This window comes from Nelumbo lutea, chromosome 1, assembly GCF_056320005.1.
Source record: "Nelumbo lutea isolate HS-2025 chromosome 1, American lotus-T2T, whole genome shotgun sequence".
Lineage (NCBI taxonomy): Eukaryota > Viridiplantae > Streptophyta > Magnoliopsida > Proteales > Nelumbonaceae > Nelumbo > Nelumbo lutea.
Window position 1 is genome coordinate 134904007 of NC_142684.1, and position 72089 is coordinate 134976095.

A 72089-nucleotide genomic window follows, 5' to 3' on the forward strand; every position below is an offset into this window, starting at 1 on the left:
GAGGTTACAGGATGAAACGTGAGAGGACAAATAGAAGAAACTCCCACAACCAGCCAGCCAGCCACTGATTATCCATTTAAGAAATAAGAACTTATCTGCTGCTTTGCAACAGCTGCAGTTATATGCAACAGTCACTGAACCATCGACCGCCGTTGCAGAAGAGTGATCTGAGGCTGACACCCATCTTTTATGTCTACAACAGGCCTGTTTTTCTTTGCCTCACCATTATAGGATGAGTCATGATGTTTGAGAGTCAGCAACCTCTGTTCAGAGACGCTAATATCTTGCTTGCTATCTATTACTCTTTAACACCTCCACTTCTCTCAAAGGAATCACTTACAATCCATCTTTTTGGTTACTACTATAGATTTGGAGCCACTAGGCCAGTTTGGTTTGCAGGAATAGGGGTCTGTAATCAGTCATTCCAATTTCAATTATTTGGTTGGACAAAATTGGAATGTCATTCCCATTTCTGGTGGAATGCCATTCCCCCAATCACTTACGATACATTTCTATTTCTCATTCCAATTCCAGTTTGAACCAGACTATTAGAACAGCCATTCTGATTCTAATTCTGAGGGATTATGCGATTCCAATTTCCAACTATAAACCAAACAGGCCCTAAAATCAAGATGCTATCATGTTACCACTATACAACTTTCGTGGCGGGTCCATTACATCAAATCCAATTAATATAGAGGCAACAGTTTAAAGCTATAACTGTGGCGAGACTCCACAGTCCACAGATTTGGATGAGATGTCACTGGATTCCCAGAAATAAATCAAACAGTTGGACAAATTGGAGACAGAGAGCCGACCACATTTTCACTACTGTTTACTTTTTTTCGCACAAATTGGTAAAGCATGTATTAATCATTTAATCTTATAGCTGTTGGACTAATAATATCAAAATAAAACCAAGCCAATCATCAATTGAAGAGCTCCTCTTATTCCAACACTTCTCTTGTATCAATTTTTTTCTATGCTCAAATATACAGTCAACATAGTGAAACGGAAGAGAAAAATGATCATATGAACATGAACGGATGTCTTTCACATATGTACATATGTTTGAATTGGAAATTACTTCTTTTTCTCCCATATACATTTGACACCATTTGTTTATTGGTTCCCAACTGCTAGAATGGAACTTACAGACACATCTTCCGTTATTGCACACACACCTGTTGTTTAATTCCTCTGGCTCTGACTATTGAGAGATGTCTGGCTAAGATTGATGGATGGGAAAAAACTGAATCTCAACTATATGACAGAACTATCACCCGTAATTGTAGAGGGAAGCGAGGCCTAGCCTCATTTCCGTGATTCCACACACTGGCCAAGACTGGAAGAGGTAACCATTTCAGTACGTTGCAAATATGACAATGCGGCGATGGATCCATCATGTGCTGAAATTATCGTTGTTTTACAACTCTCCGCGTTGGATTCCACAATTCAAGAAGCTGCTAACAACGTAAACAATTGAATTTTTTTACCAGGCATTAATAAAAGAATATGTAGAATAAATACACAAAAATCATGCACAAAACTTCCAAAATAAAACAAGAACATATTAGTACATTTACTTTCTTGTTAATAAGATGGGATTAAAACCTTTACCGAAAAAGGGGGTCCAACACGCTATATAGTCAGTATTCTATATCTATCTATCTATCTATCTATATATATAATAGAAAGACAAAAGGGAGGTGAGGGTCCTCTCACCACATAGCTCACACATACCTCTTCATCCTCTCCTTTTCTCACACGTGTATATTAATTTTTAAATTAATTCATTAGAAACCTCATGTGTTTTTATTGTCTCCCATCAAATCCATATTTTACTCTAATAAAACTATTCTTAAATCTCTCTCTCTCCCTCCCTAGGGGTGAGCAAAAAAACCGAAAAACCAAATCAACCAAAACCAAACCAAAAAATCAGTTAACCAAACCGATCGGTTCGGTTTCGATTTGGTGTTTTAAAAAACCCAAAGGTACCGGTTTGGTTTCAGTTAACCAATATAGAAAACCAGCAGTGGTTAACTGAATCAACCGGTATACATATATTTCTATATATTTTATATATATTTATGTATATTATATATTTTATATATTATAAATTAATAAAATGTATTATATATATAAATATATATATATATATTTATTTATAATATATGATATGTTATTTATTATTTAAAATATAATATTTTATACAAATTTATAATTTTTTATTATATATTTATATACTTTTTAATAATATATATTGTAAAAATTAAAAAACCGACAGTTAACCGATAGGCTTCGGTTCGATTCCAGTTCCCAATTTTCCAAAAACCAATAGTACCAGTTCATTTACAAAAGAAGGCCCAAGGTTCGGTTAACCAAACCGTGAGCACCCCTACCCCCCTAACCTTAATAGTCAATACTTGTAACATCTCCCATCCCCATTAAATATTTATTTTCCTCTTTCTATTATATATATAGATGGTGTAAATTAGATGGATTGGGTTAGGTGATGGGTCAACTTAAATATGAACCTTAACTTGAACCCAAGTTAATGTCAAAAACCCCAAATTTGCCCACTAGTACATGGGTTGAACCAATCTAAACAAATCATTACTCCTTTCCTTGAGTTGTCAGGTTTTTCTTTTTTTTTTTGTTTTTTGATGAATAGGTTTTTCTTTTGTTTTGCTCATTGGGTTCAGGTTTTTCCCTTCGCTTTTATTAATTTAATTTAACGTAGATTTGTTTCATGAATTGTTCTGGTTCAAAAATGTAGAAATATACAAAATACTTTGGTCAATCACTATTCATTTATCTCCCTTAAAAAGTATATATATTTTAAACAACATTCCATGCATCGCAGGGGTCACTGCTAGTTCTATTAAAATAGAAAAGAAGAAATGGGGCAGCCCAGTGCATGAGCCATGAGGCTCCCACCAATGCAGGGTCTGTGGAGGGACAGATGCACAGAGCCTTACCCCTGAGCATACAGAGAGGCTGTGGCCAAGATTGCAAACCTAGTCACCCAGATCACAATGGAGAAAACCCAACTGTTGCACCAAGACCCACCCTCTATTAGAGAATAGAAAAGAAATTACAAGAAATCTCAGAGATTGAGATGACCAATACCCGTAGCCAAATCCCCTATTCCAACTTACAGTACATCAGGCTAGATTCCAATCCCCCAAATCGATTTTCTCTATCAACCCCTTGTTTGCTAACTTACCTGCCAACCCATTTGCATACCTGTATACTCACTGCACTGCTACAACTCTCTCTTTTGAGCTTGTTGATTTCTCTTAAAATGTGTCAAAACTGCCAAGGGCACTTCCCCTCATTTCTAATCCAGTCCACAACTGCTTTTACTTCCCTTCAACTACAATATTAGTGTAATTATTTATCTTTGCTGGCTTTAACCCCTGAAAGACTTCTAGGACTTCTGCCCTAACTGCATTTCCAACACCTACGGGACCTGAGAAATGAGGCAGTACTATGCATCTTCATTTTTCTTAATATAAAAGAGTTTTATTAAAAATAAAGGAAAATGAGATTTTTCTTCCTCTTCTTCCTCCTTGTGTTCAGGAAGCTTACGCCTCTTACACCTCTTACATTCTGAACTACACCTCACGTCATGCCTCCTCTTTTTAAGACATTGTTGCATTCAGTTTAATGGTTGTCATCTGCAACTCAAAGATTTTAGATTGAACCAAATTATTGGGGACTTATTCTCACCACTATCGGGTGCTGCCATGATGATCTCCTAACATGAGCCAAGGAAGCAAATAGCAAATGTGAGATTACAGCCTGATGCTCATACTAATACAATCAATTAAACACCTTTTAGGTGATATCTTATGCTCTCACCACACTATGACAATTAATCAAACGCCTTTCAAACAATATTCTATCTTGTCACACTACACATCTATAATGCTTCCACCAAACAAACCACTGGGAACTCACCACCACAGCACAAATCCTTCTTGGTAACCACCTACTAGAGGGCTTAAACCATCACAACCACCATTGACTTTATCACCCATGGTGACCACGACAAGAGAGGAAGAAAACAAATCAGTCCTTACTAACCTGTCTGCTGCCTTGTGGGAACCCCTTTTATGCTTTGGTACCATCTAATAGAGTTCAGTTGGTTCTAGGGATAGAAGAGAAAGAGATAATGAGTAAAAGAAGAGAAAAAAATGAGAGAATGAAATAATCACCACCGAGACGGCAGATTCAATACTTATCTTTTTAGGTGTACAATGACATTACTGCCCCCAACTATGTGTGGGGACAGTAACTTAAACCGGGACAGATTAGTAATATAATAATTAATAATAACACAAGATGAGAAGACTAAACTACCCCTGACATTTACTTTTAATATAGGAAACTACTACTTTTGATCCCAATCAATCTCCATTTGAGCCACACCATTAAAAAAGATTCCATTTCGAGGGTGACGCCCTAAATTCTGTGGTAATAGTGCACCTTTTACCTTGGAAGAAATCCATCTCCACTTTTGTGGAATATTCTACATCTTTTAGTTCCCAACTCTTCCAGGGTCATTGCTTGGTGCAATGGTAATATCATAGTCTGACATGCATGAGAAAATGGGCTTGAATCTAGGAAAGGACATTCATTCCAACTACATTTTTCTCTGGGACTAAGTTCCTAAGAAGATTCAAAAAGAGAGGCAAAAGATAAATAGGTAGAAAATATAAGAAAAATAGGGGGAGAAAGAGTGTGTGTGTGTGTGTGTGTGAGAGAGAGAGAGAGAGAGAGAGAGAGAGAGAGAGAAGATGGAATGATCCATTCCCTAAGTGAAGGTGTTGCTAGCCACATTCAAGTTAATTCAGCACCAACTACCCATTTTTCCTTCACCATATTTGGTGTTCCTAGGTGGCAGGGATCTGATATAGCTACCCTGTGGTTTCCTAGCAGCCACAGGGCTATTGTCTGGTGCCCTATGGCTGTTGCAGAAGTAGTAGCATTAGATATCCCCTTTCTCATTCTTAAACTGAATTTTGGTCCTGTTCTTGGCTTCTTACTTAGGGAAGCATATGGCATTTGTTAAGGAATTAGCAAACCTCATTTTGAGATAGAGGAATGCCCAACAGATGTAGGACAGGTAGGGGGTTCTACAAATTCAGATCTGGTGGTGGGCCTTTTAGGGCAATGAAAGGTGATCTAGATAATTGAGGAACCTCTTGTCCAACAAAGAATAAGAAAAAGATTAGGAACACAGAAAACTCTTGCTGCAAAGAGATATATTATTTAGAAGAAGAATTATGTGAGAGGAAGAAAAAAAATAGAAAATTACATTACTGCAACCAGGACTCACTAAACCAAACTTTTATTCATCAAATCAATTTTCCATTTTCAATTACAATGAATTTGTTTGTAGACCCTCCAGTAAGAGCTCAGATCTCCCTTTAGGCTTAGTTTGTGTGCAGTGCAATTTTCACTTGGACTGGTGTAAATGCATGGGAGTGCAAATAAGCTGAGTATAAATTCTGGTTTACTTTTGCTTCAGATTTGACTGTCTTATTTTGTTTGTCAGAAGTAAAATGAAGCGGTCCCTGTCTTATATTAAAGAGAATGGAGATAGGAGTGGTGAAAAGGTGTTTATTATTTTTTATTTTGGAAAGGTTAACTGAGATTTTATTAAAAGTTTAACTGAGGAAAGTTAACAAAGTACAAAAGCCTTGAGAGGCAGAAACAGACAGGCAAAGAAGTATCAGAAAATATAAGACTCTATAGGCTCCAGATTTGGCTAAGCTGTCAGCTACAGAGTTTAGTTCCCTAGCCATTTTATTGTATTAGAGGAATCATCTTAAATTTAAAGAGAGGAAACGCCTAACATTTTGACATAACAGAGACCTGTGAGAGCAGCTGTGATCTCTGCCTCAGTAGCGTCAGCTCTCCCAATTGGCCCACTGAAAGCCCAAAAGTACAGTGATGCAAATTTTGTATAAAAGGGAATTGAGGTAGGAGGAAAGTGATGCAAATTTTGTATCAGCTTTTGGAATATAAAATTTGCTCTACCAATGAGTGCAAAAGAGACAAAAGTACAAATTTTATATCAGGTAGGAGTGCAAATCATAGTTACAAACAAATGGATGCAAAACTGAGCCCGGCCAACAAGGAATCGCAATAAAGCAAAGAAGACTATTCTACAATTCACACTTACATAATTCCAGCAATATGCAATTTAGTTTCAAAAGTGGTGGAAAGTACATCCTTTTTGGGTAACCATTTTAAACAATAAGCACTCAAGTAGGCCATATGCTAACTAGAATCATTACATGCATTCTAGAAGAAGAGAGGTAAAAATGCATTTCTCTTCTTAAAGCATTCAAAACTTACCTTTTGGGTTATTACTATTGTCACAAGTTGTAGAACTTTGTTGTGTGGTGCTGTCATTCTTACCATCCATATCATCCTAAAATTGATTTTTACCATTAAGTGAGAATCAATGATATGGAATCTATACACCCACATTGAGCAAAGAATATAGGCAAGCACATAAAGAACAAAAAGATACCACCTTCTGCAGGATTTCAGCCTGACCAATTTTGTCCAGATCATGCATTATTTGCATTCTAGATGCTCTGTTACTTTGTGGCAATATTGTGCACTCCATTTGAACACAAGTTGGTATAACAGATTTTGCAGAAGAACCAGCATGGTCTCCCTCCACAGCAGCATCTCCGGTCCCATGACCTGGTCTATCCTCCCTCTTGCTGCCAATCTGATGAAAACAAGTATATATTAAGCAGGATGCTTTTTTTTGAGTAAAAATAAATGTTATTAATTCAGAACTTGAATTTATATCAAGGATGTTATATAATCATGTATCAAAGCTGGCTAGAACCTGCTCCAGGCATCCAAAATATATAGGTCAATCAGCCATATAGACAAACTACCAACCTCTTGGAATTGCTGACATATCTGATCATGCTGTGCATTTTGCTTTAATTGGGATATTATCTGAGTCATTGCCATTAGTTGTCCATTGGGCTAATTAAGTGATGATAGAAATTTGAAAACTGTAGCTAGCAATAATCATTTTTTGATAAGTGACAAAAGTACTACTTTAAGCATCTACCAATTAAGAACACAAAGTGTAACCTTGGCTATTTCTATTCTTTACATTACAGTTAAAAAAAAAATCCTTTTTATTCCTTAATGAAAAGACATAAACATATGCATGCCCATTGATCTCAAATACCTTAAACATTCACAATTTAGGGAATACATCTGAAACCGAAAAGATTACCTCAGCTGTTGGTGCAGTTTTCTCCATTCTGGGCATTGCTGCAATTGGAGAACCAATATGTTGAAAGTCAAAGTTACCAGTACCATGCCCGTCATTCCTTTTTAATACATCCTTGAGAAGCACCTGATCTGAATAAGTAATGTTCCTTGGAAGTGATGGCATCAACTTTTGTGGTGTATATGGCAGTGCTTGAGCAACATGCTCCTTTTTATTTTTTCCTCTCAAAATCTGAAACTTTTGCTGGACTGGTGTTTGTGGAACCGACTTTAGTATCTGCTTCCCCAATCCTGGAGGGATTTGGTCAATTCCCTGGAAGAGGTAAAAAAAATCAACATTTACACTAACGAGAAAGTATCAACTATCACGGTATATAATAAGGACAGCCTACAACTGCAATATGAAAAGATTCAGAGAATAAAATATGCCACTTACAGTTAAAGGCAAGCCATTCAATGGTATTGGGAAGACCCCTTTGTTCAGTTCTGAAAGCTCACATCAGATTATATGGAACATCAAAACCAAAATACCAATAAATAGAAATAATAGAATATATGAAACAACAATGCATGATCCAACAAATGTCTTTTTATTTCAAAGGCCAAACAGACTCACCAAATAGTACCACAAGTTTAAAAACAGACATAACTTAGCATCCATAAAAAATAAAATAGTGCATCATGCCACCGATACAATGGCATTCATTCAGTGTATCATTATCTTAATGAATACAAAGTACCTAATACCACCATCTGATGTTACAGGATAGACACTCATTGTGCTAACTAGTATTCGATAAGGAGATTAATTATTCTTATTTTCTGTTCACCAGGAAAGTATAAATGTCTAGAAGATAAAATAGAACACTAATTACAAGTAGGCTATACCAAAGCCACTAACTGTAGCAAAATTACATATTAACAAATATTCATTTGGTCATGGATAACAGCATCCATAGTTGTCAAGGCAACGCCTAGGCAACAAGGTGCCCTTGGAGTCTTGCTTCGCCTAATCGCCAAGCAGTTTTCTATTGCGTGTTATAACAAACTTTTATATTCTTAATTTTTTGAGGTTATAATTATAAAATAGACACTTTTAAACTAAAATGTTCATTTTGTGTGTTTATATACTAATTTCTTTTTGTTATTTTCTTATTTGTTAGGGTTTAATCAACACAAACTGTTGGGATTCTTTGCTGTAAATTAGCTATAAATTAGGCTACAAATCAGGTGTAATTAGCTATATAATTGTTTCCTTATTTAGAATAGATTAGGCAAGATTTTCTCTTTTAAAATAGGAAACAAGTCCTAATGTTTAGGACTCCAATTGTATATAAAAACATGTTATGCTGGAATAGAAAAAAAGTAGGTCATTCAAACCTAATTATTCACATGGTATCAGATAAACCCTAGACGCCTCCTGTTCTTCCCACAGCCGTCCTAGGTCAGTTCTCTATCTACTGTTTTTCCAGCAGCATTCTACACTGCTTATTCTGGCAGTATTCATCAGCCATCCTAGCCTTTATCTCATTCCCGGCAGCAACATCAAATACCATTGATGACAAACACCAATGAATCTTCAATTGAAACTCCAGAATCCTCCTCCTCAAACGTCGAAACTGTTATGCTCAACAACAATGGCGGAGACTTTACAAACTACTCATCCACCCATCACCATCTACAAATTGAATGGCCGAAACTACATCCAATGGTCTCAATCCTTCATGTTTCATGTCCGCAGCAAGGAGAAAGAAGATTATCTCACCGGAAATATCACCAAACCAGATGAAAAAGATGCTGGTTATCGGATTTGGAAGAGAGATAACAGCCAAGTTATGTCTTGGCTAGTGAATTCCGTGGAGCCACACATAGGAGAAAATTTTCTCCTATATGAAACAGCCGTAGAGATCTGGGAGGCTGCAAAAGACACTTATTCTCACAAAGACAACACTCCCGAACTGGTGACAATTGAGGGCATCTTGCATGATCTCCGACAAGGTGATTTATCTGTGACCGAGTATTACAACAAACTCCATCAAAACAGGCAGCAACTGGATGCTTTTGAAAAATATTCCCAGGATACTACCGCTGATCTCAAACAATACAAGAAGATAATTGAGAATAAGCGGGTCTACAAATTTTGCTTGGGACTAAATTCAAGTCTTGATGCTGTAAGAGGAAGGATATCTAGCACAAAACCATTGCCAAGCTTACGTGAAGCATTCTCTGAGGTCCGAAGGGAAGAGAGTAGACGCCATTTGATGCTGGGGATGGAAAAATCAGCTGGTGGTGGTGAGTCATCAGCCTTGACTGCCCGAAACCAGCAGCAGCCACACAAAGGGGGAAGGCCATGGTGTGAACATTGTCGCCGCCCTGGTCATACCAAAGAAACCTGGAAAACCTGCTGATTGGAAGCCAAAGACAGCAGCAAAGAAGGACACTCGAGGCAACATGGCTGGCAGTTCAGAGCAACTTGCAAATTTTAGCAAAAAGGAACTTGATGGACTGAGAAGGCTGCTGCAATCACAGCAAAATCCACCAGTTGTTGGGTCAGGTTCCATAGCTCAAAAAGGTTACTTTCTTAAGGCTTTGACAGTAAAACAAGAGCATTATAAACCTTGGATTGTAGACTCTGGTGCTTCCGATCACATGATAGGAGATAGGCGAGTTTTCCACACATATTCTCCTTCTAATGAAACTCTCACAGTTAGAATTGCATATGGTTCTTTGGCAAAAGTTGAAGGAAGTGGTTCGGTTGTGGTATCCAGGGTCATAACACTCAAATTTGTTCTATATTGTTCCTAATCTAGACTGCAACCTACTCTCCATAAATAAAATTACCCAAGATCTTAACTGTATAGCTAATTTTTCTCCTTATGTCTGTGAATTTCAGGATTTGACTTCAGGGAGGATGATTGGAGTGCTAGGAGTCATGCTGGGCTTTATCATCTTGAGGTTCAACCGGATTCTATAAGACAATCTCATCTAGGAGTGAGTGAACCTATTTCTTGTCACAATAATTCTTGTGCGTCTGTTAGTGAGTTGAAAAGTGAGAGTGAGAGGTTGGTGATGGTGTGACATTACAAGTTAGGTCACCCAAGTTTTATGTACTTATCCAAACTTTTCCCAAGTTTATTCAGAAATAAAAGTGCTAGTTCTTTTCAGTGTGAAATTTATCAATTTGCAAAACACTCTAGCATTTCATACCCAATTCAGCCATACAAAGCATTGAAACCTTTTTCTACGATCCACAATGATGTTTGGGATTAATCTCAAGTTCCAAATGTCACAGGAGCTCGGTGGTTCATCTCTTTCATAGATGATCACACACGACTCACATGGATTTTTCTCATGAAAAATAAATCAGAAGTTCCTCAAATATTTAAGAATTTCAAAACAATGATTAAAAATCAATTTCAAACTTCTATTCAAATACTTAGAACTGACAATGGAAGAGAGTTTTTTAACTCTAATCTTGGCTCATATCTATCAACTGAGGGAATCATACACCAAAGTTCCTATGTAGATACCCCTCACCAAAATGGGATAGCCGAGAGAAAGAAGAGACACCTTCTGGACATTGCCAGATCTTTGTTGTTTTCATCCAATGTTCCAAAACGTTTTTGCGGTGAGACTATACTTACAGCAGCATACCTAATCAATCGACTTCCATCCAAAGTACTAGATTTTTCCACTCCAAATCAAGTATTTTTACAACGCTTTCCTTAAAGCCGACTGATTTCCTCTCTTCCGCTAAAAATATTTGGGTGCACTGTGTTTGTGCATATCCATCAACAACATCGAACCAAGCTTGACTCTCGATCCACCAAATGTATCTTTATAGGGTACTCTCCCAACCAAAACGGTTACAAATGTTTTTGTCCTAACAACCAAAAGTTTTATCACACAATGGATCTCACATTTTTTGAAACCAAACCCTATTACCCCAAAACTGATATTCAGGGGAAGAGTTCTAGTCAAAGTCAACCACAAGAATATCAGTTTTTCTTGGATAGCATAGATTACACATCAGAGACACCGGAAACACCTGAAACACCTTCTCCAAGTGTCCAAATTGAACCTGAACCGAAACCAACTGATTCTGAATTTCCCGAGATAATTGTCTATCACAGAAAAAGGGAGAACCGAAGGAATCAGAGACTAGCAGATTCACAGATACCGCCAACATCTGAACCTGAGGTAAAAATCCCTACATCTGACTTACAAACTGTGGAGGAAAATTCTGTAGGTACTAGTTTAAGTGATCATGATAATTCCGATGAGAACCTACCCATTGCAATCAGGAAAGGGGTGAGAGAATGCTGAAGTAGGCCATTGTACCCTATTGGCAACTATGTGAATTATGAGGGACTATCTTCATCTTACCAAGCACTCACCAGCAAAATCAATTCTATCTCCATTCCTAATTCAATCCAAGAAGCCATGGCTATCCCAGAATGGAAGAAGGCAGTTAATGAAGAAGTTAATGCTCTAGTGAAGAATGGTACTTGGGAAATTACTGATTTGCCTTGTGGAAAGAATGTGATTGGGTGCAATTGGATCTTCATTGTTAAAACAAAGGCAGATGGTAGTATTGAGAGATACAAGGCTCGATTGGTAGCTAAGGGATTTACTCAATCCTATGGCATAGATTATGAGGAGACCTTTGCTTCGGTTGCAAAACTCAACACTATTCGGATACTTCTCTCTCTTGCAGCAAATTTGGATTGGCCCCTCCATCAACTAGATGTCAAGAATGCGTTCTTGAACGGGAATCTAGAAGAGGAGGTCTATATGGACATTCCCCAGGGACTACAGAACTCATCAAACATCAACAAAGTTTGTAGACTAAAGAAGTCACTTTATGGTCTCAAACAATCACCCAAGCTTGGTTTGAGAGATTTACCAGAGTTATGAAGAGTAATGGGTATATACAGGGACAGTCTGATCATACAATGTTTGTCAAACATTCTTCAGAAGGACTGATTTCTGCATTGATTGTCTATGTTGATGATATTGTTCTAACAAGGGATTATGTTGAGGAGTTTCCAAGAGTCAAAGAATTTCTGACTAGAGAGTTTGAGATCAAGGACCTAGGTAAACTCACATACTTCTTGGGAATGGAAGTGGCTAGGTCTAAGCGGGGCATTGCAGTTTCTCAAAGAAAGTACGTACTGGATCTTCTTAAAGAAATAGGTATGCTTGGGTGTAAACCTACAGAGACATCTATGGACTACACTACCAAACCTGGTTCAAATAAAGAAAGTGCTCCTGTAGATAAGGGAAGATATCAAAGGCTTGTAGGAAAGTTGATCTATCTCTCACATACTAGGCCTGATATAGCATTCTCAGTAAGTGTTGTTAGTCAGTTCATGAACCCTACTGAAGAACACATGACAATGGTGTACAGAATCTTGAGATACTTGAAAATGACTCTAGGAAAGGGACTGTTATTCAGAAAAACTCAAGTAGGGAAGTGGAATTGTATTCTAATGCAGATTGGGCAGGCTCAATCACAGATAGACGATCCACTTCTGGATATTGTACCTACGTTTGGGGAAATTTGACAACATGGAGAAGTAAAAAGCAAGCTGTGGTGGCTAGGAGTAGTGCAGAAGCGGAATTTCGAGCTATGGCTCATGGTATTTGTGAAGGAATTTGGGTAAAAAGAGTATTAGCCGAATTGAAGATACCTTCTAAGGGAACAATCCAGCTACTGTGTGATAGTCAATTTGCCATCAATATTGCTAAAAATCCAGTTCATCATGACCGAACTAAGCATGTGGAAATAGATCGGCATTTTATTAGAGAAAAGATAGAAGGGAAAGTAATCAAGCTTGTTTACATTCCTTCTAATCTCCAGACTGCCGATATCCTAACTAAAGCACTTCCAAGGGTGCATTTTGAAGATCTTAGTTGCAAGCTAGGTATGATAAATATTTACAACCCAGTTTGAGGGGGAGTGTTGGGATTCTTTGCTGTAAATTAGCTATAAATTAGGCTACAAATCATGTGTAATTAGCTATATAATTGTTTCCTTATTCAGAATAGATTAGGCAAGATTTTCTCTTTTAAAATAGGAAGCAAGTCCTAACGTTTAGGACTCCAATTGTATATAAAAACATGTTCTACTGGAGTAGAAAAAAATAGGTCATTCAAACCTAATTATTCACACAAACATTGCTAAATGCTGTATTGAACACTCAAAGACTTGAAAACCTGAACCAATAAGTAAGAATGAACATAAAATGTTGTCCAATCAATACATAAAATGTTCTTCCACCTTTTCTTTTCTTATTTTCCTATAACAGAAATAGGGGTTCAGCTCCTATATTTTTCGAATTTTCTTTTCTTTCTTCTGTTTCTTCTCATGAATATGTTGGAATATGTTGATTTTCTATACTTCAACATGAAGTTTATACTCTTATGAAAATTATGGATATTTATTAAGGAAATATGATTATGGAACCTAGGGAACTACCCTAGGATACATGTTTTTTACTTAAAAAAAATCCATCACCTAGGCGCCCTCCTGTCACCTAGCCTTGCCTTGGCGCCTTGAAAACTATGACAGCATCATCAACACCATCATCCATGCCTTATCCCAACTATATGGAATCGGCTACATGAGTCCTATTTCGCCAATCTGTTCCATTTAAAACCACTAGCCACCATTCATTGGATACCAAGACATAGGATATTAAAATGAACAACCAACTGGTTCCAAAGGTACAAAAAGAACAGGAGCCATATCTTATACATGAATCCACATCATATTAGTGAGTGGTAGATCAACACCACAGTTCATATACACATATAAAACTTAATTTGGTATGATCAATTATTGCAATATCTTTTGGGAATTAAGATTGAAGGCCCACTACAGCAATAAAACAAATTCTCCAGGATCGCCATGTTCTACCCCCTAGACCAAAGCGATGCATTACAATGTATATTTTTCTTTTCTTTTTTTTTATTACAGTAAATCATCTTTGGAAGGAATAATCCTCTGAATAATGAAAATGTAAGAGACTAAAATTGAATGTGATAACCTTGGCAACCTGGGGCCCTTAAGGATAGGGCTGCAGTTAGAGATCACAAACATTCTCATGAGCTTTGTGGGACCTATTGGGGTTGGAAACTCCTTATAAGCTGAGATTCATGAACTTCTTCAAGGTCTGGATATAGTTTGTTCACTGGGATAGTGGGATAGTCAAATCAAATTGTATAAGTGGATTGTAGAGTGGTGTTGAGCTGGATGGAGAAAAAGAATGAGGGTCCTTGGGTAGTTGGGCACTCAGAGAGATGACTAGGGAAGCTATTTCTTAGGCATCCAATTTAAATTGCTCATTCAAATGAATACCTTGATCAGCTAATACTCTAGCTGATGCCCTTGCAAAAAATGGAGTAACCAGGAACCAACTTAGTGGGGAACACCAGGACCAGGGACGAAGTACTGTCTTCTTGGCAACCTTGAGCTGATTGTACTGTCTTCTCTCTCCTTGGATGATTAAAAGCTTTGCCAATTTTTCACATTAATACAATTCAAGGTCAACAATCAAAAAAAAAAGTAAGAGATGGAAAATCTATGCACAACCACAAATATACATAAACATATACATAATTACATATAATATACAGATACTATTCAACATTCTTCATTTTTCTACATAAACTGTATCTAGGAGTTCTAAAGGGGCAATTTATTGGATCTCCGGTCCAAAACCTTTTGAAGAATAAAAAAAAAACTAACAAAATCTTGAATCAACATTTCTTTGACAGGATTTTTTTGGAAAAGGGAGGAGCATTTGTACTTATCTCCACATGCTTGTGTGATGTATTTGAAGGATGGAGAATCCAGAAACCATTTTCTTATCAATTAATTGTGAGGTAGTCCGCAGCCTTTTGTAACATTTCCTTGACATCCTCTTTAACAGCAGTCTTTATTTGGTTCCCCCCAATTCACCCTCTTTAACAGCAGCTTTTATTCAGCTTTTAGTTGGATAAAAGAGGCATCATTTTTGGTTTGGCAGTCATCAATGTCATGTGATAGTGTATTTGGGAGGAGAGTAACAAAAGAGTTTTTAAAGACAAAAGTTCCTTTTTGGAAGATTCATTAAGGAAAACCACTTTTTGAATCAACTCTTGGATGTTAGCTACAAAGCAGTTCAGAGGCATCTCTTTAGAAGATTTAGATAGGAACTTGGGGCAGGTTCTGAGTTCTTCTTTGCCTGCTGCTAACAGTGTTAACCTAGCCCCAAGATACCCATTGGAGAACATTCTTCAATTTGATGGCAGCTTTGTTAGTCTATCATGCCACAGGGGTCAGGCAAGCAGTGGAGGCAGAATTCTTAAGTCCACTTGTGAGCTTGTGTGGGCTTTCAGTGGTCCTCTTGGAGAGACTAAAGCAGATGAAGCTAAGGTTCAGGCCTTGCTGGAGGGTCTCAGGATCGTGGTTTCTCTCATCATCTGTTCAGAGGTGGTGGAAGGATGTTCAAGGATTGTTATTAGTTGGATGCAGGACCTAAGTGATGGTCTGTGGAGATTCTCTCGTATCTGCAATGAGATTAGGGAAATCTTGTCCCAGGTAAATTGTCTTTCCAGGTGGATCCCTATAGAGCTGAATAGCATGCAGATGCTCTTGTAAAATCTGAGGTGGGTAGGGAAATGAAAGTAACCTTTTCTCAAAAAAAAAAAAAAAAAAAAAATCTTGAACCAAGATTTCTCAAATATATGTGCCTTATATCAAATCCTTTCTCTCATATATGTGCCTTCCTGTATAGTGTCTAACAAGTGATCTTGGTCCCTAGATTTGAGCTGATGTGCTCCATAATATACTCATTAGTTCTTCAACAAATGCTTAGTTGCAATTGATGCAATAATGTTGCTCAATATAATCCCTTCTGGCACAATTGGCATAAAGGTTCAAAGATCGACATTATTGGAAATATTGCCCTAACAAAATAAGGATATTTAGAAGATATATTGTAAATATTTCTCCAAGTATTGGAAAATGTGACAACGTTGAGGATTGGAGAAAGATTTAGGAAAACAAGGAAATTCTCAATGAAGCCAGGGAATGACAAAACAAGCACTCTCAGGACTCAATTAACTGAATATTAAAAACTATGATTCACTACCATTCAAATTTGGTTTCTTACACCCGAGAACCATAAATACAGGTAATCAGAACATCATAAACTACTCCATTCAAGATATTACTCAGAGTAATGAGTAGAAAAACCAAAGTAGTACTGCTTAGCATAACAAAAACACTATGCCAATTTATTGTACTACAGATAAGGTGATGTGCCTTCCCTTCTAATCAACGAAATTATAATGTTGTTTTAGGCTTACTGTAGTACAAAAGAAAAACAGTCCTTGAGAGTGTGGGACTGTTTAGGATAAATGTAATCAAAAGGAATCAAAAACTGCAAAGAAGATTGCTTCTATTGAGTAGAAGATGAAGAGGGAGATGGCAGCAAAGAAGGTTAGAGTATGAGAGGTTTGAACTTCACTCTCCCTCTAACACCCTAACACTATTTCATTAAGTTAGTTTTGAATAATTACAAAGGGGGAGCCTTGGTTGGGCAAGAAATTACAAGAACATAACATAGAAGAGGATGGGCCCAGAATAAGGCTCGTTACAGAAAGGAACATAAACAGTAAGAAAGAATAACAGCCTATGGGCGATTCGGCCCATCTTCTCTACACTCCCCCTCAAGCTAAGCATAGATGTCAATCATGCCAAGCTTGCCAGTGTCATGCTGAAGCTTTGCCTTGAGAATGCCCTTGGTGAGAAAATCTACTAACTGTCCTTCAGATGTGATGAAAGAAAGACACACTTCGCCCGAAGAGACCCTTTCTCGAATAAAGTGTCTACTAACTTCAATATGCTTAGTTCTATCATGTTGCACTGGGTTGTGGGCAATGTTGATGGCGGCCTGATTATCCAGTACAACATCATTGGCTTGTCATGCTCAACCACAAGTTCCTCCATCAATGATTTTAGCCATAACAGTTCAGAAACTCCATGTGCCATGGCCCTGTATCCTGCTTCTGCTGAAGATCGAGCAACAACCGATTGTTTCTTGCTTCTCCAAGAAACAACATTACCAGCCACTAAGCTGCAATACCCAAAAGTAGATCTTTTGTCATCAATGTTTTCAGCCTAGTCAGCATCAGTATAGGCTTCAAGTTTCATATGACCATGCTTGGCAAATAGAACTCCCTTTCCTGGAGAGCCCTTCAAATAACACAGAATTCACTCTGCTGCTGCCATATGAGTGTTTCGGGGAGCATGCATGAATTGGCTAATACAACTGACTGCATATGCAATATCTGACCGAGTCATGCATAGGTACAGAAGTTTCCCAAGAAGTCTCTGGAAGACCCCTTTGTCTTCTAACAATGTTTCATCTGAAGCAGAAAGTTTATGACTCATATCAATAGGAGTAGCAACTGGTCTAGCACCCATCTTCCCAGTTTCAAAGAGCAAGTCAAGAACATACTTCCTTTGGGAGATAAGAATCCCATCCTTGATCTAGCAACTTTTATGCCAAGGAAGTATCTCAATTCCCCCAAGTCTTTAATCTCAAACTCTGTGTGGACGAAAGATTTGAAAGCATGAATTCCTGAAACATCACTACCAGTCACAACAATATCATCTACATACACAATGAGGTATACTGCCAGAGCTCCACTCATCTTCACAAAAAGAGTATGATCAGACTGTGTCTGAACATAGCCAAAGTTAACAAGTGTTGTTCTAAACCTCTCAAACCATGCTCTAGGGGACTGTTTGAGGCCATAAAGAGATTTATTCAGTCTGCATACATTTCCTTACATATCTCTTCCATACACCCCTGGAGGAAGAGACATATAAACCTCCTCATGTAATTCACCATTCAGAAATGCATTCTTTACATCCAATTGATAAAGGGGCCAAACAAAGTGAGCAGCTAGAGATAGAAGAACCTTCACGGATGTCATCTTAGCAACAGGTGCAAAGGTCTCCAGATAATCAATCTCATACGTCTGTGTATAGCCTTTTGCAACTAGCTTGGCCTTATACCTCTCAATGGTCCCATCAGCCCGATATTTAATAGTAAAGACCCACTTGCAACCAACTGGATCCTTCCCTTCAGGCAAATCAACCACTTCCCAAGTGGCATTCTTGTGTTGGGCATCAATTTCAGATCTCATTGCATCCCTCCATTCTGAAATATTAAGAGCTTCTAACACAGACTTGGGAATAGGGTTAGAGGCAACCGAAGAGAGAGAGGAAAAATATGAAGGGGAAAGTAGACTATAAGAAAGGTGTTTGGAAATGCAGTGTGTAGTGCACTTCCGTTTTCCTTTCCTAACAGTAATGGGAATATCAAGGTCAGGGAAAGATCGCTCCAAAGGGGTTGAAACAGTACCTGTTGTCTCATCTGTGACTGGAAGTACATGATGCTCATGTGTTGTAAGGGAAACAACCTACTCATTTCTGGATCTTTGCCTTTGATACACCTTGGGATTGAGGATAGGACGAGAAGGTAAAGAGGGAAGAACACTGGGACAGAGAGAATGGAATGACTGGCCCTACCTTGATTCATTTGAAGGAGACATAGACTCATCAAAAGACTCAACTAGGACAGGGAGAGGAAGAACAAACACTTGTGATAAACCCTCCCCCTATGGACAATGTCCTTCTTGAGAGGAACCATAAAAGGAAGAAAACTCATCAAATGTGACATTCATTGAGACATATCGAGTGTCAGTCTTTGGATCAAAACAACAGTAACCCTTCTGTGTGGGGGAATAACCAAGGAAGATACACTTGTGGGATTTTGGTTCAAATTTATGTCTTTGGACACTTGGAACATGTACATAACAGGTGCAACCAAAGATACGAAGAGGAATATGAAAAAGGTCCTTGTCCGAATGAAGAAGATTGAAAGGAGACTTAAACCCTAAAACCCTGGATGGCATACGGTTTATGAGGTAGGTAGCAGTGAGGATAGCATCACCCCAAAATCTTGTAGGAACATGTGAGGCAAACAAAATACTTCTTGCGACTTCAACAATATGCCTATTTTTTCTTTCACCAACTCCGTTCTGTTCTAGGGTCCTAACACAGGAACTTTGATGAATAACCCCCATGTCAGAGAGATAGCAGGATAAGTTCTTCTCAAAATATTATTTTGCATTGTCAGATCTGAAAATTTTAATCCTGGTATTAAACTAGGTTAGAACAAATTCATGGAATTGTCTTACAAGTCTTGGAACTTCATCACGAGATTTCATCAGGAATATCTAAGTGAACCGAGAAAAGTCATCAATAAACAAGATAAAATATTTGTAGCCCCCCATAGAGGGTAAGTGGTAAGGCCCCCACACATCAGAGTGCACAATATTAAAAGGAAAATATCTTTTATTGGTCAAAGGATAATTGTTTCTACAATGCTTTCATAACTCACAAGATTCACAATGAAGACTAGACACACTAATTCCCTTGAACAGTTCAGAGAATAGATGACTTAAAGTAGAAAAAGACAGATGACCCAAACGACGATGACACAACATAATTCGACTAGTAGACTCTGAAGAAACAAACCCAAAAGCAACATTCCCCAGCTAATCAAAGCATTGTCCTGGAGTATCAAGCAAGTATATTCCGTTCGCCTCATGGCCACTCTCAATCACCTTCTGAGACTCTAGATCCTGAAAAACATAATAGGAAGGTAAGAATGTTACACAACAATTTAATGACTTGGTTAAACTACTTACAGATAACAAATTTGTATTTAGTCTAAGTACATGAAGGGCAGGAGATAGGAGCAAGGAATCTGTAGCATTGACGGTTCCCTTACCAGAAATAGAGGCAAGATAACCATCGGCTAAGGTGATTTTATTATGTCCAAGAAGCAAATCATATGAAACGAACAAAGTAGAAAGGTTGGTCATATGATCAGAAGCACCTGAGTCCATAATCCAAGGGATCTTAAGATTACTTGAAGTGGTTGCATGATTAGCAGAAGGCCTTATACCTGAATGAGCAAATGTAGGAGTGGAATTTCCTAAAAGGTTGGAAGAAGAAGTTACACCCTCGAGATGACTGATCATCGTCCCAAACTTTTCATACTTTGCTTTCATGGCTGCCAACTGTGCACAAGCAAACTCAACTTCAGTATCTGAACCAACAGCCATATTTGCACTCCCTATCCTTCTACTATCATGCTTTTTTCTGAAACAGAATAGGAACAAGATCGGAATGTAATTTCCAACACTTGTCTTTGGTGTGCTTTGGCTTCTTACAGTATTCACATACAACATCTTTCTTTCCAGAGCCACTAAGAGCCCCCACAACTCCTTTGGGTTTAACCCTCATATTCGCAAAGTGATCACTAATACCAACCCCTTGAACCTAGACCATCCTTCTGCTTTCTTCACTACTCACCAAAGCATACACTTGTGACAATGAGACACTTGGATAAAATATTTTGTTTTGTGATGTCATATTCTGGGTTTAGTCCAGTTAAGAACTCAAACACCCTACTTCTTTCAACTAGTTTCATGTAGGTCTCTGCATCATTGGTGGTGTCCCAAGTTACAACTTCTATTAGATCAAATTCTTGCCACAGAGACTTCGGGGTTGAGGAGTATACAACAAGGGATTTCTCCCCCTGCCTTAAATTTTTCACATCACTTCTCAATTTATAGGCTCTAGCCACATTTAGTTTCTGGGAATAGGTTTCTGCAACACTGTCCCAAATTTCCTTTGCTGAATTCATCCATAGATAGTGTTGGCTAATTTGTGGCTGCATTGAGTTCACAAGCCACCTAATAAAAGTGTAATTCTCTTGCATCCACTTCTCATAGGATAGATCATCCTCTGGGGGAGCCTTCTTGCTCCTGGAGATAAACCCCCACTTTCCTCTACTGCATATATAAATCTTTATCAATTGTGACCATGCCAGATAGTTGGTTCCATCCAGCTTAACTGTGGTCACAGTCAATAAAGAATCAACCGGAGTTCCCTGAACTTGTCCAAATTCAGCAACATTCTTACTCTCAATCTCTGAGGAGTCCATCATGTAAACACTTCAAATAGGGATTCAATCAACTTCTACTAGTGTACTGAATGAGGATGAGCTAGGACTGTGTTAAATCAACCTCAAATACAGAAATACACAAGGCCAAACCACACCCGAAAGCTGTGAGAACCAAGCCTGGCAACAGAGAAGATTGCTTGGTTTAGCCTTCAAGAAGTAATCAACAGACCTCCAAGCACTGTGCACCCAATTGAAGTACATTTTCTAATCAGGGATTCTAGGTACTCACCAACAAGTGACCTAAAAGAGCAAAAAAAATAGTCCATAGTGATTAAGGGGCCTTTTTACGAACACTGTGTGGGCAACAGAGAAGACCCCACTGTCAACAAGTGAGAAACACCTCAGGAGCAGTCCGTATAGGTCCAAAAAACAACCAAACAGAAGCAAGAACTCGCACCACTGAATCCAAAGAGGTTTCGGCAGCTTGACAGTCCAAAAAAGGGAGAAAACCAACCCAGAAATCTCTGGGTTAAACCAGATTAACCACAGCCGAACAGCTGTACAATTTCAAGGGAACTTCGAACACTTCAACAGTCCCCAAAACAAAAATATAACTCAGGAATAACTGAGTGCAACTTACAATCTCATCAATCTCTAATTTAAGCTCCAAATCAAGAACCGAACAGTCCTTTTCTTTGATTCTTCCTGGTCACCGAACCACTCTCCAAGATATTAGAGTCTTGGGCACCCTCCAATGACCTCCAAGAATCAGGCAAACAAGTTGAAGCTTCCAGCCCTAGAACACTCTCATGCAGTCAACTGGACTACACCCACATGAGAGACAAACCAAGTTCAGGCCTGCTCTGATACCAAGAAGAAAAATAGTCCTTGTGAGTGTGGAACTGTTTAGGATAGATGTAGAAATCAAAAGGAATAAAAAACTGCAGAGAAGATTGTTTCTATTGAGTAGAAGATGAAGAGGGAGATGGCAACAAAGAGATTTAGAGTATGAGAGGTTAGAACTTCACTCTCCCTCTAACACCCTAACACTATTTCATTAAGTTAGTTTTGAATAATTACACGGGGGCGCCCTTGGTTGGGCAAGAAATTACAAGAACATAACATAAAAGAGGATGGGCCCAGAATAAGAACCATTACAGAAAGGAACATAAACAGTAAGAAAGAATAACAGCCTATGGGCCACTCGGCCCATCTTCTCTACAAGTACAATACAATGATATGGATGTCAAGTCTTGATTTGTGGATACATATCGATAACCAAGTTCAAATGGTCATCTATGTTCTTTCAGTTTCTTCTAAATCAAATATGTGTTTTGTAAGTCAAAATTAAGTAAATGACACCAACACAATTAGGTAACTAAATAAATGGTTATTGATAGTGCACGATCTAACAGTTGTCGGTTGGCTGATGACTTGGATGTCGAGCTGGAGGATTTCCTGTTGGAAAGTAACTCGAAAGCCGAGCTAATTAGGAGTGAGCTAGGAGGTAGTTTGGTTGTCGAGCTAAGTAGATCGGCGAGCTGTGTAGTTCTCTAGAGAGACTTGCAAGGAAATGGTTTCGGAGTGCTCGAAAGCTGAATCGCGTGTACCTTCTCTTAGAAGAATGAAGCCTTTATGTAGGCATGGGGGGATGGAGGCCCCCAATAACGGGTTCGAGATTCCCAGAGAGTCTCTCCCACTATGCTCAAAGAGAATATCTCTATCAGTTACATGATCCGCACAACAGACTAAGATCCATTCGATTGACTCTGAGGCAGACGATGCGGGTAGGTGGGCTTAACGGTCGAGCATTGTTACTCCTAAAGAATTCGGTCTTGATAACGAGCTAAAAGAGTAAGTCGGCGAGCACATCTTGCAAGTCGCTACCTGTTCCCAAGTCAGCTCAGCTAGTCCTCGGAGGAGGTTGCTCCTTACACCGAGGTACCTTAGGTCAACTAGGCCGAGGTACTATAGGTCATCCCTAGACGAGGTGCTGCTAGCCGCTCTGCCAAAATGATCTGCTTACTCAATGTTGAGGTGTCATCTAGGTGTCTAGGGGTGCCACGTGTCGTGATGTCATTTGGAGGACCAAATTACCCCTCATCAATTGCCCCCACTCCCAAGTCAACGTTAGCTCGACGAAAGGAGTAACTCACAATTGCCTTTCTCAGTCTGGTAATTTGTTCCATCGATCCACAAATCACTTGACTCAAAGACAGGCGAGGCTGCCACAAGGTTTGAATTTTCAAAATTTAAGTGGGCGTGCAAGTTAGGCATGCAAAATCAAAACTCAAATCAGCCCGCATGCAGTACAGTCTTTTTGATCGTCGATTTGTTGGTAGGGCATCTTAGCTGTCAATTTCCCTCCCCAACAGGCTATAAATAGGGGGTCCCCATTGGAGTCCCACCCGCACTACTTTGAGGTTTTCGTCGAGGGAGTGGGTGATTAATTAGAGGAGAGTCTCGTCAAGAAGTCGCTATTAGGTCGTCGATTGAAGTTGGCCTGTTGTTGGTTTCTATTTTCCCAAAAAGCTGGTGAGTTCTTTTATTCTGTAAACATGTTGGGGTCTTTAGGTGGTTTTGAAGGGAGGTCGTTGCACTTTCCTTGGGTTGAGGAGAGGTCCTCAACACAAGAACGGCGAGGCTCTCATGCCGAGACCTCAACGTCTCAGTCGGATCTAGAGATTACCCTATTCGGCCCCAACGAGCTGAACCGGGAACAAATAGTGAACTTAATATCAACGTTCCAAATCCCTACTGTATACAATTGCATCCAACCCAGTCCGGATCAATTCTCGTGGAGTCATGGCCAAGGTGAGGTCTGTCTTTGAGGAGGCGCTGATCGCCGGCCTTCGTTTTCCTCTGCACCCTTTCATTCCCGAGGTGCTTTCCTTTTATGGTGTCTCCTTGGGGAAACTTCATCCTAATGTTGTCTGGACTCTTGTAGGGGTGCTTTCTTTGAGCTATTACTTAGACTTCCCTCTAGATATATATTTTTTCAGGGTTGTGTAGCATAAAAAAGTTCCCAAACGTGCCCTATTGCATTTATCTTCCTTTCAGTCGCGGTTATAAGCTACTAAAAGGCTTTCCTTCGAAAATTAAGGATTGGAAGGGCAGATATTTCTTTCTTTCTCGAGAGGACGGCTAGCCCATGGATACCGTGTGGTGACGTGATGCGAGAAAGGCCGTTGAAGTAGAGTTCGATGAAGAGTTGAGTCATAAAGTTCAACATCTCGTGAATCAACGGTTTCTAGTAGAACAGTTTCTAACCGAACCCATGCTCGTCCAGGCCAGCCTGAGCCACTTAGGTAGGTCAGTCAAATCGTCCTTTAGGTTTCTACAGTTCTCAGTATCGTGGATTATATCGTGGTGGAAATGGCAATACCTATTAGGGTTTCTGTTGGCAGGGTCTCCTCTCATCCTGGGTGGCCATCTTATGTACTCAGCCATCTTTATCTGCATTAGTATTTCGCCTCGTTTTGCATTTAGGGCGGTATAATTCCGATTCTAAACTAGCGGGGTTCTGGGTCGCCGACCTGATCTAGAACCTCAATGGGGAGACCTACTCCTTTTTGGTGACCTGCTTCGCTTGTTGCGGGTTGATCGGCTTTTCTTTGGCGACTTCCTCTTAAGTCGTTGCTTGTTGTTCCCTGCTTCTTCTTTAGTCCTTTTTCGCTTGCCATTCAACTCTAACTGGGATCCAAGCACCTCTTCAACCTTCGTGAAGTTGGCCACTTGGTTAAGGAACTCCTCCATAAAGGCCAAAGGATTCAACTCAACTTCCTAGCAAAGTCTAGATATTGGACGTCATTGACCATTGTGGTGAGCTGGACAGCAAGGTCGAGGTTAGGAATTTGTAACCGCTCTAGATTAAACCTTTTAATATAATCTTGAAGCTTCTTGTCCGGCCTCTTAACGACATTTAGTAGACAGGTCGCCAACTTCGGGCACCTCCTGTTGGTTGCAAATTGCATGGTAAATAGGTCAATGAATCGGTTCCAACTTCTTATGGAGCCTACGGCCAATCCCGAGTACTATATCCGAGTTGTACCTCGGAAAGTCATCAGGAAGGCCATAGGCACACATCATTGGCCTCGTGTAATTGCATTAAGGCTTGAAAATTGTCAAGGTGGTCAATGGGGTATGTTGTTCCATCATAAAATTCTAGGCTGGAAGCCTTAAAGTCTTTAGGCCACGGGGCTGCAAGGATCTTGGCAGCTAGTGACGAGGTGCGAGACACATGTTGTGCTAGCGAGTTACCAATCTAGTTGGCTTCCTTCTCGTGTTTCTTCTCCACCTCACTTGCAACAGGCCAAGTTGACTCTTCTTCAAAGCACGACGTGTGACTACGGCACCTCCTTCGGGACCCTTTAGTCGTGCTGGTGGCTTCAGTCCCAATGGGTGTTGTAGCTCGGCTCATCTCTTCTACTAGGGTCCGATTCAAGTTTTGTTCAGGAATTTGATCCTAGTTCTAGTCAAGAACCTGGTTCGGGTTTGACCTGACGTTATGATTCTGTTGTTGCTATTGTTGTGTTCGCGATTTATGTGATGGTTGTCGTTGTTGTTATGGCTGTTGTTGTGTCCCTACCAAGGTAGCAAACCTTTCTTCCCATGTCCTCATCTATACGTTCATTCCCCAGACATACTGCACCAACTCATGGAATTGGCACACATCAATCCCAACAGGAGCCACTGTGGACTCAACCAGAGGGAGAGGCACGTTCACCTAAGGCAATGGAAAAGTCGGGTTTGGCACAGTTGGGACTCCGAGTAGGGTCAGGGGCACTGTGAGTTGTCCAATGGTCATTGAGGGGACCTTTGGGAGTGGTACAGCCTGGCCATGCCCCTAGTGACCTAGTTGTTATTGTTGTTGGCTAGGGGTGTAAACGAATCAAATTCGAATTGAATCAGGCAATATCTAAATTTGAATCCGATTAAAATTTTCAATATCCGATGGATATCAAAAATTAATATTCGAATTCGAATCTAATTAAATATTCAAATATTCGATTCGAATTCGACTAATTAATTATTTTAGGTAATTAATAAATATTTTATTTATATAAAGTATATAAATATATAAATTATTTATATAATTTAATTATTATATATATAAATTATATAAAACATTTAAAAATTTTATATATTATATATAAGAATTAAATAATCAGTCAAATTCAGATATTTATCTATTTGAATCAAGTCATATCCGATTAGCTATTTGGTTTGAATAGGATATCCGAATTTGACCGATTAGAAATTTAAATTATCCAAATTTGATTTGATTATGTAGAATCTCGAATTCGAAATCGGATTTTCAAATACCGTTGACACCCCTATTGTTGGCAAGTTGGTTGCTTGAAGAAGCCATTAGATCAGTAAGCAAGGTGAGACTATGACTTTTTGTTGCGTATTCCCACAGACGACGCCAACTGATAGTGCATGATCCGACAGTTCCCGGCTGGCTGATGACTTGGATCCCGAGCTGGAGGATTTCCTCTTGGAAAGTAACTCGGAAGCCAAACTAACTAGGGGTGAGCTAGGAGGTAGTTTGGATGCCGAGCTAAGTAGATCGGCGAGCTGTGTAGTTCTCTAGAGAGACCTGCAAGGAAATGGTTTCAGAATACCCAGGTTTCTTTTACCCGGGGTGGGCACTTTGATGCTTAAGTCAGTGAATCAGGATTTTAGAAGAAATTAGAATGTTTAGAAGATCAGAGTGTGCGAGAGCATAATCGCACGTACCTTCTCTCAAAAGAATGAAGTCTTTATGTAGGTGTGGGGGGATGGAGGCCCCCAATAGCGGGTCCGAGATTCTCAAAGAGTTGCTCCCACCATGCTCGGAGAGAATATCTCTATTAGTTACATGATCCATGAAGAGGGCTAAGATCCTTTCAATTGACTCTGAGGTAGACGATGCAGATAGGTGGGCTTAATGGTCAAGCAATGTTAGTCCCAGAGAATTCGGTCTTGATAACGAGCTCAAAGAGTAAGTCGGCAAACACGTCATGCAAGTTGCTACTTGTTCCCAAGTCAGTTCGGCTAGTCCTTGGAGGAGGTCGCTCCTTATATCGAAGTAACTTAGGTCGACCAAGCCAAGGTACTATAGGTTGTCCCTGGATGAGGTGCTGCTAGCTGCTCCGCCAAGGTGGTCTGCTTAATGTTGATGTGTCATCTAGGTGTCTAGGGGTGCCATGTGTTGTGATGTCATTCAGAGGACCAAATTACCCCTCATCAATTATAAAACAAATTAAATTGCATAAAATTTATTTATTCAACATGTCAAGTTGCATGAATACTTTGCTCATATTTTCATATCAGAATTAATGAGGTATTATATTAATCTTTTACAAAATTAAACAAGGTACCATAGTTTACCATTACATATCTTTGATTCACTGGTACATGCATTATTTGCATGTGAGTGTGCATGTGTGTGTGTGTGTAGATGGCATCATTTAATATAATTACATGCATGCATAAACACACTCACTTTAGGGATAAACATTAAAGCAATAACCTTTGGAATCTTTAGCAGTTCCTCATGTCCAAATCATTGAGCATAATTTTCTTTTGTAATTTTTATACCCTATTTGTTTCCTCATCCCACAGCTTGGATTGTTGGAAGACCTAAGGTAGGGCCTGTCTTAGAGGATTAAGGAGTTTCAGACAAGTTTGTAAAACATACTTATGCCCACTTTCCTTTCTGTATTTAAGTCATGTTCATGGCAGGTCATCTTTGAGCTGCTCTCCATTTAAACACCACATGGCTCTACAAATCTCATCGACTAAAAACTGTTTCAACATGATAAAACAATGAGATATACTCACAATCTCGATTTGTATAGGTTCATAGAAATACATGTTTTGTTAAATTGGCAGTAAAAACAATGGCGTAAGATAAGAACTGGAACAATTGATTAACCAAGAGAAGAAGCTCCAAACAAGGTCTATAACTTACCTGCTTCACGAAGCCCAGTTCTTGGAAACATAGCTTCTGGTACACTGTATGATGTGGATTCCAAAGGAATGAACCTGTCCAAACTAATCCCCTGCCTATAATCCTGCTTGATGAGAAAAAGAATTCAATTATAAATGCAATTCAAGCATTTTAAAGATGACATCAGTGGCATTCCTCTTGCTACGAAATGCATAATCATCATCATCTAAGCCTTGTCCTAAATATATGGGATCGACTAAGATGACAGACGAACAATTCTTGCTAATAACAATACAACACAAAATATAAAGCTGACCAAAGCATCACCTCGAAGGAAGGTTGTTCGTTGGTCAAATGATCCTTTCGCTCTCCAGAGGTATATACATCATAAAACAAAGACCACCAGTCCCATAAGAAGCCCTCAGGCGAACTAATCCCTAAAAAAAGAAACCCAAGTTCCTGATCATAAAAGGCACTTAGACAAATGCCTTACTGCAAAGAAGTGTTTCTTTCTACTGATTAAACGATTTCTTTCAGAATGCAATCAATGCAATATCGAATCCACTGTAAGGGGAGAAATAATGAGAGGGAAACTTCATCATCACCAAGACAGAGATCAATCCGATTTTCCACAATGGAAGTACACAAACTCATTCGTTCAAGAAAAATAGAGAAAAATATGAAACAAATCAAAATGAAAAGATGGCTTTAACGATGCATTACAAAGAGGGCCGTCCGCAACTTCAGCCTCTTTCTTGAATATCCAGGCCGTCGTATGCATGTTCTTTCTCAAGAAGTAATCATAAAGATATCTGTCAAGCCTAAACAAACGAACCAAGTAATATGCTTAGTAAATAAACATGAAGAAGACAGACTATATAACAACAGAAGCAGAAGCAAGGATGAGAAGAAGCATGACTGTTAACGGCGAAGAAACTAACATCATCCTTGCGTCAAAATTTGAACCCGCCATCATCAGATACTAAAACCTGAAATGAACTAAAAAACAAGCTCTTCAACTCATAGTATAAAGATTAAAAACAAAAAATAAAGCGCAAACAGACAAAAGAATGAGCAGAAATCGAAGTGGTTCAACAAAAAACAGAGAAGAAAATAACGGTTACCGCAAAAGAAGATCAAAACCCACTTCGCTGCTTGAATGAACTGAATCATCAAATAAACCTCAAACCGAGACAAACACGAGCTCAGGGAAAGAGAAAGAGAGTAACTGAACAGCCTTCAACGTGGAACGAACAAGGAAGCGAACGCAGAACCAAGAGAGGAGACCAGAGAAAATTTTCTTCATCAACGAAGCCGAATGGAGGCGACGGAGAAGCCGCCATGCAAAAAAGCTCGCTGGTTAATGAATGAAGTGGGGAAGAAACATCGGAGACACCGAGACAAAAAGCCTTTTCACAGTTCTGCTCATTTATATCACGGGCCGTCACTCGCGCGCTAACCCGGGTTAAGAAACTGGGCCCTTTACGATGAATTAAGGGAATATTGGACTATGGTAGGGTGTTTCTAGTAATTATGCATTCTCCTTATTTACTAAAATGCCCTTATTCGCCATCCTGACTCCTGGTTGGTGTTGCCCCTTTAGTTCAGCGGATCGATGAAGATTTGCCATTATAGGAGGGAACTGGACGTGAGGTACGAGGTCAGGCCTCCAGGCCCATAAATAGTCTATTTATATTTCGAGACATCAATGGGCTGGGCCTTCGGGCCGGGTAGAGATCTAGTGATCTACTGTCCCAACGGGCCACTGCATGAGAATACAACCGGTTGGGATTTTTTGGTAGCAGATCTGAATTCGGGCAATTGGGACGGGATCTATTTATCTATAATATATATAATAGAAAGAGGAAAGAGGGGAGGGTCCTCTTACAATAGAGCTCATCTATTTATTTCTCCACTCATTTTTCATATGTACATATTTATGTTTAAATTAATCCATTAAAAATATAACAAATCAAAATTAAAATTCTTAAATTGTTTTTCATAAAATCCATATTCAATTAATAGAATAATTCTTAAATCTCTCTCTCTCTAAAGGCCAATCTAAACATGAACCTTATCTTGAACCCAAATTAATGTCAAAACACAAATTTTCCCACCACTACATGGTGTGGACCTATCTTCTATTCTTCTTATGTAAAAGTCTAAAGAAACCATTGCTTCTTTACATGGCATATTATGTTTTTCTCTATTTTGTTATTAATTTAATGTATATTTGTTTCATGGATTGTTCATGTTAAATAATAAAATGCAAATAAATCATCTAATATGAGTTAATGGTTGTTTCCGTTCATTCAATTTGAAATTATTTTTTTTAACTTGATTATTAATCTCATGCTAAAAACAATTTTCTTGGTTTTATAGAGTTTCAAATTAGGGGCAGACCATTCCCACAAACCCTTAAACCCCCATAAAACCTATCAACTAAGCCACCATCAGTTAAGCAATTGATTTATATAATTTTCATAATATTTGTATATATAGACATAAATTTGAAACTTAATAACTAAAAATAAAAAAAAATATTTTTTCTATTATTTTATAAGAACTTTGATGAATAATTCTTATTTCTAACATAAATTCTATCTACTATGAGACTAGGACCCACCATGTCTGTGATGTATAGATAGATCATATTGAAACATTTTCTTTGTTCTTAGCATATCCGGACTTGGGTTGATGGCGAGGACAGGAGTGATCCAGCAGAGGCCCGGCATGGCCCACGCCCCACCAAGTACTCAACACCTTAAATCTTAAATTCTTTTGAAAGTGTGGGCCTTTGATTCGGCTCTCAGCTCAACAAAAAATGACTGATAGGAGGTTCACAGGTGGGCTTTCGTCTTTCGCTGGGTGATTTATTATTATATATTAAAAAATTCCTTGTGACAACATACAGGAAGTGTGCTCTTGTCGCCTGCGTTCACTCGTGACCAGGGATGATTTCTCTTGTCGCCAGCGTTTGTTAACATTTAGTATGTAGGAATGTTGAGTGATTTGTCCAATTGTCCCCACAACCTTCTAACTTAGACCATAAGTTAACATGATCAAATGAGAGAATTTAGTCGGATAATTTGTCCAACTGGGTTGGAGCGAATAAGGCAACCCCCTCCCCTCTTGTGTTGCAGAAATTTATCAACCAATTATTTAGTCGAAACTTAAGGTCGTGTTTAAATGTGATGGAAAAACCTATCATATAAAAGTTAGTGAATGGAAAAATCCATCGTATAAAAGTCTATTAATTAAAAACTATTAGACCGTTGGGAATTTTAAAGTAATGCAAGTTAACATGATCGAACTGAGTTGGAATGAATAAGACAAACCCCTCCCCCCCCCCCCTTCTTGTATTGCAGAAATTTATCAACCAATATGAATATTGGATTATTTAGTTGAAACTTAAGGCCGTGTTTAAATGTGATGGAAAAACCCATCATATAAAAGTCAGTCAATGGAAAATCCATCGTATAAAAGTCTATTAATTTAAAACTGTTGGACCATTGGGAATTTTAAATTGAGAGTGAATGTAAAAATACATCAATTTAATCAATGTATCATTTACATCGATTACCGATGTAAAATTCAACCAAAAAAACATGATTACATTGGTTTTCGATGTAACTTTTACATGGAAAACAATCAATTGCAAAAGTAGACTGAGTGTAAAGTTTTACAACACCAGTCTACTTTTACACAAAAAAACAAACGGTTGAGTGTTATGTCAATCCACATTTACATCTCAATTAAACACAGCCTAAAAGAAAAAAAAAATCAAGACACGTGATATAGATCTAAATCCTATATAATGGGTCGGTTCGGTTCAATGTGGTTATGCTAAATCTTCCTAACATATTGAGAATGCTACTTGGACCAAGAGGCTCAGGTTATACAAGGCCCAACCAAATGCAACGCATGTTTAGATCAAGAAATTTTTAGACCCAAGCACAATTCTGATATTGAGAATCCAATACCAATCCATGCAAAAGCTCGAGCTGAGTCAAGTTGAGCTTGGGTTGGGCCCACCCAAATTGCAGACTAAATATGTATCGAGTAGGAGAGTACCTCCACCAAAAGCAGCATGACCTTCTCTAGAGGGGTAGCCGCTCAGCCCGACTTTGGACCGGCCTGGCACGACCCAAGATGATGGCACGCGGGCCATGCCAAGCCCCACACGATTGTGTGGGTTGTGTTGGGCTTGGGGTTTTAGGTCCGTGGGCCACTCTGGCACGGCACAACTGAGTAGGCCATGTCACATGTGGCCTTCATGTCAGCATGGCCCAGCCCATGGCACGGCCCATATATTATATATTATATATAGTATATAATATATTAATAAAATAAACAATTGTGTTCAATTTTATTATATTAATTTATTTAATTATTGTATATATAAGCAATTGTATACATCAAAATTCATATAAAACTAAAATTTTAATTTTTTTTCAAATTTTTTAAATAAATAGCTTTGGCCCAACCACGGCCCAGCTTGGCCCATGGACCAGCCTGGACTGTGGCACAACACGGGCTTGAGCCTTGGGCTGTGCTGGGCCGACCCCCCAAGTTATCCCAAGGCAGGGCAGCATGACCCAAGATGACCCACGGGCCATGCTGTGGCAGCCTAGCCCGACCTGATTTACACCTCTAACCTTGTCTTTAACCTTTCAAGGAAGGAACTAATGTTAATTTTTTCCCAAAGCTATCAGTCTAATAAACCCATTTTGGTAAGGTAATATTTTTATCTGCCGGTGCATTTAAGGGGGCATTCTACAATATGAATGTTTTTGTTTTTACTTGCTTTTGAAAGAGTCACATCAATAAAAAACATGTTCTTGAACTCTATTTTCTGTTTTTAAAAGGAAAAACAAGTTGGTTTTGTTTAAAAAATAGTACATATTTTTTGAACCAACAAAAGTATTGGTTTTTAAAATAAAAACAATTTTTTAGTATAAAAATTATATGATTTATTATGGAGCATGAAGTTGAATAATCAGATGAAAACATGTTTTTGAAACTAAATTCAAGAACATGTTTTTGGTATCAGTTTTGAGAACAAAAAACAAACACACAACCAAGAACATGTTTTTGTGTTTTTGTTTTGAGAAACAATATGTTTTCAAACTAAATGGTTTTGATTAATTTTTAGAAAAAAAAAATTCAAGTTGTAAAACACCCCCTAAATAATTAGCCACATCAGCATTCTATCATAAATAGGCAAAAATTATATTTGATCATGTCTACTCATGCACCAACACAAGTCTCTATAGGAGTGTTGCCAAATTTATGGTTTTGTTGGGTCAACTATGAATTCATAGGGGGAAGGGGGGGTTGGATGAAGCTCTTTTGGTATTGTATCTTTCCAACAATATAGATTTTCCCAAATTTTCAAAATGAGAAACAACTACCACGTCAGCAAAATCGTATTGTTTTTTTTTTCCACTAGATATTCTTTTTGTTAAAATGACAGTCATTTTTATTTTAGAAACAAAATCATAAATACGTTAAAAATTTGTCTGAGGGGCTTATGTTTCTATAATTTATCTACAATCAAGGTTTTAAAAGGCTTAAGGCATAGTTGAGGCATAATGGCCCAAAAAGGTGAGGCGTAAGCCTCAAAGTTTAAGAAAAAATTAATTAAAGTTTATAAATTGATAAAAATAACATATAATATACTAAATTAAAATGATAGAAGGTACACATTTATAAACTAGAGGTTTATAAGCAACAAACTTTGGCATTTAAGCATTAAATAAAATAATAGCTAATCAACTAACAATTATAAACATTTTATATTGCATGTAAAAACTAATTTAAAAGAAAGGAAACTTCTTAGTTGATTTAATCTATGTAAATAATAATAATAATAATAATAATAATAATAATAATAATAATAATAATAATAATAATAATAATAATAATAATAATAATAATAATAATAGTAATAGTAATAGTAATAATAGTAATAATATAAATAATAATAATATTATTATTATTATATGTTATTATTATTATTAAGAAAAAATCAATTAGGAGAAGAAATGAGAAAAATAACAAACTTGGGACATCTAAGAACTTTATTAGTCCTTTTGACATTGAACTATCTTAAAACACTAAGAAAAACAAACATAATTTGATTTACCTTTTTGTTTGGTCCATAGTTATGGAAGTGTTTTTCGTATATGTTTTAAATTATAAAAATACATATTTTTTGCATTAAATCACTAATTAATTATTGATATTTGAGGCTTACACCTTTTTACACCTCACGCCTTGAGACTTGAGACTTACACCTCATTCAGACAAAGGCTTAAATCACATATTGAGGCAAGATTTGTGTGCCTTGCCTCAAGGCGTACGCCAAGGTTCAAAGCATCAATATGATACGCCCCGTATCGAGCAAATCATATCTTATCTTTTGGTCTCGATACACCTATTTATAAACTAGAAGTTTATAAGCAATAAACTTTGGCATTTAAGCATTAAATATTATAATAGCTAATCAACTAACAATTATAAACATTTTATATTGCATGTAAAAACTAATTTAGAAGAAAGGAAACTTCTTAGTTGATTTGATCTATGTAAATAATAATAATTTATTATTATTATTACCATTATTATTATTATTATTATTATTATTATTATTATTATTATTATTAAGAAAAAATCAATTAGGAGAACAAATGAGAAAAATAACAAACTTGGGACATCTAAGAACTTGATTAGTCCTTTTTACATTGAACTATCTTAAAACACTAAGAAAAACAAACATAATTTGATTTACCTTTTTGTTTGGTCCATAATTATGGAAGTGTTTTTCCTATATGTTTTAAATTATAAAAATACATATTTTTTGCATTAAATCACTAATTAATTATTGATATTTGAGGCTTACACCTTTTTATACCTCACACCTTGAGACTTGAGACTTATGCCTCATTCCGACAAAGGCTTAGGTCACATATTGAGGCAAAATCTATGTGTCTTGCCTCAAGGTGTACGCCAAGGTTCAAAGCATCGATATGATACGCCTTGTATCAAGCATATCGTATTGTATCTTTTGGTCTCGATACATCTATTTACAGGTGTTTCGGAATCCTCATTTACTTCAATAAAAAACATCTTCAAAAATCAAAATTTGAAAAAACTAAAAATACACATTGAACAGTGATTTTTTAGTACCAATACGCTCTTACTGATACATAGGGGCATATCGATACTTTGAACCTTGGCGTACGCCTCACACCTCAAGGCCTAATCCTTTTAATACAATGTCTACAATTGAGAAGAAGGGATGGTTTGGTCACCTCATTTAGAAGGAATTTAAATGATTAGGAGGTAGGATCCAAGATCCCAGATGGAGTTGTTACATATACCATACAACACATGGTAGATGTTGACCAATTTTATAGAAGAATCTAGGGGTGGGGGAAAATCAGACCATTTCTCAATAAGATCTTTCTCCAATTTTCTAGGCAAACCAGATGATCAGACAGTTCCTGACTTCTTGTAAATATTATATGGAGCAAGAGTATTCCTTCAAAAATGGCTTTCTTTATAGGGACTACATATCTAAACAGAATAGTTACAACTTACAAGACATAATCTGATGATGAAGAGTAAGGCAGTGGATTCCCCTAATTGTGTACTGTGTAATAACCACTTGGAATCTGTAAATGATTTATTTTTACACTGAATGGGCATGGTCCAAAATCTTAGGACCGTTCACCAAGCAGATGCCTGCCCAAAAGGGGGAGGCTAGCATGGAACATTGTTCCACCAGTGATATTTTGGTGTATTTGGCAAGAGAGAAACGACATGATTTTCAAGAACAAGGAATACTCTTTAGATTCAGTACTCCAAAAGAAAAAAATTGAACATTTTTTCTTGGTTATCTATCCTGATTATCTATGGATTGTTCAAGGAAAGAGGATACCATACCCTTTTTTACATAAGAATCTTTTTTTCTAAAGAAACAAAGTCTGAAATTATAGGGCTGCGTGGGCAACTGTTTGTTTTTTCCCAATGTACAACATCTTGTTATCAATGAAATTTATACTTTCCTTTTATAAATAAAAGCAGATAATCACTACGATGCCAAGCACAATTCTAAATTCCTAGTAACTCCCACCCACTCAAGAGGGTTATCCATATTCATTTGCTTTTACATTGCTTGGATGCACATTCTTACATTACTTGAAGCTCAGTTTATATACTGCATGGTTTTGTTAAAGCACAGTTCTCTCTGTCAAGTGTTAGTTGTTGTTGCCCCCACATTGCACAATGCTCAGTATCTGTACCGTTTCCGGACAGTATCCCCAATGCATGATATTTATCCACATCCAAGCCTCCATGTCCACTGAGGATGCGACCAAGACACATCTTTCTGTAGCTTGGCAACATTTATAACTTTGTGCTAATGATCCCAAGGCTTGAAGTCTGTTCTCATAACCAAAATGGACAGTTTTTAAGTAATACTATTTAAGGTATGAATGGAGGTTTCCTACTATGGGAAGCAAAGGCCAAAATCAGGAAAGATACCCCTGTTACAGAAACAACAAAGTCTACCTAAATGGTATATACATAGTGCTGATAATACATGGTTATGGAGGCCATGAATGTGTTGCTCATGGTCTCAGTAAGTCTGAATCAAGTATATTGTATTCCAGATACCTTGTCAGGATGCAATTATGCAAAAAAAGGCTAATAGCCCACCTGAAATGGAAGTGTCAACAAAGTCAGTAGCAACTCAACAACATATATGACAAGAGGGGAATGTAGGAAGGGCATCTTATCAATGTCTAAAAATAGAAAGACTGAAACTAATCCTTGTATGAAGCTACCATTACCAGAAAATAGTGAATTGGGCAATGTCAGCTAATTCTAAAAATATACAAAGGGCAAGAAGATCTAAGCCGGTGGCAGGGGTCATCGGTAGGTTGGGCATTCCATCTTTATATCCATCCACCTTTGCAAACAACGTGAATGGAAGAAATGGTCACATGGTGTCACCTGTATGAAGATTTCCCTATTTAATTAGGTCAAGATCTCCAACAAAAATGTACTCCAGATAAAAAGATAAGAAATTATTAATCATATAACATGGAATATTCATAGGGGTATCCATGAAATTACCATGCAATCATTTGTTCCTTGTGTAAGATCAATGGAAGTCATGCAAATAAAACAATCAGTAGCATGACTAATATCTTGCTCAAGCCTTCTAAAATAGCTATATTTCTTAGGTAGGATCTACCAAACACCATCAAAGTCAGTAATTCTTAATGGTCGAATTAAGTTTTCCATAGATAGAGGCAACATGGAGTCATGACAGCAGTTCATTAGAGACCATAGTTCTACTTTCAATTGAGACTTATTGCATGTTATCATTTGCTAGTAAGTCTAGTATAGCTAGAGAAAGTTGTGCAACTGTTACAAGTGTGTCTTCAGAAAAGGACTTAGAATTTTTATATTCAACCTCTGCTTTTATCATATAACTAATCATAAAGCCTATTTCTAATGAATTAAGTAAAACATGCATTGCATTCTAAGACACAGGACTAATCAGTGCTTGAGTAATGAAGGCTCATGATATGAGAACAACAAACTCAAATTCTTTGTAGTCCCTAGGGGACTCATTACCTCCATGGATGGTAAGCAGGTTAATCAGAGGCCAGTTGTTTTCAAGTGCAATGGTTTCACTACATACAGTGGAGAACAAGAGGTAGGTCCCTGCAAAACTAAGCAGATAAGATAAAAGACAATAACATTTACACTGAAACAATGGTTTTAGGCCCTTTTTGTGAATTTACAAACTAGTTTTCAAATTGAATTTCATATGAAACGGGATTTTCATGGCCAACCTCAAATAATTTGGGATAAGGGGTAAAGTGATGTGGAGGACAACAAGAGCTGCCATCCTTTGGTCTTTATGGGAGGAAAGGAATAACAGAATTTTCCAAGGGGTACAAAGATCAACAGAACAACTCATTGACTGCATAGCCATTAAAGTTATACACTACCTGAAAGTTATTGACTTGTTCAAAGACTTTTCAGTGGATGATATACTAAGGGCTTGGTCAGCAGTGGCAAATTCTTCAACTAGACAGTCTGTGTTTCAGCCTTATTGGACACCTTCAGCACAACAAAGGGTGGGGGTTCGAAAGGGACTGTTTTTCAGTCCACTTTTCTCACACTTTCGTTCCAAATCTGATGTTCAATTACATGGATTAATTTGGCCCACCTGTAAAGCCCAGTTTTAAAAGGTTAAAACTGCAAAAGCCCACACTTGTGAGAAAAGCTGTATGGGCCGAACTGTTAACTACGATTCAGCCCATACACCTAGTAGACATTAATTGTTAATGTTATGGATTTCAAATGGGTCGTTTAATGGGCTTTATAGCAGTTGATTGATTAGATCAATTCCTCCTTTTTCATGTGATGATTGGATGTTTGATGTGCTGCGACCATGGGCCATAAGCACTTGGCCCATGATGATTTGTTAGTGGCTCTTGCGCACACCATGGCTGAATGCACATCATTGCCATGGTGTCCCTTAAGGTCATTGGATCACCCTTCCTTTCTTGGTGGGCCCCACAACCCTGAAAAGGGATGCGTACGGAACCCACAGACGATTAAGGTGCACCAGAAATCTAACTTTATGAAAGTCAATGGGAGCCACTTTGGTTTGACCTAAATTAGAACTGGGGCATAATTTTGTTCCCTCCAACAAATATGAATGCATGTGATAGGGAGATCCATATGATGGACTCTCTAGAAGCCTTCCATCATTAGCACAATGATGGGTCCATCAGTAATGAGGAAATGCACCATAAAATTGGGCTATCCATTTGCTGTTGGATCTATTAGAGTGTTCCATAAGATGATAGGGGCGTCATAGACCAATGTGGGAGGGGCTTCACCAGAAAATGGAAACTCTCTCACGGTACCTTGGCGTAACCTGAATATGATGGGTGTGCACTCACTAGACAGAAAGGTTTACCTGAAAACGGCTATGAACCTTGTATGATAGAGGCCAAAGGGAAACTCATCTAATGAGTAGATATGATCCGTCACAGAAAGGTGGTGGAGTTATGTAGCTAAAACAGTTGGCTTCACGCACCCCATGTGATTTCCATATTTCCATGGACATTCCGTCGTCTCCATCACTGAGAAAGGAGGGAAATCTCAGAGATGAATAAATGGGAATGAAACATAGATTAAAATCCATATCTATGTAGGTAACTTGAATCAAACTAAGGTTGTGGACTAATGATTTTGCTGTTTTATCAAAAAATGGCAAACGGTCAATTCGCAAAGCTTCTAGATGATAACAAGCTTAAGGGCCCAAACTATGCCGACTGGTACTGAAATCTTATGTTGGTCCTAACTTCTGAAAAGTTAGATAAGGTGGTGAAAAATCCTGCCCCGGAGCGTCCGGGTGATAGGGCTTCTGAGGCCCGTAGGAGGGACTACCAAGATTGGGAGGATAAGAACTCCCTAGCCCACTGCTTTGTCATTGCCTCACTAGACAACTCAATACAGAGGCAGTTTAATCAGATCGAACTAGCCAAGGACATATTGGACAGTCTAAAGACAATGTATGAAGAGCAGAACTGTTCTATTCGATAGAAGGTCCTGAAATTGTTCATGACCGCTTAGATGTCCAAGGGGCAGAAAGTTCATGACAATTATTTTTGGATGATGGGCTACATTAACAAACTCGAAGCCCTTGGATCTAGGATAGATCTTGGCACGCAAGTGGATGCCATCCTGAATTCTTTGCCCTCTTCCTTCAATGCGTTCACAATGAACTATAACATGAATAAGCTGAATGTCAGCATCCAGGAACTCAACAATATGTTGCAGAGGGCCGATGATCTACTAAAAAATGATGAGCCGGTGGTTATGCTTGTTGAAGCTAACAAATCAGGCAAGAAAAGAGAAAGGCAAAGAAGAAAGCTACCAAACCCAAGAAGCAGAAGAAGAACAAGGCATCTGATGTTTGTCACTTCCGCAAGCAGACCGGCCACTGGAAGAGGAACTATCCTACATACCTGGAATCTAAGAAAGGTAACGTCGAAACTTGTGTCATAGAAACTAATATATTAGTTACTTCTGTGTCCTGGTGTGTTGACTCTGGGGTTTCAACTCATGTGTGTAACTCACTGCAAGGGTTCAAAGTAAGTAGAAGATTAAGTGAAGGCGAAGTGACACTGTTTTTGGAAACAACTGCAAGTGTTGCAGCTGCGGCAATAGGAACCGTAGAATTAGTTTTTAGAGAAGAAGTGCTTGTACTTAAAGATTATCTTTATGTATAGAACTTGAGAAGAAATTTGATTTCTGTTTCTAAATTGTGTGCTGATGGATATACTGTTTATTTTAGTAATATGAATACTGTTAAACAGAATAGCAAATTCATCGCGTGCGGAGAACTAGAGAACGGTCTCTATGTTCTACATCCTTCTCTAGAAACTAACTTAACCGAAACTACGTCGGTCGAAAATCCCAAGAAAAGAAATCGTGATACAGTAAATCCCACGTGCCTCTGGCATTACCGACTTGGCCACATCGGTGTTGACCGAATCATAAGACTGGTAAAGGGTGGTCCTTTGGATTTTCTAATTGTAGAAGATCTTCCCACTTGTGAGCCTTGCCTTCAAGGTAAGATGACTAAGCGGCCATTTGACAGTAAGCCTGAAAGATCTGCATGCACACTTAACCTAATATATACTGATGCATGTGGTCCCCTGAGTGTTAGGACACGAAATCAACACGTGTATTTCATCACCTTTACAGATGATTTTTCACGATATGGTTACGTGTACCTAATGAGACACAAGTCTGAGTCATTTGAAAAGTTCAAAGAATTTAGACGGGAAGTCGAGAAACAGTTAGGGTAAGACCCTTCGATTAGATCAAGGTGGTGAGTATCTCTCTGACAAATTCAGGGACTACTTAAAGGTCAACGAGATAGTGTCACAATTAGCTCCTCCTGCCACACCTCAACTCAACGGTGTTTCAGAGAGGAGGAATAGGACCTTGTTGGACATGGTCCGGTCACTTCTCGTCCACTCAGAATTACCCACATCCTTTTGGGGATATGCATTAGAGACTACTGTCTATATACTGAATAGGGTTCCAACCAATCGGTTCCAAAGACTCCATATGAACTGTGGACCGGAAGGAAACCAAGTGTGAGACACTTGAAGGTTTGGGGTTGTTCTACACACGTTAAAAGAACAAGTGCAGACAAGTTGGAATCCAAAACCAGTCATTGCCTATTTATAGGTTACCCAAAAGATTTAGTGGGTTATCTATTCTATGACCCGAGTGAGTAGAAAGTGTTCTGCAGTTGAAATGCCCAATTCTTAGAAACCGATTACATCCTGGACACCCATCGTCAAGAAATAGTTCTTGATGAGGAGAGCTCAGGTGCAGTGGGAGATGTCCCATAGGCTCCAGGTAGCGACCAACCTAGAAGATCCACTCGGGTATCCAGGCCACCAGTCCAATATGGTTATGACCAGGATAGTTACCTGGTGGAAGCCTTGACTAGTGAAGAAGATCCCGTAACTTACGTGGAAGCTATGTTAGGCATAGATTCCCAGAAATGGGTGGAGGCCATGAGAGCTGAGGTGGAAACAATGGAAACCAATAGAGTCTGGACTCTAGTAGATCCGCCCTCTGGGGTAAAAGCAATTGGTTGCAAATGGATCTACAAGAGGAAGAAGGGCCCCGATGGTAGGATTGGGATCTACAAAGCTCGTTTGGTGGCGAAAGGGTATACTCAGAAAGAATGTATCGATTATGAGGAAACATTTTCGCTCGTGGCCATGCTCAAATCCATTAGGATCCTGCTAGCTGTAGCAGCATACCATGACTACGAGATTTGGCAGATGGATGTCAAAACCGCGTTCCTAAATGGAGATCTTAATGAAGATATCTACATGCAGTAGCCGCAATGCTTCATTGCTGCTGGTCAGGAACACATGGTACGTAAACTTAATAGATCCATATATGGACTTAAGCAGGCTTCTAGGAGTTAGAACATCCATTTTGATTCCGCTGTCAAAATGTTTGACTTTGTGCAGAATCCGGATGAGCCCTGTGTTTACAGAAAATCCAGTGGGGATAAGATCACCCTTTTGGTGTTGTACGTGGACGATATGGCTATCACAGCAGTTCTCCATGAAAGATCTTGGAGAAGCTTCATATATACTGGGTCTTCGACTCTATAGAGATAGATCGAAGCGGATAATTGGATTATCCCAGGCTGCTTACATTGACAAAATTGTCAAAAGATACAGCATGAAAAACTCCAAGAAAGGAAATGTTCCTTTCAGGCATGGAGTCACTCTCTCCAAAAAGATGTCTCCCAAGACTTCTGAGGAGATTGAGGGCATGAGAGACGTTCCTTATGCCTCAGCCGTAGGGAGCATCATGTATGCCATGCTGTGCACTCACCTGGACATAGCTCAGGCGGTGAGTGTGGTAAGCAGATTCCAGGCCAACCCAGGGTAGGAGCATTGGACTGCTGTGAAGAACATACTTAAATACCTTCGAAGGACAAAAGAGTTTTATTTGGTATTCGATGGTAGTTCACTACAAGTTCTAGGGTATACTGATGCCGATTTATAGTCAGATCTAGATGATAGAAAGTCTATATCTGGGTATGTTTTCATGATAGGATCGTGTGTTGTTTGCTGGAAAAACAGCAAACAGGGGTCCACTGCAGACTCCACAACCGAGGTTGAGTACATTATCACAAGTGAAGCTGCCAAGGAAGCCGTGTGGATGAAGAAATTCATACACAAATTAGGAGTGATTCCGTCCAGCACATCACCCATCCCGTTGTTGTGTGACAACAATGGAGCGATCGCCCAGGCTAAAGAGCCTCGGGCTCACTCGAAGTCAAAGCACATCGAGAGGAAGTACCATGTACTGCGGGAGATCATTGGTAGAGGGGACGTCCTAATTCAGAATGTAGCATCAGCGGATAATGTGGCAGACCCATTGACTAAGTCACTGACACAAAAGGTGTTTGAGAAACACATGGAAAGTATGGGATTCCGGCTTGTACCAGATTAGACCTAAGTGCAAGTGGGAGCTGTTAGACAGTTTTGTATGCCCTTAGCTTCAATCCAAATTTGATGTACTGTTGACATTTAGTGTAAATAAATAAAGTACATGTTTGATTCATGTTTTTTGGTATATTTCTGTGTAAGACCCTAAAACTGGACACTTATAGAGACTCGTGTTAGTTTTAAATGTTCACAGTCATTGGATAAATCTGGGGAGATTTATCCTGCCAAGGCTGATACTGATGTGACACCAAGTGTTGGGATGACTTGTCTCGGCCATCAGGGTAAAACCCAAGGCACATGCAGTATGGGATTGCTTGAATCCTTGAACCGGACTAGATTTTCAGTATTTCCCTAGACCTTGGAGACAGATGGGCAAAACTGAAAAGTTACACCTGACCCCTGGACTCGATTATGACACTTCATTAGGTGTTGGATCGGGCTGTCTTTGATATGTCAATCAGTGAGATCCTTAGCGGGGGTCAAAACCTAGACATGTTGGGACAGTTTGAGAATTCATCTGAGTGAGTGATCATAGTGATAGGATCATCCCCTTTGTCGGATAATGGTAATGATCGGGAATGCACTTTCTCTTATGGAAACCAAACTGCCGGCAGTTGATTTCAATCGTTGGAATTTTGTTTTGCAAAATTAATATATATATATATATATGTATATGTATGGTTTTAAAAGATTTGCAAAAAGGTTTTAATTCCCGGGATCCATGTGAGTAGAGAGTGCGACACTATTCCTTAGAGCCGAGGGAGAGGTCTTCTCTTGTCAGGTAGTGCTTGATCATTAAGGGCTAAGAGGTTAAGTGTAAGACCATTTAGGATAATACCTGATGGGCTAATCTTGCACCTGCCCACAATCCCTGGGTTTTTATAAGATGGCTTGGCCTAGGGACCACTTAATGTAAGTGTTGGGCCCATAGGGTCTATGTGATGGGGGTTCAAGGGGTCACTGAGTTTTTTAGTGAATTCGGCTGGGCCTTGTAATAAAGGTTGGGCCGAACCCATGTGGCTAGTGTGTAGATCAATGCTTGGGTCCCACGCCATATAAAGAAGCCCAACTGGGCAGCATATTAGAAACTGGTTAAACATTGAACACTTAATAGGCCAAAAGCCCATTACGAGTTTGGCTGATATGATCACCCATCTAAGGGGCGAATCTGAGATTGATGTTAGTAAAAAGATTGGACTCTTGACCTTATCCACTCTGGGAGACCAAATTCAAATTAGATTTGAATCTGGTAACCTCCTGACAAGATCAGGAGTAAACTAACTTAATCTGCAGATACAATTAAGATTATCCCCTATCTAAATATTGATTTGGATTGGGATAACTTCTAATTAGGAGGATTTCTTAATCAAGAAGAAAGGAGGAGAAAACAATTCGAATATACCAGATTTCGAACAAGAAGTTTTTTGATCAGTGAGAAGAAAGACTTCTGCATACAGAGATTAGATCTCAAAAACTCCAGAGAGAAAAAAGGTTGTTCAGCCATCTTCGTCCCAAGAGTTCTCCTTTACCTGCCGCCAACCCCTCTTGCAAGATTCGATCTTTGTGGAAGAAAGAAATCAAGAAATCAGTTCTTGACATCAGTCTTGCAGAAAATACTAAAAATGATTCAGTGTTCAGAGTTTCCAGTGGGTTCTTGCGAAGGATCCAGTATGTAGGACACACCCTGCTGGTTCCGTTCCATCCACAGCTGTGTCATCTTCAGCAAGAGCGGATCTTGGTATCTTCTTTGGAAGTGAACACCAACTTTGGGAGATATTGTTTCTCCGAATCAGGTATAATCATTCCTGTTCCCTTTTGGTTCAGATTTGGTTTGATTATTGTTCGAGTATAATCCTTGAATATTGTATTCTAAATCTAGGGAATATGATTCCCAGTTGGGAGAAGGTAGGAAAATTTTTGAAATTTGTCCACCCATTCTGCACCTTTTATGGCGTCCATTAGATGGATCCTACCATTCTTTCAGGGTTCAGCCCAGCCTCTATTACAAGGCCTGGCTGAATTCACTGAAAAGATAGTGAACCCCTTGAAGCCCATCACATAGGCTCCTAATGGGCCCAACACTTACACTAAGTGGTCCCTAGGCCAAGCCACCTTATAAAAACCTAGGGACTGTGGGCAAATGCAAGATTATCCAATCAGGTATTACCCTCAATGATCTTACACTTAACCTCTCAACACATAATGATCATACACTGCCTAATAAGAGAGGACCTCTCCATCGGCTGCAAGGAACAATGTTGCACTCTCTACTCACATGGATCCCAGGAATTAAAACATTTTGCAAACAATTTGAAACCATAATATATATATTTATATCTGCATAAAATATATTTTGCAAAACAAATTTCAACGATTGAAATCGACTGTCGGCAGTCTTGGTTTCCATCAGAGAGAGTGCATCCCCGATCATTACCTTTGTCTGACAAAGGAGCTGATCCTGTCACTATGATCACCCACTCAGATGAATTCTCGGACTGTCCCAACATACTTAGGTTTTGACTCCCGCTAAGGATCTCACTGATTGGCATATCAAAAACAGCCCAATCCAACACCTAGTGTAGTATCATAATCGAGTCTAGGGGTCAGGTGTAACATTCCAGTTTTGCCCATTAATCACCAAAGCCTAGGGCAATACTAGAAATATGGTCCGATTTAGGGTTTCAAGTAAACCTACACTGCATGTACCTCGGGTTTCACCCTGGCAGCTGAGACAGGCCACCTCAACACTTGGCAGTACATCAGTGTCGGCCTTAGCAGGATAAATCTCCCCAGACTTATCCAACGGCTATGAACATTTCTAAACTAACACGAGTCTCATTAAATATCTAATTTATGGGTATTACACAGAAACACACCACAATAACATGAACCAAATATGTACTTTATTCATTTACAATAAATATCATAATGTATATCAATCTGATTGGAGCTAAGGGCATAGATTAAATTTGGGTATATGTAGGTCAGGATGACACAAGTTTGGGTACATTAAATTTGTTAAACCAACCAAATTCTTATCCCTTCTCTTGATGAATTCTGGTGGATTGCATGCATATCCAATTAGTTTGTACACCCAACATAAACTTGTAACTATATTCTTGAAGAAACTGCAATCACAAGTTGATAAACTTGTATATATAGAATGTCTAACCTAGCACATCCTTACATTATGCATTAGAGCATTTCAGTATGTTATCACATTATGTGTTCTAAACACTTGTGTTGCAAGTTCAACATTGCTTTCTATTGTTGCCGAGGGTTCGTCTATTTGATATGAACAATAAAATATCTAAATTACCAAATAGGGATTGTTTATCACTTGTCAAAAAAAAAAAAAAAAAAGAAAACAAAAAGAAATGTAATTGGGTCCAACATTGCACAGGCAACTGCTTTTCAGCATAAATACTTACGCATATCAGATTTTAAGTTAATTACCAAAAAAAAAATCAGATTTTAAGTGCAGAAACTCAATCAGGTACTACTGAGAACCAAATGCTCGGATGATACTTTCAAAACCCTAAGTTCCGAGCTTCAAAACCAAACACAGAGGTCTCCTCATAAAAGAATGCCAACTACTCTTCTTCAAATGAGGTCAACCTTGAACAGTTGTATTCCTAAATTGTAGTACTTGTCACAAGAAGTGGAATTGCAGTCAATAAACAAAAGTAACATTTTTGAAATTCAAGAATGCATGGCGATATCTTTTGTTCCCAATTTGGAAAAAAATATATGCAAGAAAACCAAACAATCAAAACTTATTAAAAACTGACCTCATCAACCCAAGACCGAGCCCTCTCCCTTAGAGGCCTGAGAGCCGTTACCAGCCGGAAACAAGCTAAAACTACGCATAGACCAGCAATCGCATCCCATAAAGAGAACCTTCTCTTTCTCACCAGTGGCATGTAATCTGAATTTGCCTTCCAGGTCAAACCCAAAACGCAGTTCAAACTCGAATTTCAACAAAACGTCTCTGTTTCGGCTGATGTCGAATACTTGAAGGAAACAAACCGAAACCCATCAGAGAGATTGAAGAAGCCGGTTGCTTCAAGTAGATTCAACTTCCCGAACTAACAACCGATGTGATGTGACAGGATCGATAGAAAGGGTAGCTCAACGAACCATTGAACCAACGGCAACGCCACCCACAAGGCCACAGCACACATCCAGCGATCATCAATGGAGGCGAGAGAAAGTAAATTAAAATAATAAAAACACCCTTTTCTTCTTTTTCTCGTTGTGGTTAAATGAATTCTCAAATGGGTTTCTTCTTCGTCTTTCTGTCTGGCTTTTGCAGTAGTGGTTGTTGAGGCCTTGTAGATAAAATGGCGGTCAGAGCCTCGGAGGCTTGTAGCAGAGCACACAGCCCATTCCTTTTTTACTATTTCTCCTTTACAATATAAAATTTCTGTTTCTTTCGGGGCTTGGGTCGGATTCTTTGCCCCGAGATTGGCTTTTGGCAGGAAATGTTTGCTGAGAAAGCGAGAAGTGGAGCTGGGCAACAGGGCAAGAGACAAAGGAAGAGACCCGGATTAGGGGTTTGAACAGGTTGGTAGGATCTGGGTACGCATCGGTGTTCGATCCTATCACGTGCAGGCCCGTGTCCGATAAGGATGTCCCGACACGGGCTCACCAAAATGATCGGAAATAGGGCTGTCAACCAAAGTCTGACAACTTTTTTTTTTTTTTACAAATAAAATCACATTATATTAACAAAAAGATCACCTTACAAAGTTCTGAACATATATAGTAGGAGGATAATCAGGTAACAAAAGCTGTTCCCGTGTAACATGTTTACTCCATTTTGTTAATTGATGTACAAAAACATTATATCTCCTATTAATATATAATAATTGAAAAGAACTAACAATCCTAATGGTCAGAGAAATAATGGGATGAGAAGGGATGAGATGAGAAAGGATAGGATGAGAAAAGAATATATTTTTTTTCATTTTTGACACCCTGTGTTTGTTTGCTGAGAGCCTATCTTATATAATATGTTTTTCAATATTTGGCTGATGAGAAAATTGTTAGACAGTTTTGTATGCCCTTAGCTTCAATCAAAATGATGTACTTTATGAATTTATTATAAATGAATAAAAGTGCATATTTGATTCATGTTCCCTTGGTATGTTTCTGTGTAATACCCTTAAACTGGACACATAATGAGACTCGTGTTAGTTTAGAATGTTCACAGCCAGTGGGTCGGTCTGTGGAAACCTATCCTGACAAGGCTGACACTGTGGTGCCACCAAGTCGGTTGGGTGGCTTGTCTCAAATACCAGGGTGAGACCCTAGGCACACACAGTGTGGGATTAATTGAATCTTTGAACTGGACCAGATTTTCAGTATTGCCCTGGACCTTGGAGATTTTCAGTATTGCCCTGGACCTTGGAGATTGATGGGCAAAATTGGAAAGTTACACCCGACCCCTAGACTCGATTATAATACTGAACTTAGTGTCGGATTGGGTTGTCTTTGATGTACTAATCAGTGAGATCCTTAGCGGGGGTCAAAACCTGGGTATGTTGGGACAGTCTGAGAATTCATCTGAGTGGGTGATCATAGTGACAAGATCAGCCCCTTTGTCGGACAAAGGTAAAGATTGGGAATGCACTATCACTGATGGAAACCAAGACTTCCGGTAGCCGATTTCAATCGTTGAGATTTGTTTTGCAAAATATATTTTATACGAGATATAAAAATATATATATTATGGCTTCAAAATGTTTGCAAAACGAGATCCATACTTGAGATAGTGCAACATTGTTCCTTGCAGCTGAGGGAGAGGTCCTCTCTTGTCAGGCAGTGTATGATCATTATGGGCTGAGAGGTTAAGTGTAAGACCATTGAGGATAATACCTGATGGGCTAATCTTGCATCTGCCCACAGTCCCTAGGTGTTACAAGGTGGCTTGGCCCAGGGACCACTTAGAGTAAGTGTTGGGCCCATAGAGCCCATCTGATGGGTTTCAGGGGGTGCACTGTCCATAACAGTGTATTCGGCCAGGCCTTGTAACAAAGGCTAGGCTGAACCCATGTGGCTGATGTGTAGATCAATGTTTGGGTCCCACGCCATACAAAAAAGCCCAATTGGGCAGCAGTTTGGAAGGCTTAATGAATACATAACCCTAAATGGGCCTTAAGCCCATTTCAAACTGGGCTAATTTGATTAGTCTTTAAGGGGCAAATTCTGAGATAAGATCAGCTGATAGGATTGGGCCCACACCCTATCCACTCAGAGAGTCCAAGATCTAAATGAGATTTAGATTTGGAAACTTCCTAATTAGATTAGGAGTTGTCTAATCTAATCTACAGATAAGATAAGGATTATCCCTTATCTTAGAGGGACTTCTAATATAGATATGATTTGGGTTAGCAACTCCTAATGGGATTAGGAGTTGATCCCTTTAAGTTTATAAAAGGAAGAGGGGGTGGCAGCCTTTAGACATCAACACAACAGACAACCAACAGTCATGACTTCAGAGCTGAGATCACAGAAGAGAGAATTCTGCACCCTGCAAATTCTCTTTAGCCGCCTCCTTCTTACAGCCGCCGCCTATAGCAGTTCGATTTCCATTGCTTGGGAGAAATCAAGATTGGATCTTGATTCCAATCTTTTGGAGAAAAGATTGGTAGGAGTTGTATTCACAAGCCGTCCAGGTGATTTTTGGGAAGAATCAAGTTCTTAGGAAGGACACTGCTGATTCTGCTCCACCTTGCACTACGCCATTTTAAGTGGGAGTAGTTTTTGGTTTCTACCTTGGGCGTGAACACTTCCATTGAGAGATATTGTTTCTCTGTATCAAGTATTATCTCTCTCTCCTCTTTTTGGTTTAGATCTGTTTCAGTTCATGGTTCAAGAATGATCCTTGAAAATATGATTTTCTAAATAGGGAATTCGATTCCCAATTGAAGGGAAAGAAAAATTTTTGAAATTTGCCTCCTTTATTCTGCAATCTTGGGCGTCCATGTGATGGATTTCCTATCCCCTCAGTGGTATCAAAGCCATGGTTCAAATCTTGAACTATTCTGTTTCAGATCTGAACCTATGCAAATAGGGAGAAGGCGTTCTACCCAATTTGCACAGATATGGGTTTTGGGAAATTTGTTCCCAAAACAGATGGGCAAATAATCTGAAATTAATTTTAAATAAATCTGATTATTATTTAGAATAGTTCTTTATAATTTTCTTGATTTATGGGTTGTTCGTACAAGAGGAGATCGAAATTTTGGTTTGCGTAGGGAGAACTGCAGGATTTGTAGTTTATTGAATTTATTTATTACATTTGGTCTGTAAATAATTTTTTTTTTATTTTTAGACTCAATGTATAGGCATTCGATCTGATGTAATAATTAATAGAAATAAGATTTCTATTTATTTTTAATTTTGGATCGAAGATGGCGGTGCAGAGAAGGAGATATCGTAGATGGGAGATTCATTATCTGTGATTTGCAGTTTGAGAAACTGCAATCTGTGATCTAACCTTTGTTTTGCAGGATGGAGTGTGCGAACAACCCTGATTAACTGATTTCTGTTTTTCTTTTATCAGTTATTTAATTTCAGATTATTTTGAATTAAGGATTTAATTAAAAATCAAACCCTAGACCCATTCGAACCAAGATTGGTTCAAACTGTTTGGACCAATTCTAGGGTTTAATCAATGCTGAAAGTCAGCCCTAATTTTCCCACTTATGAGCCTAAGGATTGATATTTAATTAAATGGTTAATTCGGCCTAGCCTGTAAAGGCCCAATTTTAAATAGTTAAAACTGCAAAAGCCCATTTTAAAGGATAAAGCTATATGGGCCGAATTGGGTAACCCTAATTCAGCCCATATACCTAGATAATATTAATGGTTAATATTATGAAATTTTAAGGGTTCCAACGGGCCTTATAGATAATTAATTGTTTGGATCAATTTATCCCTGCATGAGATGTATGGATGTGTGATGTGTTGCGTACATGGGCCATAAGTGCTTGGCCCATGCTCATTCGACAGTGGCTCTTGCGCACACCATGGCTGAATGCACATCATTGCCATGGTGTCCCTTTTGGTCATTGGATGACCTCCCTCAGTGGTGGACCCCACACCTCATCAAGAGGTTACATGCGAAATCCTAGCCGATTTATGGCCCACTGAAATCTGGCTTTATGAAAGTCAGTAGGAGCCACTTTGGTTTGACCTAAATCAAACTAGGGTGTAATTGTTTGTTCCCTCCAGTTAATATGAGTGCAAGTTATAGGGAGATTCATATGATGAACTCTCTAAAGGCCTTCCATCATTAGCATGGGGATGGGTCCTTCAGTAATGAGGAAACGCACCAGAAAATGGGCTATCCATTTGCTGTTGGGCTTGTCTGATTGTTTCATAAGATGATAGGGGCGTCATAGACCGATGTGGGAGGGGCTTCACTAGAAATTGGAACTCTCTCACAGTACCTTGGCATTCACAAATATGATGGGTAAGCACTCACTGGATAGAAATGTTTACTTGAAAACGACTCTGAACCTTGTCTAACAGACGCCAAAGGGAAAACTCATATGATGAGTGGATATGATCCTTCACAGAAAGGTGGTGGGGTTATGCAGCTGAAACAGTTGGCTCCATGCACCTTATGTGATTTTCCACATAGCTTCAGAAAAGCTGATTGCCCACTAAGGATCTTTGATGTACCAATCAGTGAGATCCTTAGCAGGGGTCAAAACCTGGGTATGTTGGGACAATTTGAGAATTCATCTGAGTGGGTGATCATAGTGATAGGATCAGCCCCTTTGTCGGACAAAGGTAATGATCGGGGATGCACTCTCACTAATGGAAACCAACACTGCCGGTAGCCGATTTCAATCGTTGAAATTTGTTTTGCAAAATATATTTTATATGAGATATAAAAGTATATAATTTATGGTTTCGAAATGATTTGCAAAAGTTTTTAATTCCCGGGATCCATACTTGAGAGAGTGCAACATTGTTCCTTGCGACCGAGGGAGAGGTCCTCTCTTGTCGGGCAGTGTATGATCATTATGGGCTTAGAGGTTAAGTGTAAAACCATTGAGGATAATACTTGATAGGCTGATCTTGCATTTGCCCACAGTCCCTAGGTGTTACAAGGTGGCTTGGCCCAGGGACCACTTAGAGTAAGTGTTGGGCCCATAGATCCCATCTGATGGGTTTTAGGGGGTGCACTGTCCATAACAGTGTATTCGGCCAGGCCTTGTAACAAAGGCTAGGCTGAACCCATGTGGCTGATGTGTAGATCAATGTTTGGGTCCCATACCATACAAGGAAGCCCAACTGGGCAGCAGTTTGGAAGGCTTAATGAATACATAACCCTAAATGGGCCTTAAGCTCATTTCGAACTAGGCTAATTTGATTAGTCTTTAAGGGGCGAATTCTGAGATAAAATCAGCTGATAGGATTGGGCCCACACCCTATCCACTCAGAGAGTCCAAGATCTAAATGAGATTTAGATTTGGAAACTTCCTAATTAGATTAGGAGTTGTCTGATCTAATCTACAGATAAGATAAGGATTATCCCTTATCTTAGAGGGACTTCTAATATAGATATGATTTGGGTTAGCAACTCCTAATGGGATTAGGAGCTGATCCCTTTAAGTCTATAAAAGGAAGAGGGGGCGACAGCCTTTAGAAATCAACACAACAGACAACCAACAGTCTTGTCTTTAGAGCTGAGATCACAGAAGAGAGAATTCTGTACCCTGCAAATTCTCTTTAGCCGCCTCCTTCTTGCAGCCGCCGCGTATAGCAGTTCGATCTCCATTGCTTGGGAGAAATCAAGATTGGATCTTAATTCCAATCTTTTGGTTAAAAGATTGGTAGGAGTTGTATTCACAAGCCGTCCAGGTGATTTTTGGGAAGAATCAAGTTCTTAGGAAGGATACTGATGATTCTGCTCCACTTTGCACCGTGCCATTTTCAGTGGGAGCAGTTTTTGGTTTGTACCTTGGGCGTGAACACCTCCATTGAGAGATATTGTTTCTCTGTATCAGGTATTATCTCTCTCTCCTCCTTTTGGTTCAGATTTGGTTTAGTTCATGGTTCAATAATGATCTTTGAAAATATGATTTTCTAAATAGGGAATTCGATTCCCAGTTGAAGGGAAAGAAAAATTTTTAAAATTCATCCCTTTTATTCCACAATTTGGGTGTTTATGTGATGGATTTCCTATCCCCTCAGAAATTTTCAAGGATGCTTGGTTTTATTCCATTTTGATAAATCATACATTCTCCAACTCCACAATACTACCCTTATTTAAGGAGTGATATAGCATAGTAATAATTGAATTTTGCATGGTGTTTGTAAGAAAGATTTTAGAACTCTATTAAAGAGTGAATTTCTGTATTATGAATCAAATCTTTTAGCTTGGGGTTTCATTTATCAACATATATTGTATCTACCAAACTTTTTTGGGGATTATTTCCTATCTATAAAACACATGACTTATTTCTGTAGAAAGGGGGAAACTAACTTGCAAAGTGTTTCATGAATAGAGTGAAAGAAGATGTTTCACAGAGAGGTCTCTCTAATATATACATTTAATGATCAACATTTTTCTATTTTAGTAAAAGAAGAATGCCCAGAAAAAATTAACAAATAATAATATATTTGTAAATCAATATTTCAGCAAAAATCAAAAGGTAGGATCATGTAGGAAGGGTTTGTCACCTTCAAAGCTTGCAGAGGATACAAGGGTGAAGCAAGATCTGGAGTTGTTCTCACTGCCTCCGATCTTCACCCCAGCAACAAAACATATAAAAATAAAAAAAGTAAAAAGAATAATTGGGATCTGTTTTAACAAACCTTGAAGGGGGTTTGAACCCAAAAAAAGGCATAAACACCTTGGTGCGTTTTAACGGGAACATTTGAACCTAGAAGACATAAACATGTTAGATCTACAAGCACAAGCGTAGATCTATAAAACATTTACCTCTATACCGTCGGAAACAATGGCTTTTAGCTGACGAACGACCGTGTCTTCCTGACAGCATGAGGAGATCGATGATGCCAAAAATGTGAATAAGATAGTTGCCTTTATTCTATGGTCATGGATCTGGTCTTATCTTGGCTGGATATCATCGGGAATGTTGTCGGAGACTTGGTCGTTAAAGATGCAAGGAGATGGTGAGAGGACAACTGCAGAGCTTCAGTCGAAAGTCTCGACATTTTCTTCTCATAATTTTCTCTTCTCACTGGGGTTGCATCATTTCAGAGCAATTCCACATCCTTGATTTCAAGAACCAACATCCCACGATTTCCCATCCCATCTCAGCGAACAAACACGTGAAAATGAAAATCTAATGGGAATATTCCCATTTTCCCATCCCAATCACAGCATCCAAGCGTACCAGAAGGATGACCAGTGGAAGGAATATTGATTTTGAAGAGGTTGAACAACAATCTGAGAATCTGAGCAAATCAACGAATGAAATTTTTAAAAGTTGTCGGACCAAAATAATTCCTTGATAGATGGCAAAGAGTTCAGCTTCTGCTACTGATGGGCTATGGGGCGCTTGTGGGGTATGCTATGTGGGCAGTCGATCCAGATCAGGATTTTTAGTGACTCATTTATCTAGGAAAAAATAATACTCTCCTTATATTTGGGTAAAATATTTATCCATGTACGCCCAAAACTGCTAATACGTGATAGGACAATGTTGTCCTTTAATAATGTCAAATTGGTTATTGTATACCTTTGTCTCAGCTCAGGAATAAAAAAACACCAGCAAGTGCTTTTATCCGAGTTCACTTTGGTTGTTTTTTCAAAACAGTCTGTTTTGGGAGCCTTTTCACATGATACTTTAACTATTTCAAGTCCTTATTTGTCTTTTCAATTAAAAAATATTGAGTGTAAATACCTTTTCTGCCCACACTGACTATGATATATCATTCATAGCAGTATACCAAAACAGATCAAGCTGTTTTTTACAAACAGTCAAGTTTTTCCCACTTATCCAAATAAATTTCTTTTTTTTTAAGAAACACTTACCTGGATAAGTGTATTTAATCAAGTAAGTCACTTTCCAAAAAACAAAGGAAGCCTTTATAACGGTACCCCCCTTGCACTTAAATATACCCATGGTGTCTTCTAGGTTAAGTGGGCTGACCCATTGGACTTCCATATACTTACATTTCTTAGAATCAAGATTTCCTCCTCACAAGTCATACCAATTTCACAATACATACCACCATGTATTCTAGCATCCTCCTGGATCTACTGACAACAATACATTGCTGGTCACATTCACCTCAACCACATAGCAAGAATATCAACAATATAAAGTACAACCAATATTCTTGATGTGTGAATGAGTAAATGTGGATAATAAGTAATTAGCAAATCTAAACTTTTTTGTGCAAAACTCTTTTAATATTTTAAAATTCATATTTTAATTTTTTAAAAGGGAATAGATCTTTTTTTTTTTTTTTGGTAAACAGAAATTCATTAAAAGAGAACCAACCACAACACACAACATGAAGCAAAAACCAAACATAGAGAAACGGGAAAAAAAAAAAGAGAGAAAAGGAAATAAAAAACACTAAAACTAATAGGGAAGCACAGGGTTGACAACAACAACAGTAGACAAAAGCTTGAACTCAACAACAACAATTGAACTTAGCCAAAGAAGAGAAACCCAGAGCTCCTCTCTTCTCATACCTCTCTTAGCCACTTCATGAGCTACTCTATTAGCAGAATGATTAGCAAAAGAAAAGGACGCATTTAAAGAAATAGCTAAGAACAAAATATCTTGGACCAGAAACGAAATCTCCACTACACAAGCCACTCCTTTCTTCACAAGCCAGTCAATCAAAGATTTGTTATTACTTTTAACTGTAATATAGATTTTGTAAGAGATAAGCCTTAAAAAACTACAAGAATTTCAGCCTGGAGGGATGAACTAGCTATAATCTTCCTACAAAAAGAAGCGAAAAAAGAATATATTACATCCTTTCTTGCTCTATTTCTACAACATAACTTTATTCCTTGCTTTGTTTTGTTTACCACCATTACTTTTTGGTCAGTTTATCTAATCTTATATCCAATTCCGCCTTTTCCTTTTATTGCTTAGTAGTGAATGACCCTGTGCTAAGTACGGAGAATCAGTATAGAATCAATATTGTTAAATTTATATTTAAATTATTTAAAATAAAAATAAATATTTAATTCAAAAAAATAACATTTTAATAATTATTAGAATATTGATAGTTTTCTTTTGTTATGACACGTAGAGGGTAAATAATTAACTGAGATTGATAGAATGTAAGCAGAAGTGGTTGTGGATAACCACTTTTGCATTTTCTACATTTTTTAGGAATTGATTGAAAATGGTGATAGTGGGTTCTGGGTTTTAGCAACTACTGTATGTGGAGGGTTAATAATTAATTGAGACTGATAAAATGTAGACAGAAGTGGTTGTGGATAACTACTTTTGCATTTTCTACATATTTTAGGAATGAATTGAAAATGGTGATAGTGGGTTGTAGGCTTTAGCATCAACTTCTCGGAAAATGCCACATGATTAAATTTCTAGAAAAATGAGAAGGTCATGTATCTGAATGGTGGGGAATTGTAGCCTAGTAGTGGGTTGTGGGCTTTAGTAGAAATTTCTTAGAAATTGCCACGTGTCTAGCTTTTTATAAAATGAGAAGGCCACTTGTTTGAATGGTGGTAATGGACTATGGGCTTTAACAACAACTTCTAAGAAAATGCCATGTGTCTGAACGGTGGGGGCTATAGCCTGAAAGCCTATATATATATATATATATATATATATATATATATATATATATATATATATATATATATATATATATATATATATATATATATATATATTAGATGTAAGCAAGGTGGACTATGAGAAAGGCGGTGGTATTTATCATCTTTCCATTTTCTTCTTCCTCCTCTCAACATATTCCTCTTACCTTCTCTTATCATCACAATTGCCACATATTAGATATACATTTTTAAAATAATGTTACATAAACATGACCGTTAAATATAATTATTGCCTTTAATCATGTATGGTTACATAGCTAACTAATAAATATTTTATTTGATTAGCTAATTAAAGCAGTACTTAATTAAATTGAGTAACATAATTATCCTAATTAGTTCATTTAAGTAAGTTAAATGAACTTAAATTAAGTTACCCTAATTACCTATATAACCTAATTAATGAAGTTAGCTTTAACCCAATGTTTTAAAAGTCAAATTGAAAATGGAACCACTTTTGTCTCTGGGTTCTGGGTTAGCAGTTCAATCATCCGGTTTGAAATGGATCCACTTATGATATTCTTCGAACTAGAACCACTTTGACCATTGGTTTTTAGATTAGTGGTTAGATCGTTCGGTTCGAAATAATGACCCATTTTAATTAAATAAAATAAAATAAAATAAAAAAATAAAAATAAAAATGGCCAAAACCATCATTCAGGTCAAATGGATCAACATTTCGATTGTCGGGGTCAGTAGATCATTGACCAAGTCAACGGTTTTGGCCAATATATGAGTTAAAGGTGAAATGAAATTGGTTGCCTCAATGATTTTTAGGCCAAATGGTATAACCGTCAGGTTCAAACAGATTAAAAAAATAAAATAAATAAAGAACAAAAATAATTAAAATAAAAGTGACCAAAAACATTGTTTGTGTTGAAACGGGTTGACGGTTCAACCATCTGGGTCACGAGTCATTGACCAAGTCAACAGTGTTTGGCCAAGATACTAGCTAAGGGTGAAACGAAACTAGTTGCCTCGATAGTTTTTTAGGCCAAACAGTCTAATTGTTCAATTAGAATAGATGGTCCAATCCAATTTAAAAAATAAAAAATAATTAAAATGAAAAAATGGCAAAAACCATTGTCTGGGTTGAATGGGTTGACGATTCGACCATCAACGGGTCACTAACCAAGTCAACAAATTTTTAGCCAAGATATGGGTTAAGTCCGACCATTCGGGTCAACAACAATTCAAAAACCATGATATTCATCATAAATATAACAAAATATTTAAATTATAAAAAATAGTTATCAGCTTTTTAATAAGGGTGGCAACGGTATTTGAAAATTCGATTTCGAATTTGATATTTGACATAATCGAATCGAATTTGGATAATTCAAATATCTAATCAGTCGAATTTGGATATGACCTAATTCGATTCAATAAATATCCGAATTCAACCAATTATTTAATTCTTATATATAATATATAAAATATTTTATATAATTTATATATAATAATTAAGTTATATAAATAATTTATATATTTATATACTTTATATCAATAAAATTTTTATTTTATATATTTATTAATTATCTAAAATAAATAATTAATTAAATTCAAATCAAATTGAATATTCAAATATTTAATCGAACTCGCATTCGAATATTAATTTTCAATCCGTTAGATATCGAATTTTCTAATCAGATTCGAATTCGATCCGTTTACACCCCCATTTGTGAACAATTATCCACTTAAAACATCAATAATTATACAGTATGGATCAAAGGTCCATTGACCAAAATCAACTATATTTTGCGAAATAATGGACTTAGTGGTAATTAAACCAGAAATGTGATCAATTTTCCATTAAAAGCGCTAAGCTCATGATTTTTTTTCTATGGGAACCAAAACCTAATTAAATGGATGGAGAAAGGATTTGCTCAAGCTTTAGGGGTTAATCATTGGGTGGGGTGGGGGAGGAGAGGGGGAATTTACATGATAGTATAAATGGGGATTAGGGTTCCCGGGTCACCCATGGTCCCGTTCTTTAATATTGAGGTTGCATGGAGAGGGGTAGTATAAATGGGGATTAGGGTTCCCCTGGTCGCCCATGGCCCCGTTCCTTAATATTGGGGTTGCTTTTATCCCTTGCTTATGTAAAAACCTTTTCCCTCCTTTACCCAATAATTAATAAATAAATTGGGCTGAATTTGATTTGGTTGGAATGTCATAAGACTCCTTTTACCTTAAATATAGAGAGATCTCACGTGAGAGTCCCACGTGAGGGCAACCCAATCGTGTGACTCAAATTTTTACCTCCCCCTCCTCTCTACTCATTTTGAACTCTTACAGTCTCTCTCTCTATCTCCCTGACCGAGAGCTAAGGGAAGCCTTGCCGTTTTTCCCTCTGGCGTTGCCATTTTACCCAGTTGTTTTTTCCCTACGGCGAGGGAGAACGAAGGAGACCCTGTCGTTTTCCCCTCAACTCTCTCTCTCCCTCTACTCTGACCAAGAATGAGAGCCTACTGTTTTCCCCTCGGACAGTATGGATTTCTGCTCCTATAGTGCTCTTTTACCTTCTTCTACAAGATGGATTTGTGTTTGTTCGGTGCTCAACCGTGTTACCCCGAAACTCTACCACCCTACCCCCTTCTCTCTTCTTCTCCTACACTTCTTGTAGTTCATACCAGTTGAGCTGATCGTGTTGTCTGCTTCGTCGGATTACCGGTGACCATTTAGGAGATTACATCGGTAAGTTTGCCCTCAACTTTGTATCTCCTACTCTAACCGAGAACGAGAGGTAAGGAAACACTATTATTTTTTCCTCCAGCGAAGGAGAGTGAGGGAGACCCTACTGTTTTCCCCTCGGACAGTATGGATTTCTGCTCCTATAGTGCTCTTTTCTCTTGTCCGATCTTTGCGACCCTCATTTGCCCCCCTCCCTCTTATTCTCGGTCCCTAAGTCCCAAACCCTACCTTCCTTCTTCTAGACCACTACAAGATGGATTTGTGTTCGTTCGGTGCTCAACCGTATTACCCCGAAACTCTACCACCCTACCCCCTTCTCTCTTCTTCTCCTACACTTCCTGTAGTCTATACCAACTGAGCTGATAGTGTTGTCCGCCTCGTCGGATTACCGACGACCGTTTAGGAGATTACATCGGTAAGTAATCAATTTGGTAATCGTTTAGGAGATTAAGTGGGTAAATAATCAATCCCTTAATCTTTTTAGTTGTAATTGATTACAACATAGTGAATTTTAATTAATCATACCTATTAATTATATTTTGCATGATGGACACGTGTATTGCTAGCTGTCGCCTCGTAGATTTGATGGCTCAATAGCTACCCTGTTCGGTTTGATATTTATTTATTTGCACTTTTTTGAATGTCGAAAATAATTATATTTTTTTAGCTGTCGTCAGCTACCCTCAATTGGCTGAGGCTATGATTACCAAGCACATGAATCCTACCGCCAGTTGGTCGGTTTGATATTTATTTGTTTGCACTTTTTTGAATGTCGAAAATAATTATATTTTTTAGCTGTCTTTGTTTTATCGAGCACATCAAGTGCGTAATAATTGTCATTCTCACTCTTTCTAATCTCTTCATATTTCTTAAAATTTTTCATTTTTATTTTTTAATACCGCTAACTTGTTTTTGGTACTGGCTAATTTTTTGTGATGGCTGATTTTCATTTCAATCAGTTTGGTTGACTGGGTTACAACCACAATAATTCCTTCTCTTCCCCAAATCGCTTTCTATATATTCATTACATCCTACATAGACTCCCTGGTTCGCCCTTCTAGCATAACCATCCCTTTTCCACTGTCTTGCTACTCATTCCCTTCCTTCGAGTTTTGTTTTGATTTTGCTTTATCTTAATCAGTTTGTTCCTAATGTTTCTGTTTTCCTTTATCGAAACCTTTAGTCATGTAATTTTTCTTATAACTATAGACTCCCTGTTGTCTTTTTATGTTTTCTTACAACTAAAAGTCATTTGTTCTTCCTTCTCTTTTTCGTGGAATGAATATGTCTATTCTTGGAAAGCTTAAAGCTTTGTGCCCAAGGATGATAGATGGTAATGTTGCAACCTTAGTCATTCATCCTTTTTCAATAAAGACAATTCTTATTGGTTTAACTGAATTCTATAATTTCAATCTCATGTTTGTTGGTTAATAAATTCCATTACAACCTAAGGGAACTCAAAATTCCATTACAACTGGATTGTGTTTGTAAGTTTTCATGTGAATATTAGGGGTAACCGAACCGTGGGTTTTTCTTTCTGAACCAAACCAACCTGATCGATTTTTTTTTTTCATCTGAGCCGAAACCGAATCGTGGGTTTTTTTTTGAACCAAACAACCTGATCGTTTTTTTTAATTTGAACCGAAACCAAACTGATCTAACCGGTTAACCGGAACCAAAACCAAACTGATCTAACCGATTAATCGGTGGACTGGTTAACCGTGGTTTGGTTTTTCAATTTTTTTTTGCACTCAAAATTAAGAAAAAAGGGAAAAAAATACCTAAACAAGCATGGCAGAGGGGCGAGCCGGCAAGGGCAAAGTGGTGGCTGATGATTTGCTGGTGCCTTACTGGTTGGTGGTTGTTGTCACCTGAAGTGAAAGCTCGAGAAGTGGAGCCGTGAAGATGAGAGATGACAGAGGGAGGTGGCGGTCCTGGCAGAGTCGAGGCGGTGACCGGTGTCTTGGCTGGTTGTTGTAGCTAGGGCTGGCTAAGCTTGCTTGGTGCTTGCTGGTGAGGTGGCGATCGATGTTGAACTGTTGTTGCGTGCTTGTTTGCTTGATGGTTAGCATCAGAGGAAAAACTAGGGATTGGGGAAGACGAAGAGACAAGACTGAGAGAGTGAGAAAGGAGAATTTGGGAAACTAGGAAAGGGGAAACCTAATAGGCTATTAGGTTTATTGGATTAGGTTTCGATTTTCGAAGAAGGGGAAAGTGGGAAACTAAGAAAGGTGGACAGGCCACAGGTGCACACCCAGGTTTATTCGATTTTAAAAAATAAAAATATAATATATAATATATATAATATTGAAGGGATGAGAGATCCATCATATGGATGGCTGAATCGTGTAGGAAGGTAGGGTGAAATTTCAAAAATTTCTTTCCCATGTGGGAATTACATTCTATGTTTTAGAAAAATTGTATTTTTTAATGATCAATCTTGAACCAAGAACCGAACCAGATCTAAACCAAAACAGTAAGAGAGAGATATATTTGATACGAATAAACAATATCCTCTAATGAATGTGTTCACACCCAAAAAAGTCTCCAAAGACTGCTCCAACTGAAGATGACACAGTGTAGGGTGGAGTAGAATCAACATTATTTTTTCCAAGAACCGAATCCTTTAGCAAGAATTTGATGGAGGCAGTGAGCACGACTTTAGATAAATCTTTCTCCAAAGACTGATATCAAGAACTATTCTTGATCGCTCCTACAAAATTAGAGATCGAACTGGCAGTAGGCCGCAACTGGAGGAGAACGCAGGGAGAAGATGGCACAGTCACATTGTTTGAATGGTTCGCCCCTTCCTCCTTTTATAGACTTAAAGAGATCAGCTCCTAATCCCATTAGGAGTTTTATGATTCAAATCTTTATTTGAATATGGACTCTCTTTAAGTGATAAGAATAAGTCCTTATCTTATTTGTAGATTAGATCAGCTCTTTCCTAATCTCATTAGAAGGTTTCTAGATCCAAATTCAAATCTGGACTCTCTAAGTGGATAGGGATAACTCCCTATCCTATCTGTTGATCCAATCCCAGATCCGCCATCTCTTTAATTAGTCTAACTAAACCAATTCGAAATGGGATTTATGTCCAATAAGTCTATGTGCTCATTAACCTTCCAAAGTGTTGCCCAGTTGGGCTTCTTTGTATGGCGTGTGACTCAAACATTAATCTACACATCAGCTACATGGATTCTAATGAAGGAAGATTTGGCCTGACCTCTTTATTATGTGACACGTGGCAGAAACGACAGCTCGGCAAAAGGGGCCAAGCCTAGGCGGGAACAAGGGCACACTTCGCCGAACTGACCCACCTTGTAACAGCTCGGGATACACTTCGCCGAACTGACCCACCTCGTAACAGCTCGGGATACACTTCGCCGAACTGCCACCTTGTAACAGCTCGGGATACACTTCGCCGAACTGACCCACCTTGTAACAGCTCGGGATACACTTCGCCGAACTGACCCACCTCGTAACAGCTCGGGATACACTTCGCCGAACTGCCACCTTGTAACAGCTCGGGATACACTTCGCCGAACTGACCCACCTTGTAACAGCTCGGGATAAACTTCGCCAAACTGACCCACCTCGTAACAGCTCGGGATACACTTCGCCGAACTGCCACCTTATAACAGCTCGGGATACACTTCGCCGAACTGACCCACCTTGTAACAGCTCGGGATACACTTCGCCGAACTGACCCACCTCGTAACAGCTCGGGATACACTTCGCCGAACTGACCCACCTCGTAACAGCTCGGGATACACTTCGCCGAACTGACCCACCTTGCAACAGCTCGGGATACACTTCGCCGAACTGACCACTTGTAACAGCTCGGGATACACTTCGCCGAACTGACCCACCTTGTAATAGCTCGGGATACACTTCGCCGAACTGACCCACCTTGTAACAGCTCGGGATACACTTCGCCGAACTGACCCACCTTGTAACAGTTTGGGATACCTCCGAGCTCAAGACCGCCTCGCTCAGCACTTCACATCATTTTCTGGGCACCAAAGCCAAACAAGTCGTACCATGCCTGACACTAGGGAAGTCCGTGCCCGAGGGAGCCACGCCTGACTGACTTGGGATCTGACGTTTGGCAGCAGCACTCTAAACGGCCACCTGCCACCGCCACTGACGCCGCCATCTCCAGTTAGACAGTTAGGCAATGACGGTTCTGTCTCAACAGAAAGGACGACGGCCGAGTTGACAAGCACAAGGGTAATCATACCCGATCTGACAAGGGCCTTGGGACGAGTACACGAAGTGACTATAAGAGCCCCCGGCCCCCCGACAATGGAAGTATGCAAACTTTGCGCTATCTGGTATTACCTTGCTTTTGAAGGATTCTAACTTGAGCTTCGTAGCCTCTACACCGGGTTCCCCCCGGAGCTTTCCCATCTCTTCCGTTTCAAGTTCCCTGCTACCCCATTCGGATGTAAGGCAGCGGACAGCTAAGACCAGCCGGATCGCGCTCCATCAATTGGCGCAGTCTATGGGAATACGCTTCAAAAAGCCTCCCTCCAAACTTCGATACCCCATTTTTTCTTCAAAAAACCCAACACTCATGGCCTCCTCTAGCAACACCGGACGTGGCACGGAGACAAATGCCACCGGGGAGCAACTTCAGGTCCCCGTAGTGTGCGTTGGACAATTCACCATCCCCCTTTCGGCGGATGGGATCTCCATCTTGAACACGCCACAAGCAGTGGCACCTGTAAACCCTCCTACCACAAACGTCCCCTTTCCTCTCCCCATTGAGACAACCTTCACTGAACCAACTGCCGTCCCCCTGGCAGCTAGCCAAGACCGATTGGAGGACCTGATGCAGTGCATGCGGGCAATGCAAGCCCAAATGCAACAGTTCCAGCAACACCAGCTTCACCAGCACCAAGTGTTGCACAACATCTCCCAGTATCACTATCAACAGCAGTTCCCCCAACTGCCACTGAACCAACCACTACTTCCACCTCGCCACCCCGCACCGAGGCCGGTCAAGGCCTCCCCGTAGGATGGGCGCCCCTGCCAGGCGAAGGCCTCCCGGCCCTTGAACCACCCCAACAGCTAGGCCTCGTCCCCAGGCCAAAGAGAGAAAAATGTCATCCCCGCCTCGCAACCCGCAGGCGGGTTGGGAACCTCGCCCGAGCTCCCGCTCACCGAAAACCGATTCAGCGCCCTGGCGGCAGACTACCAGCACTCCGGGCCCATCGAGTTCGGTAACACGGAGGCCAGCAGCACCAGCACAAGGCCCGCTCAACGGCGAAGTCGCCGGCGAAGTCGCCAAACCGCCACCCGCGCCTTGTCGGAATTCAGAGGCAAAGACACGAGCTCGAACGAGGTAGGGGCTGCCCTGGCTCTCTCTGTTCCTTCCCCCCTCGCATCGGAACTCCTGGCGGTCCCCTTACCCAGAGACTTCAAGCTCCCACCTCTGGACAAGTACGACGGGTCCTTTGACCCCAACGACCACGTTGACGCCTTTCAGTCGCAAATGCACCTCGCCAGGGCTAGCGAATCGTGCATGTGCGTGGCCTTTACCACCACCCTCAGGGGAGTAGCCCGCACTTGGTACAAGAACCTGGCCCCCGGGTCGATAAAGTGCTGGGCCCAGTTCGTGCAAGTCATCACCACACACTTCGTCACCAGCCGACGGTGCCCCAGAACAGAGGAAAGCATCTTCGGAGTGGTCCAAAGAGAAGGAGAATCTATTCGGGGCTACATCAAGCGGTTCAACGAAGCATGCTTGCAAATACCGCGGTTGGACCCCGCAGTGCAGCTCGCGGCGGCCAAAAGAGGGGTGACGCACAAAGAGTTCAAATGGCACATGGTGGCCAACCAGCCCGCGACCGTGGCCGAATTCCTCAAATTCGCGGATAAGTTCATGAGGACAGAGGAAGAAATCAACCAACGAACCGAAGGCGGAAACGAGAAAAGAAAGAGAGAAGGCGAGCTCTCCAACCCAGTGAATAGAAAAAACCCGACCTGGGAGCCGAAGCCGAACCAGTCCTTCCGGGCACCCTAGCAGTTCGGACGGACTACACGCCGTTAAACACGAGGCGGACAGAGATCTTAATGACGATCAAAGACGCTCCGTACGTTAAGTGGCCACCTCGCCTAAAAGGAAATCCGAACGAGAGAAACAAGAATTTGTATTGTAGTTTCCATAGACACCATGGTCATAGCACCGAACAGTGTAATAACCTCCGGGACGAGATAGGACTCATCCGTCGCGGATACTTGAGAAATTTTGTACAACACAACAATAACAATAAAGTAGGTCGGCAAGGGGAGCACGAAAAGGATGCCCCCGAGTCTAGCAACAAACCTGCCGAACCGTTGCAGAAGCAGCCTCTGGAAGAGAGGCCAGTTCGGGGAACCATCCATGTAATAGTGGGAGGTTCGGTGGTAGCGGGGTGTACCTCGGCAGCAGCCCAGACTTCAGTTCGCGAAGCGGCACTCGAAGAACGGAACCCCCCAAAGAGACCAAAGACCGAAGAACCAATCTTTTTCACGGAGGACGACGCGCGAGGAGTCCACTACCCCCATGATGACGCACTTGTCATTAAGCTAAGGATTAGCGACTTCGAGGTCAGGCGCGTACTCCTAGATTCGGGTAGCTCATCGGACATCCTCTTCAAATCAGCATTTGACCAGCTACAGTTAAAGAGGAGCAAGTTGAAGCCCGCGAACACTCCCCTGGTAGGTTTCAGCGGAGAGGAAGTCAGGCCCCTCGAAAAAGTAACTGTCCCTGTGGAAGTCGGCACATGGCCTTGTGCGGTCAGACTCAACCATGATTTCCTGGTAGTCGCAACCCCCTCCCCATACAATGCCATAATAGGGCGGCCGATCACGCATATCCTACGGGCGGCGGTCTCCACCTACTATTTGGCCATGAAGTTCCCTATGGACTTCGGTATAGGGGTAGCGCGGGGTGACCAGCTCAAGTCCCGCAAGTGCTACGTTGCCGCCCTAAAGGGAAAAACCAAGGCGGCCGACGACCTCGAACTGGAGCGGCCGACAGAGCAAGGTGAGGAGCGAGCTTCACCCACGGAGGAAACAGTCGCAATCCCGACTTCAGCTACGGACCCAGCTCGCACACTAAGCATCGGAGCTTCCATCGAAGACCCCCTACGAGCTGAACTGGTGAGTTTTTTACTTCAAAATTTAGATATTTTTTCCTGGTCCGCGGCCGACATGCCTGGCATTAGCCCCGAACTGATAACTCACAAACTTAATATTGACCCTGTAGTCAGACCCGTTAGACAGAAGAAACGCAACTTAGCCCCAGAACGCTGGAGAGCGGTCGACGAGGAGGTCGAGAAGCTCCTCGCAACAAACTTCATAAGGGAAGTCCACTACCCGAGTTGGGTGGCCAACCTGGTGTTGGTAAAAAAGGCAAGTGGCAAGTGGCGCATGTGCGTCGACTATACTGACCTGAACCGAGCTTGCCCGAAAGATTGCTTCCCCCTCCCCAGAATTGACCGCCTAGTGAACGCGACCTTGGGAAACGAGTTGCTAAGCTTCCTGGATGCCTACTCGGGCTACAACCAAGTTAGGATGGACCCATCCGATGAGGAGAAAACTAGCTTCATAACCGAGTTCGGCCTGTATTGCTACAAAGTCATGCCCTTCGGACTAAAAAATGCCGGGGCAACTTTCCAAAGACTTGTAAATAAGCTATTTCGGCCCCTGATTGTTACGAAGATAGAGTGCTATGTAGACGACATGGTCGTCAAGACTCAGTTTTCACAAGAGTTAACACAAGACTTAGATTCTGTTTTCCAAATCCTGCGTCAGTTTAGCATGAAGTTGAATCCCAACAAGTGTGTTTTCGGCGTCACCTCGGGCAAGTTCCTAGGCTACATTGTCAATCGACGCGGTATTGAGGCGAACCCGAACAAAATAAAAGCCATTCTAGATATGGAACCACCTCGGAAAGTAAAAGAGGTTCAGAGGCTAAACGGCCGCATAGCCGCTCTAAGCTGCTTCTTGTCTAAGTCAGCAGACCACTGCCTACCATTCTTCAAGGCAGTCAAAGGCAAAGGGTTTGAGTGGACCCAGGACTGCCAGTTCGCGTTCGATGAACTAAAAGGTTACCTCGCTAGTGTGCCAACCTTAGCCCGGCCCGAGGTTGGCGAGGTCTTACAACTGTACCTCTCGGCAAGTGATGAGGCGGTCAGTTTGGTACTAATAAAGGAAACAGACCGGGTCCAACGACCCATATATTATGTTAGTAAAATTTTGCAGGGAGCAGAGGCAAGGTACCCGGAGATAGAAAAACTAGCATATGCCCTAGTAATAGCAGCTCGTAAACTCCACCCGTACTTCCAGGCTCACATCGTCATCGTCCTAACTGACAAACCTCTTAGACAAATTTTACTCAAACCCGAAGTCTCCGGTCGACTGACGAAATGGGCCATCGAACTCAGCGAGTACGACCTCCAGTACAAACCAAGAACCGCTATCAAGGCCCAAGCTTTGGCAGATTTTATCGCCGAGTGCACTTTCAGCCATGAAGCCCCACAGGTCGAGCTCGAGGTCCCTAGTTGCGGCAAACCCGGAGCTCCTGAGCCCATAGAGTCCGAACCCCATGAAGTAGCACCCAGTGTGGCATCTCTCCTGGTCAGGCGAAGAGCGAATTGGGATGAGGAGCCCTGGATCCTTCACGTGGATGGTTCCTCGAACCGGCAAGGCAGCAGAGCTGGAATAGTCTTGTGCGGCCCGATTGGCACAAAAGTAGAATACGCACTACGCTTTGAGTTCGCAGCATCCAACAACGAGGCAGAGTACGAAGCACTGATCATCGGGCTGGACCTAGCGCAAAAGTTTAAGGCAAAACACTTGGTCATCTGCAGCGATTCTCAGCTCGTGGTAAACCAAGTTACCGGCGAATACGAAGCACGTGCACTAGCCATTCAAGTAATAAAGTAGTGAGTGAAGTATCGTTCCCACGAGGATTTAGGAAACAATTACCAATACTAAATTGAACATTTCTTATCTGATCAACAAATAAATCAAAACTCTAATGAAAGCTAAGAAATCCTAAATTAAAATCTATCTAAATCATTGGTCCAATTGCCTTCAATTCAGGTTAGAAGAGTAAGCAGTAAATGTCAATCTCAGAATTCAGCAATCTATCAATTTGGATCATTCGAATGAATCATGATTGAGCCTTGGTTTGGTGAAACCCCAAGGTCATGAACAGCCTCTCTCAAGTGCATGTTCATCCTATGCATGAGTGACGGTTCTTCTATCTCTAGCAAGAATCTAATCCTCATGCATGCATTTCTTCAAACACTTCTAAGGCATCAATTCAAATCTGAATTGATCACCAACTGAATTGTGCAAGTTATCTCTAACCTTGCACTCAATTCAGTTCTTGAATAGTAGATCTGAATTCCTAGAGTCTCTCTCAAGCACTCTAGGAATTCCAAGCTGTAGATTAATTTGCCCAAACTGAAAATTGCAGATCTGAATTCTCTGTCAAGCAAATCAGATCAGGCAATCTCAGATCTGAAAATTCAGATCTGAGTTTTGAAGGTTAGTTGGCCGAATTAATCTACAATCACACCCTTATTCAAGAAACTTCAAATACAATGCATGACCATTTGAATGAATCAAAAAGAATTAGATTGCTGAACTGAAATTTTACAAGCTGAAATACATCAAGGAAGAATGGAAACAAGGAGAAAGAAGAAAGAACATATAACTAAGAAACTGAATTCAAATCAAAAGAGAATGAAACTACAAATGATTTATTACAGAAGATCTTTGAATCACAAACTCTCAATTCGAACTCACCTTCTTCTTCTAGCTTGCTTGTCTTGAACTTCCTTCAGCCCTTCTTCTTCTTCTTCCTTGCGCCTAGCCTTCTTCTCTTCTCTTCTCTCAAGGTGGCCGAAGCTCTAAGAGTCGGATAGCCTTCCTCTCAACAATTGACAACTTTCTCCCCACATAGAGGTCTCCTTATATAGTTTCTCAAGGGGGCTCTCGCCCCTTCTTGAAGCCTCTAGACCGAGCTGTATTACACCCCTCATGAACCTTCTAGACTGCACCCTCCTTCTCTTCAAGAAACTCCTAGAAGGTGCAGCGCCAGGCTGCCTTTGGGCTGCTATTTGGGCTACAACTTAGCTTGCTTTTGAGCTCATGTGGGTTACACTCTAGGCTGTTATTTGGGCTAAAAATGGGCCTTCCTTGCTGGGCCGAATTCTCCTCATAGCTAGGCTTTATTTTCTTGGGTTTTCTCAAGGAATTCACTTGCTCTTTTTGGGCCGAAGTGCTCTCTCTTGCTTCCATGACCGGGCTGGACTGAAATTGGTCTTTTTGAACCTTCTTTTCTTGCCTTTTTCCTTCCTTTTCTTGGATTGATTATCCCTGAACTTATTCTTAGCATTAAGCTAAATTAAGGCAAAAATTAATAAAACCGGCATAAAAATCCATGCTAAAGTCCTCAAAAATTATAGATAAATTGTAAGTTCATCAAATACCCCCACACTTAAGCTTTTGCTTGTCCTCAAGCAAAGATATCAGCCATAAACTTAACATTCCCCCCTTCTGTTCTCACCATTTACCTGGTGAACTTTTTAAGATAGAAATGCATTGAGTAGTCGGGGAACTTTTGTAAGTGCTCAACTCTTATTCTTGTAAATTACCATTTAATATATGTATCAGATCCGAGGAAAGGAGAATATGAATTTCATCATAGTCTAGCCTTCACTTCTAATTCATATATAAATCAGCTCCTTAATTGTCAAGGTTAATAATCAAATTTCACTAAGTTTCACATCTATAACTAAATCTCTATGAGAGTTCAACTTTAGAGTGCCCCTTTGAACCTCGGTTGTCACCACAATTACTTATTTCTAAGGGTGAGTGCATTTTATGCTCCATCTCACCTTTTTTTTTTTTTTTTTTCTTTTCGGTGTGAGTGCATTTTATGCTCCATCTCACACTTTTCTCTCTTTTTTTTTTTTTTTTTTTTTGGTGTGAGTGCATCTTATGCTCCATCTCACACTGGTCACTTGTTTGAGGTAGGTAAATAGGACTCATGTTCTAAGCTGCTAGTTTTACTATTCAGCTCAGAATAGCGGAGTCAATTTGGGCTTTTGTCCTTCTTTGCAATTATTGAACCTCAAGAATTAGCACTTCAGATGTGCACTAGCTCTCTTGACCATTAACAATGAAATCAACGTCATCCATACACATGAATGAAGTTAGGGCTAGTCATGCTGAAAGTCATATTCAGCTCCCCTTTTCTCCTGCATAAATCAAATTGGGTCATTCACAAGAATAAAAACTTAACAAGTACATCAGTCTCCCTCAACTCATTGAATTCCTTCTTAAAAAAAATCATCAAATAAATAGTAATGAACTTGAGGGGTTCCAGTCTTTTTTTTTTTTTTTTTTTTTTTTTTTTTGTGATGTCATTGCTTGCATATGTGTGTTGGGGTGCATGAGGTGCATGGTTTCAACCCCCATACCGAAGCCTCGAGCTCACTCTCCCACACTTGCATGAACATTGTCCTCAATGTGCGTAGTGTTAGCGAGTTACACTTGCTAGAGCAAACTGAAGAAAAGAAAATGATGAACTGAGTCCTTAAAGAATTGGAATTTTGAGAAAAAGATCTTTATTTTACTAACTAATATTCTAAAAAGATAAATGACAAAAAGATTCCTTAACTTGTTCATGAGCAAGCATAAGAGATTATTGGTTATCTAGATAAACAGTGGATGGAGGGGGCACAGCACTGCCCATTAAATATGGTTTCAGGCGCTGACCATTTACTTTAAACGTGCCCTGAACTGGGTGGGTGAGTTCTATAGCCCCATGGGGAAAAACCTGCGAAATGGTAAAGGGTCCAGACCACCTGGATCTCAGCTTACCTGGAAACAAGCGGAGACGGGAATTATATAACAATACCTGTTGGCCTACATAAAAGTCCCGTCTCAGCAAGTTCTTATCATGCCAGTTTTTTATTCTTTCTTTATAAACTTTGGCATTCTCATAGGTGGTAAGTCTGAATTCATCCAATTCATTCAATTGCAACCGCCTTTTAGCCCCTGTGGCCTGAATGTCAAAATTTAAGAATTTAAGAGCCCAATAGGCCTTGTGTTCCAATTCAACTGGTAAATGGCATGCTTTACCAAAGACCAATCTGTAGGGGGACATGCCAATAGGTGTCTTAAATGTAGTTCTGTATGCCCATAATGCATCATCTAAT

The 72089-nt window shown here is 39.5% G+C and overlaps 1 protein-coding gene and 1 long non-coding RNA gene across 4 annotated transcripts; both read right to left on the bottom strand.

The window, feature by feature from the left end:
* Positions 1-931: 931 nt before the first annotated feature.
* Positions 932-29695, bottom strand: LOC148877729 (uncharacterized). 2 transcript variants are annotated; one of them, XM_088943071.1, is made up of 10 exons: positions 29382-29695; positions 29199-29256; positions 28981-29078; positions 28585-28694; positions 28279-28381; positions 7718-7767; positions 7286-7594; positions 6554-6757; positions 6373-6448; positions 932-1463 (listed from the first exon to the last, which is right to left on the bottom strand). In XM_088943071.1, exons 2-10 carry the CDS (start codon positions 29231-29233, stop codon positions 1456-1458), a joined length of 993 nt encoding a protein of 330 aa, XP_088799197.1. In that variant the 5' UTR covers positions 29234-29256; positions 29382-29695; the 3' UTR covers positions 932-1455. The 2 variants fall into 2 exon arrangements, with proteins under 2 accessions (XP_088799197.1, XP_088799188.1); XM_088943062.1 differs by having other exon boundaries at positions 29199-29246; positions 29382-29660.
* A 6612-nt stretch (positions 29696-36307) lies between these two features.
* Positions 36308-54917, bottom strand: LOC148877730 (uncharacterized). 2 transcript variants are annotated; one of them, XR_016098826.1, is made up of 4 exons: positions 54319-54917; positions 47144-47864; positions 37116-37278; positions 36308-36981 (listed from the first exon to the last, which is right to left on the bottom strand). It is a non-coding gene; the product is annotated as an uncharacterized LOC148877730 (long non-coding RNA). The 2 variants fall into 2 exon arrangements; XR_016098823.1 differs by lacking the exon at positions 54319-54917 and having other exon boundaries at positions 47144-48023.
* Positions 54918-72089: the final 17172 nt, after the last annotated feature.

Coding starts and splice junctions, on each gene's coding strand:
- LOC148877729 (XM_088943071.1), bottom strand. CDS start 29,233: ATGATGGCGGGTTCAAATTTTGACGCAAGGATGAT. Junction 28,382..28,584: donor ACGAACAACCTTCCTTCGAG/GTGATGCTTTGG, acceptor CTCATCAAGCAG/GATTATAGGCAGGGGATTAG. Junction 7,595..7,717: donor TGAATGGCTTGCCTTTAACT/GTAAGTGGCATA, acceptor TACCTCTTCCAG/GGAATTGACCAAATCCCTCC.